The sequence below is a fragment of the Helianthus annuus genome, chromosome 7 (assembly GCF_002127325.2).
Source record: "Helianthus annuus cultivar XRQ/B chromosome 7, HanXRQr2.0-SUNRISE, whole genome shotgun sequence".
Classification (NCBI taxonomy): Eukaryota; Viridiplantae; Streptophyta; class Magnoliopsida; order Asterales; family Asteraceae; genus Helianthus; species Helianthus annuus.
In genome coordinates, this window is record NC_035439.2 from 103,864,596 (window position 1) to 103,936,684 (window position 72,089).

General features: G+C 37.6%; 2 protein-coding genes and 1 long non-coding RNA gene across 3 annotated transcripts; 2 read left to right on the forward strand and 1 right to left on the reverse strand.

The window, feature by feature from the left end:
- Positions 1-15,476: 15,476 nt before the first annotated feature.
- Positions 15,477-17,000, forward strand: LOC118480365. Its single transcript, XR_004862190.1, has 3 exons — positions 15,477-15,598; positions 16,154-16,210; positions 16,765-17,000. It is a non-coding gene; the product is annotated as an uncharacterized LOC118480365 (long non-coding RNA).
- A 13,787-nt stretch (positions 17,001-30,787) lies between these two features.
- LOC110915748 (anthocyanidin 3-O-glucosyltransferase 2) lies at positions 30,788-32,482 on the forward strand. The gene has a single exon (XM_022160503.2). It carries the CDS (start codon positions 30,906-30,908, stop codon positions 32,367-32,369), a length of 1,464 nt encoding a protein of 487 aa, XP_022016195.1. The 5' UTR covers positions 30,788-30,905; the 3' UTR covers positions 32,370-32,482.
- Positions 32,483-34,688: 2,206 nt separating this feature from the next.
- On the reverse strand, positions 34,689-39,156 carry LOC110916106 (mitochondrial outer membrane protein porin 2). Its single transcript, XM_022160865.2, has 7 exons — positions 39,061-39,156; positions 38,913-38,980; positions 38,719-38,829; positions 36,659-36,745; positions 36,493-36,579; positions 35,173-35,381; positions 34,689-35,076 (listed from the first exon to the last, which is right to left on the reverse strand). The coding sequence occupies exons 1-7, from the start codon at positions 39,107-39,109 to the stop codon at positions 34,770-34,772; spliced, it is 918 nt and encodes a 305-aa protein (XP_022016557.1). The 5' UTR covers positions 39,110-39,156; the 3' UTR covers positions 34,689-34,769.
- Positions 39,157-72,089: the final 32,933 nt, after the last annotated feature.

Sequence of the window (72,089 nt, forward strand, 5' to 3'; positions counted from 1 at the left end):
ACCTTCGGTCTAACTTCGTATATTCCGATACCATTTAACGCGTAATCCAATACTTATGTAATCAGTCTGAAATCAGGGCATTCCCAGGCATCATCCCGTCAATCCAACCAAATATGCACTGTGAGTATACTTGACCCCTTTTTATCGAATTTTGGGTGTAACATACTGTCACACCCCGATTTCCACGTGTCTCACCGGTGGGCCCGGTGGGGGATTATCGTGACGTAGTTGGCAACAATATAGTCAAACCACACAATATATGAATGCACAGCGGAAGCATAAAGATAAATATATTTCAACATTAACTGTAATATCAAGGTATCACCATTGTTGAAATAAAATCCACAGGGGATCAATAATAATAACGAAAGTATTGTTCAACAGACTTCAGGCATCCTAAGCTTGCGAGACTTCTAATGATGCTAAGGAGAAATCCCAGCCAATTACGCATAGTACCTACATTTAGTCTTTTTGGCAAAATACGTCAGTTTACACTGGTAAATACATTCAACTGACACTTTTGTAAAATGTTTAATAAAATTGGTTTAAATGCACAAGGCACAAACTCTTTATAACTTGGGATAATTTATAATTAAATCTTGTAAAGAATTACATGTTTTCTATGCGTTCGGTCGCCCGGGTCGTGCCGGGTTAAAGGTCAATAGACACGCCACAAGGCATAAAGCCGTGGCGGGAAAACCAACGGTTATACCTTTAATTAATATAGACACAATGCTGGGTGTACGCCTACACCTGGGTGTCGAGGTAGTGGCCATTTCGTAAAATGATGCCAAGGATATCCGGGACATGGTCATTAAGCTCCCAAAGGCGTAAAGCCAACAAAACAAGTTTTTAAACGAGTCACATTGATAATAACCAACTACTAATGAGTTGGGGTCAATTACCCGACCAAGCGGTATTTTAAATACCGTAACCCAAGCCCGTATAACGGAAAATAAGTTAAAAGTATTTACCTTTGCAAGTATAATTCCTTAATGGAAATAAACTGCAGATAGCTTTTACTGGTCCCCTAATCTGGAACGAAGGTTTAAATTAACCTATTAGAATCCTAACGGGTCCTTAATTTAGCCGTAGCTTAGACCGGTCAGTTTCGAAGGATAGTTACGGTTTAATCGCGTGAAAGGCGAAAACCGCGAATGGAGTGTGATTTTGACCCAACAAGTTTGAAGACTTGTTTTATATGGGTATAATAATCATACTCTGGATTTTGGGGTCAAAACAATATGGTTTGACCCGTTTCGGCTAATTTATGTAAACTAATTACATAAGCCGAACCGTGCGCGCAAAAGGCGCAAGGGGTAACCGTAAGAGTCCTACACTGGTTTCCTAAGTCAATATGCTTTAAAGAGGTTGTGGTATCAATAGGATACCTTCCATAATGCCTGTAACGAGTTTAAGTTCATAATATGCCCCGTAGGGGTATTTCGGTCTTTTTAAAGATTATAAAAGAGGTTTCTGAGTTCTACAGAAAATCTGAGTTTCCCGAACAGTTTATAAAGTCTAAAATTCTTTATTTATTATTTAAAATCAGTAGCAACTACAATCGGGTCAAAAGACCATGTAGAACTCAAGTTACGGCCGAAAAGGGTATATTCGGTATTTACCGAACCGTTGCCATAACCGCAGGTTATGAGCAGGTTAAAAATAATTAAAAATCTTTAAAAATCCCAAAATATTATTTTACATCAGTGAGTAAAAGGTGTGGTGTCGAAATCTGGGTTTAGATAGGCGTTATGCTAATTGCGCTATTAAATTACTAAAGTTACTGTAATTTGCGCTATTTAGCATTACTCCTATTATGGACCTCAGATTGACGTGAAATTTTAGGGACATGCTTAGAAATCAGTAACTAAGGTTATGGCTCTTTCACATGTCCGAGATTCTCGTTTTAAATTAAAAAGGGCGTTACGGTCAACTTTTAAGCATTTAACGGAAATGTGTAAAAGACTCGGACAAACAACGAACCGGTCACAGAGGGTTATACCATCATGTAACCTGGTCCTAAGAGAGTCGTAAGGCATATCTAAATCAAACTTTAACGGGTCAGAACTGAAGTCAAAGCAAAAGTCAAAGCTTTTGCGACTTTCGGCTCCGAACCGGGTCAAAACAGTAAATGGTCGGATCAAACAAGCTTAGACTAGTTAATATACTTATTATCATGTTTTATGAGTGTTTAAACAGGTTACATATCATCTACATTACAGATTATGCAAGAAATCGCAAAATAGCATTTCTGTTGACTTTTTCTAAGCACTTTTGACTCGACATTTGGACTAGTTAGAGTGGGAATCAGAGGATGCCCTTTTAGGGGTTTAAAGCCCACATGATTACCAACATATAACCATCTTTGATTCGACAAACCACTGGACCATTTGTGATTTATCGCAAAGTCAATCGTTAATTACGACGGATTGACTTTTAAGCTAAACTAAGCAAAAACTAAGCCATAAAAGGGTGGACACACTTACAGAAGCTTGGTGCACGACTTAGGATGTTAGAAGAGTGCTTGAGAGCTCTAGAGATGACCAAGAGAGCAGGTTTTGAGGTGTGTTTCAATTATGCACAAGGTATAGCCTTTTATAGTGAAAAATTGGCATAGGATCATTACAACTCAACCTACAAGGGATCATGGATGTTCAGCAGGTGGCCCTGGGTGCTAGGGGGCATGTAGAGGGCGCCCATGCTTCATTAATTGCTCAAATGATCGTTCACAAGCTCAAACAACAAGTCTGTCCAAAGTTTCTGCATCTGGGGTCCTTACGCGGCCCGCATTAGGATTCAGGCTACATGCACGCGGGCCGCCTGAATCTTCATGTCAGGAAACGTATCCACAGGTGGCTCGCGGCCCGCATTAACTTGCTTGTTTCACTCAGGCAGGCCGCCTGAGGCCTGAATTTCAAGATTTTCAAAACTTTTGTAATGATTAACTTGACCTTTCGGTTTCGAAGGGGTAACTTTGCGATTTGGCCCTCGATTATTTACCGTTAAGGGCCTCGTGACTTTTACCTGCAATGTTAAGTCCCCGGTTAGTTTAATTACTATACGAAAAGTCTTATCTTTTATTGTTGACGCTTTTAACCCCTCGCATACGAATTTGATCATAACTTTCTCGTTTTAAAACGGAACTCCGCGAAATTTATATTACATATTCTAGTGAGCGTATTTTACTGTTACAAAGCCTCGGGTTCGTCAAAGGGTCACTCAGAGGTATAAATTAAACATGTTGACACAGTTACCCCCTGTAGCTTGTAATCTCTCACTTTCTCCCGCGTTTCGCTCCGTACGATCCATGATTTATTCGTTTGAAGGTACGAGCATTATTTAGGGTTACTATACAGTATGTTTACCCTTCGTTGATATTTACAACCCTCGAATTTACATACTTTCAAGGTTTGTCAACTTTAGTCCTTTATTTAATATTTAATGCCACGTGTGAACTCATGACACGTGTTAACACATTATTGGACACAAAATTTCGAGGTGTTACATCCTCACCCCCTTAAAATAAATCTCGACCCGAGATTTACTGAAATAAATAAGGGTATTTTTCCTTCATCGTGGCTTCAACCTCCCACGTGAATTCGGGACCTCTACGGGCATCCCATTTGACCTTAACAATAGGTACATGCTTCCTTCGAAGCTTCTTTACCTGTCGATCTTCAATCGACAAAGGTTTTTCCACAAATTTTAAGCTCTCATCTATATGCACATCTGTGTGTGGTATCACCAGTGATTCATCAGCGAAGCACTTCTTTAGATTGCAGATGTGGAACACATTGTGAATTCCATTGAGCTCCTCCGGTAAGTTTAACTTATAGGCAACTGACCCGACACGTTCGATAATCTCGAAAGGTCCTATGTATCTCGGGCTTCGTTTGCCTTTCTTACCGAAACGCATCACCCCCTTCCAGGGTGATACTTTAAGTACTTTTTTACCTACTTCGAAGTGAAAATCTTTACGCTTTGGATCCGCGTAACTCTTTTGCCTATCTCGGGCAGCTTTGAGACGGCCTCGAATCTGGACAATCTTGTCCGTCGTCTCGAAGACTATCTCTGGTCCTGATAATTGGACATCTCCAACTTCCGCCCAACAAACAGGCGATCTACACTTTCTACCGTATAATGCCTCGAAAGGCGCAGCCTTAATGCTGGTATGGTAGCTATTGTTGTAGGAGAATTCGATTAGTGGTAGGTTCTTATCCCAACTACCACCCAAATCGATAGCACATGCACGTAGCATGTCTTCCAACGTTTGAATAGTACGCTCACTCTGACCGTCTGTCTGAGGATGGTAAGCCGTACTAAAATTCAAACGTGTGCCCAAAGATTGCTGGAAACTTTTCCAGAAATGAGACGTGTATCTAGTATCTCTGTCAGAGATAATAGACACAGGTATGCCATGTAAGGCTACAATCTTATCAACGTATAACTGGGCTAACATGTCGGAGCTATAAGTCTCCTTGATGGGTAAGAAATGAGCTGACTTAGTCAGTCTATCGACTATAACCCATATTGTGTCATTTCCTTTCCTTGTCTTGGGTAACTTGGTAATAAAATCCATAGTTACACATTCCCACTTCCATTCAGGAAGTTCAGGCTGTTGTAGCAAGCCTGACGGCTTTTGATGCTCAGCTTTGACTTGCGCACAAGTCAAGCATTTGGCTACATAAGCGGCTACAGACTTTTTCAAGCCTATCCACCAATAATTTGCCTTTAGATCCTGATACATCTTATCAGCTCCCGGGTGAACAGAATATTTGGAACTATGGGCTTCCTGGAGGATAACATCTCGTAGTCCTCCATAAATTGGAACCCATATTCGTCCATTTAATCGTAAGATTCCGTCCTTGCTAAGAGTTAACTGCTCCTCAGTTACTCCCAGCTTCTCTTTAGGATAGTTAGCTTCCAACACAGCTTCTTGCTGTGCAGCTAACAACCTTTCAATCAAATTATTCTTCACTTCAATGCTCTTGGCATTGATTCGGATGGGTTTTACCCTTTCCTTTCTACTCAGGGCATTAGCGACTACATTCGCGTTGCCGGGATGATATCTGATTTCACAATCATAATCATTTAAAGTCTCCATCCAACGGCGTTGCCTCATGTTTAGCTCCTTCTGATTAAACAGATGTTGAAGGCTCTTATGATCCGAGTAGATTACAGACTTGATACCATACAGATAATGCCTCCACAGTTTTAGTGCGAACACAACGGCACCCAGCTCCAAGTCATGGGTGGTGTAATTCTTTTCGTGCACCTTTAACTGTCTCGAAGCATAGGCAATAACTTTGCCTTTCTGCATGAGCACACATCCCATGCCAGTGTGTGATGCATCGCAGTAAACTGCAAACTCTTTGGTACCTTCAGGTAATGTCAGCACAGGAGCGTTGCTCAGCTTTTGCTTCAGAATATCAAAGGACTCTTGCTGCTTAGGGCCCCAAACAAATTTTGTCTTCTTCTTGGTCAAGGAAGTTAAGGGCGCAGCAATCCTTGAAAAATTTTCAATGAATCGCCTGTAGTATCCTGCTAACCCCAGGAAACTACGAATCTCTGTAGGCGTCTTTGGCTCTTGCCAATTCATTACGGCTTCTACTTTAGCGGGATCCACCTGGATACCATGCTCGCTGACAACGTATCCTAAGAATTGGACTTCTCGAAGCCAAAATTCGCACTTAGAGAATTTGGCATAGAGTTTCTCATGATGTAGAAGTTTGAGAATACAGCAAAGGTGTTTCTCATGGTCAGCTTGGTTCTTCGAGTAGATAAGAATGTCGTCGATGAAAACGATGACGAATTTGTCCAAGTACGGCTTGCAGACGCGATTCATGAGATCCATGAACGCAGCGGGTGCATTAGTGAGCCCAAAAGGCATCACTAGGAACTCATAGTGACCATAACGAGTTCTAAATGCGGTTTTATGTACGTCTTCATCTGTGACTTTCAGTTGATGGTAGCCTGACCTCAAGTCAATCTTTGAGAAATAACTTGCCCCTTGTAACTGATCGAACAAATCCTCGATCCTCGGCAAGGGATATCTATTCTTTATCGTGACCTTATTAAGCTCGCGATAATCGATGCACAGACGCATCGATCCGTCCTTCTTCTTAACAAACAGGACAGGTGCTCCCTAGGGAGACGAACTAGGTTTGATGAAACCTTTAGCTAGCAGTTCATCCAGCTGGGTCCTCAACTCCTTCATTTCAGTTGGTGCTAGCCTGTAAGGTGCTCTAGTAATAGGTGCTGCTCCAGGGATGATGTCAATCCTGAATTCCACTTGCCTATCCGGTGGCAAACCAGGTAGATCTTCAGGGAAAACTTCTGGATATTCCGAAATGACGGGAATGTCTTCTATCTTCGGTTTAGGCTCTTCAATAATCACCTGTGCCATGTAGATGACACAACCTTTCTTTAGACATTTTGAAGCCTTGAGCATAGTCACTTGCTCAGGCAATCCGTACTGGGTATCTCCCCGAATGGTAAGCGATTCACCAGACGGAGTCTTTATCACCACTTGCTTTCTGTTGCAGACGATTTGGGCCTGGTTGTGAGATAAACAGTCCATACCCAATACTAGGTCAAAACCGGCCAATTTAAAGGGAAGCAGAGATAGAGGAAAAGAGTGGTTCTTAATGGATATCACACATCCATCTAACACAGTGGAGACGGTTTCTATGGTGCCATCTGCTAGCTCTACCTCATAATTCACATTTAAGGTTTTGACACGCATATTCAGCAATTTGCAAAATTTATGATCTACGAAAGACTTATCAGCGACCGAATCAAAAAGTACTCTTGCAAAGATATCATTTACGAGAAAAGTACATGTGATCACGTTATCATCTAGCATTGCTTCTTTCGCCTCCATCCTGAAGACTCTTGCATTGGTCTTCTTGGCTTCTTCAGGCTTCTTGGCATATTTAGGGCAGTTGCTTTTAATGTGCCCTTTCTCGTTGCAGTCGTAGCAGGTTGCATCCTTTATCTGTTTGCAATCCACGGTCTTGTGGTCCTTGGACTTGCATAACCTGCAAGCATACGACTTCGACTGAGTCTGCGAGTTTGATTCGAGTCTACACTTTCCAAAGTGATGTCTCTTGAAATTTTTACACTTGGGCTTCTCACCAGACTGTTGCCCATCCTTCCTTGACTCAGACCCTCTCTTGTTGTCACCGTTTCCACGATGCTTCTTGCCCGACCTTCGTGAAGTATCATCTTCACGCTTTCTCTTCTCAGCCTCTCTGTTCCTTAGCGATCTTTGTCGGACCGCATCAAGAGTAAGGGACAAAGATATGTCGGCTACAGATCTAAAGGTCGCTGGTCGAGAGGCCTTCACGCTTGCCTTTATTTCGGGGGCTAACCCACCGATAAAAAGAGCTATTCTCTTCGGTTCCGGGGTTACCAGATACGGAACCAACCGGGACATCGTGTTGAAGCTCGTGAGGTAAGCTTGACAGTCAAGGTTCGTCATAACCAACGATAGAAAGTCGGCCTCGATCTTTTCAACATCATGTTGAGGGCAGTAATTCTCCTTGATGAGAGAAATGAATTCCTCCCATGTCATGCTGTATAGAACAGCCTTTCTCGAGGCCTGAACCAACGACCTCCACCAAGCCAGGGCCTCGCCCTTGAATGATTGTGACACAAACTTTACCACATCTTTCTTTGCGCACCCACTGATGTCCACCACGGTGTCCATCTCGTCTAGCCACGTCATACAATCAACTGCGCCCTTCTCCCCGGTGAAATCTCGGGGTTTACAAGATACAAAATACTTGTAGGTGTAGCCCCTGGCGCGAGATGCATCAGTATATACTCTTTCTGGACGGACACTGTTTTCATTGGATGAGTGATTATCATCGTCCTTTTTAGGCTTGGACGGAGGTTTGCTGTGAGATTTTGAGTGGGTTTTCGGCTTTGAGTGTGGTTTGGATATGGTTCTGCTCCGGGATTCAGTATACTCCTCGTATTGTCGATCCAGGGCTGCCTTAACAGCGTTGTCGACAAGAGCTTTTAATTCTGCGCCCGTCAAATGAACCTGGGCGTTATCGTATTCGTCTTCTTTCGAATGACTATTCTCCCCACTAGGATCAGCCATGGTAACTTGAATCTGTTACAGAAGATAACGAAAAATTTTATTTAGGAGTTTATTATGGAATTGTCTTTTATGGCAATTCATTAACCATGGTAAACAGAGACCATGTCTGGTTAATTTGTTTCTCACTTTTATTTAGGATTTGAACATAACTTATCCTAATTACAAACAATATTGCTAGTGGCATAAAAGCCTAGTCACGAGGACGTTTTTATAATATTAGCCGGGATTACAGAGAATCAAGGCATGAAGGTTTGAACCGTATTTCTTTTACCTTTTCTGACAGAGAGTCATAGACTACCACTGCCTTTTTGTCTTATATGACAATAATTATGGCCCGTAGGCTTTACATCACTAATGGATGTTTATAAGTTTGGCCCGTAGGCACCACATCACTAATGGATGTTTATAAGTTTGGCCCGTAGGCACCACATCACTAATGGATGTTTAAATAAGTTTGGCCCGTAGGCACTACATCACTAATGGATGTTTAAATAAGTTTGGCCCATAGGCACTACATCACTAATGGATGTTTAATAATTGATCATCTTCATTGATGATTTAACCCATGATTTATAAATCATTAATTTGGGTTTTGGAATCCTTAGAAGGATTCTTATACAAGAATGACGCGTGCGATTTTAACGAATCACATCTGCCATGGATGTTAACATGATTACAGAGGTTAACAGGAAATCTGAATCTTTTAATCAGGTCTTACCATCTTGGCCGGATCTTATAAAGACACATGGCTAGGTTTCACTCTTAAGACTCTTTATTTAGGCAGATTTAAATTTAAAAGGAATGATTTTTTGATTTATTTCATATATAACAATAATAAAAATGAAATTTATAACATAACGTTCCATAAACTTCAAATATGATTACACGCTGCCCTAAACGGGACTTTTTAAATAAATAAATACCTATGCAGAGGTTTATAGAAAAACAAGTCCACGCAGGGACCAATACAAGATAGATGCCCGTGTAGGGACTAAAAGATAAGTCCGCGTAGGGACTGAAATACGATAAATGTCCACGCAGGGACCAAATTGTAATAGTAATACAACAATACATAAGGAGACTAATGATCTCGTTTCTTCCTCCCTTTTAGTAGGTTTGCAAGGCCCTTGAGAAATCCACGATTACTCTTTCGTTCTTGTTCGAAGTCTCGTTCCACACGGTTTAAACGGTGGAGTATTTCTTCTTGCTCCGGTGGAGAAAAACGTGGCTGCTGCGACGGTTGCTGAACCGGAGGTCTAGGAGGTATTGGATACCCATGAGCTGAGTAATATGGTCTCCAAGAGGTTCCATGAAGCGCATTATAATTAGCCGCTACCACGTATGGGTCGGCATCATAGTTATAGTTGTAGTGCGTGTGAGTCGGCTGCTCAAACGGATTGTACGCCGTGGAAGCGTCGTACGCTGGTATCGGATTGTCATATCCGAAGGGTGGCGGAGGTGGTGCAACTGGTGCAGAATTCACCTCTGCAGGGTGACCAGAAGGTTCCCCTAATTGTGGTTCTTCTTCTGGTACTGACGGAAAGTGACTAGCACTCGAGTGGCGAGGGGTGCTTAAATGAAATTCCCCTCCTCGGGTAGACATCCGTGCGCCTGACCTTCTACGCCTTGGCGGATCTGGAATTACTGATTGAACCGGTGGCGGTGGTGGTGGCGTAACTGCCACGAACCGCGAATCCTCAGAAGGATCCTGTTGTTACTGATGATCGTGAGGCGAGAAATGATGTGAAGGTGTAAAGTACCAATTACATTGGTCAAACCTCGCCTGGCAACTGTCGGGACCTTGATAGGGTGTTCCATGAAAGGATGACCCATCAGAGATCTCAATTGGATGGTTGGGAGTACCCCGTGCAGGCTCGACGGGATCTGTATCCTCGTCCATATCCACTGCATTATCTTCAGAAAAGTGATCCTCTGGTCCTAGAGGGTTATACCCTATTGGCTCTTGGACATAATCCGCCGGGTTAAACTGTCCTACGAAGAAAGGTGAAGGATCGCCATAAGAACGGTGCGAAGCAGATCGCTGGAGAGGTATAATGGATGGTTGATGGTTATTGGGATTGTTTTCCGAATCTGGTCCAAACGAATGACAGTATGAGGGTATTGAGCTATGCGAGGTAGAATGTCTCGCAGGTTCAAAGAGGTTTCTTCTTCGTCTCTGTGGTTCCTCACTTCTTGTACTGGAAGGAGCTCGCATGTTCGAAGGACCGGCCTCGTGATCATTGTGAGTAATGATCGTCCCTTTGCCTCTTCCTCCTCTTCCTCGTCTGATTGCAGGTGGCATATTCCTGCTTTCAAAACTTTAAATAACAATAAACAATAAAAAGACAAACTGGAATAACAATTCGAATTTGTCCTATGTTCTTGTCTAGACTCAAGTATGTGCAATTGTGTAACTGAGATTAAACACAAAGGCTAGTGTTTAATTCACTCAGTGTTGGCTCTGATACCAACCTGTCACACCCCGATTTCCAGGTGTCTCACCGGTGGGCCCAGTGGGGGATTACCGTGACGTAGTTGGCAACAATATAGTCAAACCACACAATATATGAATGCACAGCGGAAGCATAAAGATAAATATATTTCAACATTAACTGTAATATCAAGGTATCACCATTGTTGAAATAAAATCCACAGGGGATCAATAATAATAACAAAAGTATTGTTCAACAGACTTCAGGCATCTTAAGCTTGCGAGACTTCTAATGATGCTAAGGAGAAATCCCAGCCAATTACGCATAGTACCTGCATTCAGTCTTTTTGGGAAAATACGTCAGTTTACACTGGTAAATACATTCAACTGACACTTTTGTAAAATGTTTAATAAAATTGGTTTAAATGCACAAGGCACAAACTCTTTATAACTTGGGATAATTTATAATTAAATCTTGTAAAGAATTACATGTTTGCTATGCGTTCGGTCGCCCGAGTCGTGCCGGGTTAAAGGTCAATAGACACGCCACAAGGCATAAAGCCGTGGCGGGAAAAACAATGGTTATACCTATAATTAATATAGACACAATGCCGGGTGTACGCCTACACCCGGATGTCGAGGTAGTGGCCATTTCGTAAAATGATGCCAAGGATATCCGGGACATGGTCATTAAGCTCCCAAAGGCGTAAAGCCAACAAAACAAGTTTTTAAACGGGTCACATTGATAATACCCAACTACTAATGAGTTGGGGTCAATTGCCCGACCAAGCGGTATTTTAAATACCGTAACCCAAGCCCGTATAACAGAAAATAAGTTAAAAGTATTTACCTTTGCAAGTATAATTCCTTAATTGAAATAAATTGCAGATAGCTTTTACTGGTCCCCTAATCTGGAACGAAGGTTTAAATTAACCTATTAGAATCCTAACGGGTCCTTAATTTAGCCGTAGCTTAGACCGGTCAGTTTCGAAGGATAGTTACGGTTTAATCGCGTGAAAGGCGAAAACCGTGAATGGGGTGTGATTTTGACCCAACAAGTTTGAAGACTTGTTTTATATGGGTATAATAATCATACTCTGGATTTTGGGGTCAAAACAATATGGTTTGACCCGTTTCGGCTAATTTATGTAAACTAATTACATAAGCCGAACCGTGCACGCAAAAGGCGCAAGGGGTAACCGTAAGAGTCCTACACTGGTTTCCTAAGTCAATATGCTTTAAAGAGGTTGTGGTATCAGTAGGATACCTTCCATAATGCCCGTAACGAGTTTAAGTTCATAATATGCCCCGTATGGGTATTTCGGTCTTTTTAAAGATTATAAAAGAGGTTTCTGAGTTCTACAGGAAATCTGAGTTTCCCGAACAGTTTATAAAGTCTAAAATACTTTATTTATTATATAAAATCAGTAGCAACTGGAATCGGGTCAAAAGACCTTGTAGAACTCAAGTTACGGCCGAAAAGGGTATATTCGGTATTTACCGAACCGTTGCCATAACCGCAGGTTATGAGCAGGTTAAAAATAATTAAAAATCTTTAAAAATCCCAAAATATTATTTTACATCAGTGAGTAAAAGGTTTGGTGTCGAAATCTGGGTTTAGATAGGCGTTATGCTAATTGCGCTATTAAATTACTAAAGTTTCCGTAATTTGCGCTATTTAGCATAACTCCTATTATGGACCTCGGATTGACGTGAAATTTTAGGGACATGCTTAGAAATCAGTAACTAAGGTTATGGCTCTTTCACATGTCCGAGATTCTCGTTTTAAATTAAAAAGGGCGTTACGGTCAACTTTTAAGCATTTAACGGAAATGTGTAAAAGACTCGGACAAACAACGAACCGGTCACAGAGGGTTATACCATCATGTAACCTGGTCCTAAGAGAGTCCTAAGGCATATCTAAATCAAACTTTAACAGGTCAGAACTGAAGTCAAAGCAAAAGTCAAAGCTTTTGCGACTTTCGGCTCTGAACCGGGTCAAAACAGTAAATGGTCGGATCAAACAAGCTTAGACTAGTTAATATACTTATTATCATGTTTTATGAGTGTTTAAACAGGTTACATATCATCTACATTACAGATTATGCAAGAAATCGCAAAATAGCATTTCTGTTGACTTTTTCTAAGCACTTTTGACTCGACATTTGGACTAGTTAGAGTGGGAATCAGAGGATGCCCTTTTAGGGGTTTAAAGCCCACATGATTACCAACATATAACCATCTTTGATTCGACAAACCACTGGACCATTTGTGATTTATCGCAAAGTCAATCGTTAATTACGACGGATTGACTTTTAAGCTAAACTAAGCAAAAACTAAGCCATAAAAGGGTGGACACACTTACAGAAGCTTGGTGCACGACTTAGGATGTTAGAAGAGTGCTTGAGAGCTCCGGAGATGACCAAGAGAGCAGGTTTTGAGGTGTGTTTCAATTGTGCACAAGGTATGGCCTTTTATAGTGAAAAATTGGCATAGGATCATTACAACTCAACCTACAAGGGATCATGGATGTTCAGCAGGTGGCCCTGGGTGCTAGGGGGCATGTAGAGGGCGCTCATGCTTCATTAATTGCTCAAATGATCGTTCACAAGCTCAAACAACAAGGCTGTCCAAAGTTTCTGCATCTGGGGTCCTTACGCGGCCCGCATTAGGATTCAGGCTACATGCACGCGGGCCGCCTGAATCTTCATGTCAGGAAACGTATCCACAGGTGGCTCGCGGCCCGCATTAACTTGCTTGTTTCACTCAGGCGGGCCGCCTGAGGCCTGAATTTCAAGATTTTCAAATCTTTTGTAATGATTAACTTGACCTTTCGGTTTCGAAGGGGTAACTTTGCGATTTGGCCCTCGATTATTTACCGTTAAGGGCCTCGTGACTTTTACCCGCAATGTTAAGTCCCCGGTTAGTTTAATTACTATCCGAAAAGCCTTATCTTTTATTGTTGACGCTTTTAACCCCTCGCATACGAATTTGATCATAACTTTCTCGTTTTAAAACAGAACTCTGCGAAATTTATATTACATATTCTAGTGAGCGTATTTTACTGTTACAAAGCCTCGGGTTCATCAAAGGGTCACTCAGAGGTATAAATTAAACATGTTGACACAGTTACCCCCTGTAGCTTGTGATCTCTCACTTTCTCCCGCGTTTCGCTCCGTACGATCCATGATTTATTCGTTTGAAGGTACGAGCATTATTTAGGGTTACTATACAGTATATTTACCCTTCGTTGATATTTACAACCATCGAATTTACATACTTTCAAGGTTTGTCAACTTTAGTCCTTTATTTAATATTTAATGCCACGTGTGAACTCATGACACGTGTTAACACATTATTGGACACAAAATTTCGAGGTGTTACACATACGTTCCTTATAAATCGAACTTATCAAACGAATGATTCAACTGGTCAATTTATCACTTGCGAATAACTGTTTGCATAGATATACGTGATGCTAGTTGCATGTATGCTAGGACTTATACTCGTGACGTCCCACCACGACTAGTATAGTACTATTGCGCCCGATGGGGTCTAGTTATGCCATCGGAGAATCGAGCATCGAGGACTTAGCTGGTAGTATCAGTTTTGTGAGTATATATGTCGTGTATTACGTTTATGCACATGGGAATTCGCAGCACTTTTGATCTATTATGCTATTACATATCAAACCTGTATACTCGCCAATACTTTTGTATTGACAATAACTTTACGTATGTTGCAGGTTTAGTCGAAGTCCACATCAAATCAAGCTAGGAAGTCTAGAAACTCACCTAAAATCTAGGTTGTCGGATTTGAATTGTTCGAGAGAACAAGGAATCTGTGATGACTTATATGATTGTATTATTTGTTAGTATGGGATAACGAATGTAATAAATATTATCGCAATATAGTTGTTATGGATTCTGTTGAGCAATCTGATTCGCCTAGTGCCGCGCCCCGATGATTCCGCCATCGGTTGGGGTGTGACATGAGTTGCTCAAATGTAAGTATTGATTACACGATCATATTGATAGCATGATTAAAGACTTATGTTGGCCCTTGTAACCTAGGATAGACGGTAAAGAGGTTAGAGCAGGATAGTATGTATACGATTTGTATAATGTATACATTAAGTTGTGGTTAACCATGCAGTTATGATAGATTATCAGTGGAAGAAATATTAGTCTCGGGTAAAGATTATATGAAGGTATTGCAAGAGAAGTATGAAAAGAACTATCAAGCAAATGATATGAAAGAAATTTTGCTTGATATTGGCCTTGGAAGGATGGGGAGTATCTAGAAACTAAAGAGTTAGAAACCATTGAATGATGTTTGATTTGTGAATTAATATGAATGAATAGGAATGAACAAGTAAGAATATTATGATAATTATTTCCCCTAAGTAGATGTTAGAGGTATGCGGGAATGAATAATCTGATAGATAAGTTTTAAGAAATCAGCTTGAACAATTGAATGATAATCATGAAATAATGTAATAGGATCGCTTTGATTCATACAAGATTGAATTACCAAATGTATTAGACAAGTTTAGAGTAGTAATGACCGATTCATCACGAGGGATGATCGAATGAAAGCATGTTAACAAAGTTCAAGGTATGTAATCGCGAAGGGATATAGATAAACTCGTCAGAATGTATGTATTCAGGTTTCGGGGACGAAACCTTCTTTAAGGGGGGTAGACTTGTAACACCCCAAAAAGATGCAATTTATTATGTTATCTAAATGTCTAGTTATGTTATATTAACTAAGTTAAATGCATATGTTAGTAATTCAACAAGAAGGAAAGATATGTGACAATAAACAAAAATTTATAATTAGAGGGGTTAAACTTGTAAAAAAAGGATGAAAGTTATTAATTAAAAACAAAAACACAAAACACACTTTTTTGTGTGTTCTGTGGATCGCCAGGAGCAAAAAAGGAACCAAGGAGAAACCCTAGTTCCTAAAATTCTCAAAATCAGAAGGAGTTTAAGAGCCTAATCAAATGCATGAACCCAAAACTCGAGTTATCTAAGCTTGTTCAACGAATGGTAAGTCGAAATTTCTATTTTGATGATTTGTAGAAAGTGGGTTTCAACCCAGTCTTGTAGTAATGTGAATAATTGTGTAGTTGTGAGTTAGGATTACACAATAGAACAAGAAATCTGCTTGAGTTTAGTTAATCAAACGATTTGAAGCATAAACCCACTTGAATTAGGAAGATAGTGAAGAACATGAATGAATTATGTGCAAATTATTGTAATGGCTTAGTGTGAGAATTGTTATTAGTGAATAAATGATAGTTGAAACTGATTTGGAATGATTGTTGTATGAAATTTTCGTTGATCTTGATAATCTAAGAATGAATTAGTAGAACCATGCTTTGAATATTTGTACTTCATGTTTTATAGATTGTACGCACGCCATGTGTTCAATGAAATGCCTAAGAATGATTTAGTTGAAGTTTGACATGAATTCTTCATTTAATGATGATGTAAACGAAAATGGATATATGGGTAATTATGTTAAGTCATGATGAATAAATCAAAGATGCATATGTGAAGAAATGTTTATGAAAGCTAAAAGCATGAAGTTATAATGTATAGGCACGAAGAAGGAAGAAGGTACGAGTCACTTGAAGTCGCAAGCTTCACAAGATCACGGTAAGTTCTTATGAACTTCGCTTATGTAGAAAGTAGAATTTTATGTTAATTCTCTTGTAAATAATTATTTGATGTTTTATGTGGGAATCATTAGTAAAAAAAATGTCTTATTACGAATTGATAGTAGAAAAAGGAGAAAAAGTATGTTGACGATCCGTGCAAATGGGTCTAAAGCATGAAAATGATGTTATTCTGGATGATGTATTAAACCCATAGTTAAACGGGTCAAAGAGGATGAATTTGTTATGAAGTTAAGGTAACTAGATGTTGACTTTTGTAAGTCAAACTAGTGGAGAATAATAAACAAGAAAGTAAAAATATGCATGATCCGTGAGAACGGGTCAGATGAAATATGATGATTTTATGGTGATAGAAGTTAAATGGCATGATATTCGTTAAAGCGGAATTATAGTATGAAAGATTCAAGTAAGATGATGTAAAGATGAAGTGACTCGGTAAAGGGTCAAATAATGCGGTAAAAAGCTAAATAAAAAAGACGTATTAGTAATAATGCTTTATCCGAACTAATATGCAAGTTTGTGTTATGGATGTAGGTAAATCTCATGCTTAGAATGGCGAGCTCGAATTCGAACACACCACATCGTCCATATATGCGCTTACGGTTCAAGTTATCTTTTGAAATGGGTCAAATAATTTTTGTAATGTAAATGTAAATTTTATGTTTTAGGATGTTCGTAAGTAGTTTGAATTTTAAAACCTTTTTGGGTAGTTCGGACATAACCCTTGTATTAGGTCTTGTATGGTCACTACTTTTATTTCTTTTGAAAAAGTGTCATAGAAGTTTATTTGAATGATGTTTGTTAAAAGCAGGGGAAATGTTTATAGTACGAACGGGTCATGCCAAAATTTTGTCAAAAATTAGTATGTTATTTTTAATCTGTTTGAATGTTCAAAAAGTGGGCGTCACAGATCAATAATTCCAACAATCCCTAAAAATAATATCTTAACAGTTGGTAATGAGTTTTGGGTCAAAATCCAAGTTTAAACATGCCTTATGCAAGATATTGCAATTTAATTAATTAAAAGCTTCTAATTACGATATCGAGCATAACTCCTATTTGGGACCAAGAACTGATGTCAAATCTTCGGGACAAGCTTATATATCAGTAACAAAGGTTTTTTTCCTCTCACATTTCTAAAAATCTCATTCATATGTCAAAAGGGCAAAATGGGCGTTTATAAGCATAATAACGGAAACTAGCGTATAATTCAAACTACTAAGGACCAGGTAATACAACCTTAGGGGGTTATACTACAACATAATACGGTCCTAATGGAAGCTTAAAACGTGGAAGAATCAAGCTTAATCGGGTCAGAACTGAAAAGTCAAAGCAAAGTCAAGCTTTTGCGACTTTCGGATTTGAACCGACCCTAAACTCAGAATTGTCAGGTTGAACATGCTTAGACATGTTTTAATAATTATTACCAAGTTATTAGAGTGTTAAAATATAATTTATAACCTCTGCATCAATGGTTTTAATTAATATGCACAAATCTGCCAAGTTTGACTTTTTACCTAAACGGTTTGACCCGACAATTAACTAAGCAAACGAAGGAATTAGGAGGTGCCCTTTTAGGGGTTAATCACCTACCTAAATATAGTCACATACCCACATTCAATTCGATCAGTGGCTGGACCATGAGAGTTTAAACCGAAAGTCAAAGTTAATTCACGATAACTTGACTTTTCGGTTTTAAAAATATGAAACTGAACTATAGAATGGGCTAAGGCACTTACAAAGGGTCCATGCTAACTTTTCTACAAAAATATAAGTTCCACTTCAGCTTGGAAGTTCCAGATTTACAAGATGAGAGGAAGGAATGAAAAAAGGCAATTCAAATGGATGAACTTCATCCTTTATATAGGTTTTGGGTGAATCTTGAGATCATTCTAGGTGTTTGGAGGGTCCCTAAGATGATGACAAGTGCCTAATAACATGTCTTAAGTCGGTTTGCAGCCCATAGATTCGAAACAAGTGAGATAGGCTGTTTGTGTGGCAGCCAAGGCAAAATTTCGAACTGGTAAGGGTATGGCTACACGCGACGGGAAAAGCCTTAGTCCTTCATGGGTCGCCACAGCCTCAAATAAGTTTCCAAAGTTGGCAGTTTCAGTCCCTGCATACTAAAACTTGTATTTTTGACGTATTTAACCTCCGTTAAGCTATTTTCAAGGCTCAACAAGGACGTCAAAGTATAGGGGACTTAAAACATGCTTGAAAATATCATGGATGTCGGTTCGTTTGGTTGTATGGTCACGTTATTCGTTGAATTACGACGAAACACGCACGGACGCGAAAAACGATCCAAATTACGCGACGAACGGAAATTTATCAAGCCAAACACTAAAATAAAATATTTTAGTACTTACATAATTTTTTTTTATGCCCGGATATATTCAGAACGTAAGTTATGCACGGAAATGCAAACTTATGCACTTTTCGACGCTTTTAGTCCTTCTAATGTGCAAACTTGCGCATATCATCGTTTAATAGCATTGAAGCCTTATCTAGTCCATGTAGACATTCTTGAGAGTATTATAATACATCATGATGCTTCGGGTTCGTTAAAAGGTCATTCAGTGGTATAATTAAATATGTTAACGCTTTTAATCCCTCTAACTTACAAACTTGCGCGCAACTTCAGTTATTGGCATAAAAGCCTTGCATAGCCGATATTAGGCATTCCCGAGAATATGATGAAACATAATGAAGCTCTCAGTTTGTTAAAATGTCACTAAGAGGTAAGAATTAACATGTTGACACTTTTAACCCTTCGACGCGCAAACTTTCACATAATTACGCAAACGGCTCCTCTCATCCAACAAGTGGCTCATTTGAGAATACGGACACCGTATAAGGTCACTCAGAGGCCTAGTTTAGGCATGTTGACACTTTCAGTCCTTCTATAATCAAGGTTTTCGATTTTTGGCAAAATTAGTCCCTCATAGTCAACGTTTGACTTTATTAGGGTTCATTACATGTGTCACCACATCATTGGACACGATTTTACGAGGTGCCACATGTGTTTAGTATCACCTTAATAAAAAAGACAAAAAAATAATAAAATATTAATTTATAATGTAATAATAGTTATGTTTTTATAGGGGGACATAATTAATAAAAAGGGGGTGTGTGTAGTATCACCCTTTTGGAATCTTATCTTCTTCGAATAAAAATTGTAATTTTTCAGGACAAATGAGCATATATCAGGCAGTGGCATGACACAAATAAAAGTTACACCGAGTCAACCAGTTAAAACAAAACACTACCATTGTTTTGTAAAAAAAACGATGGCATGACTATAAATTTACATTGTGGGTAAAATCGTAATTTGACAGGAAAAAAACAAAAATGATGGCAAAACTATAAATTTGAACCGAAGGCAAAATCATAATTTGACTGAGAGAAAAAAAAAAGCAAAATCAATAATAATCATAATTTGGCTGAGAGAAAAAAAAACACAATCAATAGTAAAACTGTAAATTTAAAAGGGACAAAAAAATGTCCTGATAAGTTGGTCTAGTGGTTAGTCACTTGATTTCTCTACTTGAGGTCTGTTGATGCAACAAACACGAGACCAAGGATGGTAGCTGAGTTGGTTAGGCAAGAAGGCTGAAGGGTTCAGCCTTGCCTAACGCAGGTCGCGGGGTCCCCCCACGTTTGCAAAACGTGGAAGGAGGTTCACTAGTATGTAATTGTTATTTGCTTTAAAGTTCTTTCTCCGAGATGAGCTCGAATCCAGAAATGAGAGCAAATAGAATGTGTGTGTGGTGGATGTGACGAAGAGTAACTTGGAAGTGAGCAAGTACTCTATGAATGACCAGAGATGAAGGAATCTCTCTGTTTCGGAATGTCTTTTTGGAGTGAATGAGCTGTCTTCTTATAGGGGAAGACATCTCCTCAAATGGTATGTACAAGACTAGTGGAACCTGTTTGCAATGGAGGGTTTCCCCTTTTGGGGTTGAAGGCTTTGGACCCCTGGGTAATAGCATGTATCGTGCAGACCTGCTCTGCTTTTGTGGGCGTGAGTTGGTGAAACGAGTTCTCAGATGTGATTGATTACTGTTCCTCGCTTTTCTTACTTTACAGCTTTTCAACCGGTGAACCTTTCAACCTTTTAAGCATTTGCATATCTAGTCACTTTATTTAGTCTTGGGCTACCCCCGTCATCAGCCCCCCAAGTCAGAGGTTTTTGGGGTAGTATGCTCAAAGACTTCTGACTTTTATGCATATGTTTTGTCACTTGAATGTTTCAAGGGTTCGTTGCTTGAAGGTTTGAAAGGCTGAAGGCAGTGAATTTTTGAATTTGAATTTTATTGATGTGTGTCAGTTGATAGGGCGGCGGTTTTGCAGGAGTTATTATTTACCTTTATTACCCCTGTCCTAGGTTCATATTTATTTTATACTTTGTGAATCTTTTCCATTTTACTCATAACTTCTCCAAGTTTCTTCCTTCTCTGAGGTTAGTTTTCTCTATATCTTTCACTCTTCGTTTTTTGTTTCTTCAAAAATGGGTGCTCTTAAGGACTTAGCAAAGTCATTTTCTCGAATGACACAAGAGGAGGTAGATTTATTTTGTTTGGAATATGGCATTGATAAAAAATTTAACCCAACTGCCCCTGCTTGCGATGTTTCCATTGATAAACCAAACCCTGGTTCGATTGCTCTGTACTGTCGTCATTTTCAATGGTCGAATCTTCGTTATCCCTTTTCTTTTTTCGTTTTGAACTTGCTTGAGTATTATCGGGTTTCTTTTGGGCAAGTTCATCCGAAGGGGATGGCTAGGGTTTTGCATTTTGAAGTTTTGTGTCGTGCTCTTGGATATGATCCTTCTTTGTTGCTTTTCCGGCGATTTTTTCGTTTGGCCAAGAATGGTGACTGGTTCACCTTTGAGACATCAAAGGTTGATACTTGCCTTATTTCATCCATGGTTACAACACTTGGGTCCTGGAAGGATCGTTTTTTCTGGGTTTCCGAGTCTATTGTTCCTTTCAAAATGGTGTGGAGGCATCCGGATGTTGTTCTTAATGATCCGAAGCCTTCTGAATCTGAGTTGAACGATGCCTTTCTTACAGCCATTCGGGGGTGCCCTTCGAGGGTTCGTCCCTTCCCCGAACATTTGTTAGTGCTTTTAGGGGTTAGTAATATTTAGGGGAAAGCCGATCGGGATCCGGTGCTAATGAGAAATGGCATTGGTATGCATTTTCCCCTTTTGCCTTTTACTCATTTCGCTTTGCTTATGACTTATTTGCTTTTGTTTGTTTTTGTCAGTCATGTCTGCTTTGGATTTTATCAAGAGTGACGACACTTCTGATGTTGTGTTTGAGGATGCCCCGTCTGTTCCGGGTGAGAATGTTGTGGTTAGGACTGCCGAGCAAAGGTTTGAGGGCACGGGTTATGCTAGCGTTGCCAACGTTAAGGGCTTTTCTAAGTCTAATGCTCCCAAGTCTTCAACTCGCCGATCTTCTCGTCGTTTGTTGAAAGCTGGTCCTCAATCCACTTCTACTGAACCAGTGGATTTGAGTGATGATATTAAAGTTTCGGAAGATCAAGTTGAAGCAGGTGTTGAGAAGGACAAGGAGTTGGTTGTTCGTGGTAAAAAGGTTCAAAGCAAGAAGGTTGTTTCTACCCCTGTTCAGGAGTCTTCAAGCAGGGACGTTGAAGGGTTGAATCCTGAAGGGACTTATGTGCCTGCTTGGTTGGTGAAAAATGACGACACCTTCAAAGATGCTGCTGTTTGTGAGGATGCTCTTAGTCATCTCGCTCCTCCTTCTGTGCACAAGACCATTGCTGAGATGGATGATGACTTAATGTTGTCTCGGATGGTTTTGAGCACTTGCAACCTTGCTGCCATGCTTCCTCAAGGTATCACTCGTTTTCGTCAAAGGATGCAAGAGTATGAGGACTTCTCCAAGAAGAAGGATAAGATGAAATCCTCCCTATCATCGATGAAAAAGGAGATAGCTAGTTTTGCCGAGAAGGAAGCAGCGTGGCGAAAGGAGGTTAGTGATTTGAAGAAGATGCATGATATTGAGATTGGTGATTTGAAGAAGAGTTTTGAAGCTAACTTGCTAAAGTTAAAAGCTGACCGGGAGGCCTTGGCTGTTCAGCAACAGGCCTTTCGTGAGGAAAAAGAAGGGTTGAAAGCTTCGGTTGGCCGTGTTACTGCTGACAATCAGTGGTTAATTGAGCATGATTTCCAGCAGGTTGTCACTTACCTTTTACATTCCAAGGAGTTCAATTCTGCCCTTGGTGATGTTTATACTAAGCTTCTGAACTTGGGGAAACACCAAGGCCTTATTGCTGGTTACAAGCTTCATGAATCTGGACATCCCTTGGAGAAATCACCTTTGTTTCGTCCTGAGGCTTCTGATATTTTCAAAGGATCCGTTGAGCAGATGGAGAGGCTAACCTATCCCTATGTTCAGGAGGTTTCTTCTTGCTTTGGTAAGCCTTTATCTGTTTTACAGGATTTGAAACCTGAGGGACTGAATGAAAAGGTGTGTGCTGAGGTTTTGGGCTCCCTTTCAAAGAAGAGATCTTACTCCGGGGATAGTGATGATACCCTCTCGAGTCTGCCTGATGCTTCAAAAGATGTTGGTTTGGAGGCCTCCGCGGTTGGTGGTGATGATGGTGCTAAGGCCAAGAAGTCTAAGAAAGCCAAGAAGTCCAAAACTGAAGGTTCCAAGCCTTCTGCCACCTGATGTTTATTCGTAGCTTTCTTAGCAAACACTTTATGTCTGTAATATTTTAAACAATATTAGGTTTCCAGGAACCCTTAAGGTTCCTGTTGGTGGTTTGTTAGGCCTATATGGCCACTTGAACAATAGTTTCTCTTGCAAGTTACTAGAACTTGCTTTAACTCTTATCTGAAGGTCTTTCGTGGCCTTCCTAGTTATGATATGATGGTTATTATGTTACTTGTGGTATGTTTGTTTACTTGTTTTGCTTGGTTTGTTTGGTGGGCCATCAACCCTTCAAGCCTTTTGGTTAACTGTTTTTTGGGTTGCAGCCTTCAATGTTTCGAGCATATTATCTGGGTGGCTTGAAGCCTTGGTAGCTTCTGGTTTGGTTTGCGTGTTTTATTGATGGGTCTGCTTATTTGTCAATTGTCATTTTTCTTTGGCCTTGTCTTTGTTGAGTTTACTTTGTCTTTATGTTTTTTACACTTTAAAGGGTTCAGTGCTGCAGACACTTTACCTTAGTGTTTATTAACAATAAGACGTAGTATCTATCCTTTTCATTATTTCTTTGTAATTTACTTGATTTCGTAAGCCTATTTATTGATTATATTTCTAAGACTTAAGGAACGATTGGTGTAGGCTGTTCAAACCTGTCTATGAGACATTATTGTTTTTGCTTAATAAATCTCATGGAGTTGTATTGATTTAGGAACTCACCCCTTATATAGGTTCATTCAACCCTTGAACCTATTGAGCGATATGGCCTGGGAGCTCATCCCCTTACATGGCCCTTGCCATGGAGTTTTTTGCTAGGTTCTCAACCTGATATTAGGATAGAAAGACAAGTTTGATAAATCAACTTCATTCATTCAAGCAGTATCTGCTTTTCACAAAAGGTTTTCATTTTGATACAAACCAAGCTTTTTTGTCTAAACATAGAACTTTCTCAGGGTTTTTCCGTTCCAATGTCTTGGAAGCCTTTTGCCTTCTGAGTCTGCTAGCTTATAGGATCCGCCCTTGTGTGCTTCGAGGATGGTATATGGACCTTCCCATTTTGGGCCCAGCTTCCCTTGATTTTCTTTTTTGCTAGCTTCGTTGTTTCTGAGGACTAGATCCCCTGGCTTGAATCGTTCGTTCTTAACCTTCTTGTTGTAGTAGGCTTCCATCTTTTGTTTGTATTTGGCTTCTTGTATTGCCGCTTGATCTCGGGCTTCCTCTAGGAGTTGTAAATTCAACATGGTCTCTTGTTGATTTACTTCGGGATCCATGTTGACAATTCGTTGGGTTACAACTCCTATTTCAGCAGGGATTACGGCCTCGGATCCAAATACCAAGCTGTAAGGTGTTTTCTTGTGACTTGCTTTTTCGGTTGTTCTAATTGCCCATAAAACGCTAGGCAATTCTTCGAGCCAATTGCTTTCATATCTCCCCAATCTTGTTTTGATGCCTTCCACAATGCTTCTGTTGGTCCTTTCGACCTGGCCGTTTGACTGCGGGTAAGCCACTGAGCTAAAGATCTGGTTGATCCTGTATTCCTTGCACCAAAGGCTGAAAGGTTTCTCGGCAAATTGCTTTCCATTATTGGTAACAATTACCCCCGGCAACCCATAGCGGCAGATGATATTTTCCCAAACGAAGTCTATGACTTGTTTTCCTGTGATCTTGGCAAGGGGTTTAACCTCCGGCCACTTGCTGAAGTAGTCGATTGCTACCAATAGGAATTTTACTCCTCCTTTGCTTGGAGGGAATGGCCCAACAATGTCCATTCCCCATTTATGGAATGGCCATGCCGAGGTTATTGGAACCAGGTCATGTTTGGGACTTCTTGGGATTGGGGCATGAATTTGACAGGCATCGCATTTCTTCAATTGTTCAACGGTGTCACGATGCATCGACGGCCAGAAGTATCCAAGGTTCATGAGCTTTGCAACCACCGACCTAGCTCCAAAATGAGCTCCACATATTCCTTCATGCACTTCCTTAATCAAATACTTGCTTTGTTCAGGACCCACACATCTTAGCAAGGGTGCAAGGTAACCTTTTTTGTAGAGGGTTTCTCCTTGCAACACATATTGTCTTGCTTTGATTTTAACCCTTTCGGCTTCTATTTGATCATTGGGTAGTTCATTGTTTTGGAGGAATTTTTTGATGGGAGTCATCCAATTTGGGTCTTCCTCGGTGACCACATCTTGCACTTCCAGTTCATCAATCGATGGGGCCTTCAACACTTCAACCAACACCTTTTTCGTGAGGTGGGCGAACGTGAGGGATGCCAATTTGCTCAAGGCATCGGCCTTTTTGTTTTGGGACCTTGGAATTTGTTTAATGCTGCATGTTTGGAAGGTGTTCATTAACTCCTTGGACTTTTCTTTGTATTTTCTCATGTTGGGCTCTTTGGCGACATAGCTGTCGTTAACTTGGCTTGATACTAGTAATGAATCTGTGAACACTTCAAGCTTCTGGACTTTCATTTCTTTGGCCAGTCTTAGACCAGCGATCAATGCCTCGTATTCAGCCTCGTTATTGGTGGTCGAAAAATTAAAACGGAGAGCATATGTGAATTCTAGCCCTACAGGGTTGATTAGAACTAAACCAGCTCCTGACCCTTCAATGCTTGAAGCCCCATCAGTGAATAATTTCCAGGCTTCAGGGTTGGAGGGTTCAGCGGTTGTGGTGTTTACTTCGTCAATAGTTTGGTTTGGGACTTCAACCAGGAAGTCAGCCAGGACCTGAGCTTTAATGGCTTTTCGTGGGACATAGGTGATGTTATGTTCACCTAGTTCCACTGCCCATTTTGCTAGCCTCCCCGAGTTCTCAGGTTTTTCAAGCACATTCTTGACAGGTTGATCAGTGACCACCTGTATAGGGTGTGCTTGGAAGTATCTCCTAAGCCTTCTGGCTGTTTGAACCAGGGCTAGGGCAAGTTTTTCGAGGGGAGGGTATTTGGTTTCAGCTAGTTTTAGAGTTTTGCTGAAAAAATAAACGGGTACCTGAGACTTGTCTCTTTCAATAGTAAGAACTGCACTGATGGCTTCGTCGGCAATTGAAAGGTACACCGATATTACCTCCCCAGTTTTTGGTGCTGCAATATCTGGTAGGGAAGCTAAGTGCTGCTTCATTTGATTGAAAGCTTCTTCAGCTTCATCGGTCCATTTGAAATCCTTTTTATCTAAGCAGTTCTTGAGCGTTTTGTAGAAGGGTAGAGACCTTTCGGCTAATTTTGAGGTAAAACGCTTCAAGGCTGCAAGCTTCCCGTTTAAGCTTTCAACCTCCTTCTTAGTTCTTGGTGGTTTAGCTTCGAGGACAGCTTTTACTTTGTTAGGGTTGGCCTTGATACTTTGCTTTCCGACGATGTGACCCAAGAATTTTCCTTCCTCGAATCCGAACGAGCATTTCTCCGGATTGAGCTTCATGTTGACCTTTCTGAGGTTCTTGAAAGTTTCTTGGATATCATCAAGCATTTGGTGTTCCGTCTTGCTCTTAATCACCAAGTCATCAACGTATGCCTCCATGTTTTTGCCAATTTGGTTTTCGAAGGCCTTATCGACGAGTCGCTGATAGGTGGCGCCTGCATTTTTGAGGCCAAAAGGCATCTTTTGATAACAAAAAATACCTTTGTCCGTGTGAAAAGCTGTCTTTTCTTCATCCTCCTTCTTCATGAGGATTTGGTGATAACCTTTGTATGCATCAAGAAAGCATTTAAACGAATATCCTGTGAGGGAATCGACCTTGAGATCAATTTCCGGCAGTGGGTAACAATCTTTGGGACAAGCCTTGTTAAGATCTTTAAAATCTATGCACATTCTCCAAGAGTTGTCGGGTTTTTTGACCATAACAGGGTTTGCAACCCATGATTGGTACTTGACTTCTCGGAAAATGTCGGCCGACACAAGCTTTTCAACCTCTTGGCAAGCTGCCAGGCTTCTCTCAGGTGCCAGGCTTCTTTTCTTTTGGACCACCGGTTTGACATCCGGTGGTATTCTTAACTCGTGCTCAGCAATGTTTTGGGGGATCCCAGTCATATCTTCAGGACACCAAGCGAACACATCACTGTGATGTTTCAGCAGCTTTTCAAGGTATGAAAGAGTCTCCTGAGAAAGGTTGGGGTTGACCCTTATTCGTTGCTCAGGGTATTTGGGGTTTATGACCAACCCTTGCTTGTCTTTTTCACTGTTTGAACTTTCACCCTCAATCATGTAAGCTTCCTGAGAGGGTTGAAGGGTTGTTATCCCTCTCTCAGTAGGGAATTTGACCGTGCCATGGCCGACAGACACTGCCATGTAAAATGCACATTGTCCGGGCCTCCCTATGATTACGTCATAACTTGAAGGGATGTTGATAACCACAAAGGTTAATGATCGGGTTCTTTCTTTCGATCCCTCGCTGAAACGAACATCAAGGGTTAGCTGCCCCAGAGGCTTCAGGGTTATATCGACGATACCTTTTATGGAGGTTCCGGAAGGCTGAAGCCTTAAACGTTCTTCATTGCTTAAGCGGTTGAAGAATTTTTCGAACATGATTTCAGTGGCTGCTCCCGTGTCTATGTATGCTTTACATGTTTGTAGTGTTCCCACGGTGGCTTCTACCACAAGGGGACTGGGAAGTGGGTCCTTCCTCGTTGGGGGGAAGCAGACATACTGAAGCTCCCAGGCTTCCAACCGCTGCTTCTTGTGAGGAACCTTTTCATCAGAATACACCATGTTTACTTCCTTTCCCTTGCCTTCAGCCATCTTGTCTCGAACTCCTTTTACCAAATGGGCGAGCTCTCCTGACTTAACAGGCTCTTCAATTCTCTTTTTTAGTTGGAAGCAATCGTTGGTGTGATGTCCCTTTTCTTCATGGAACTCACAGAATTGCGTGGAGTTCTCATTTTTTCTGCTTTTGGGGAGAGGCCTGGGAGGTCTAAAGTTTTGTTTGACTTCTTCTGTTGCCAAGATTTCTTGAGGGGTTTTGGTGAGGGGAGTGAAACTCATGCCTTTGTCTCTGCCTGAAGGGTTTCGACCTTCAACCCTTCGAGGGTCTGAACCCTTTGGGCGCCTGTCGTAGGAGTTGAAGTTCCCTCTCTTTCTGGCTGGGCTGTTGCTTCGCCAGCCAGACCCTCTTTTCCTTTGTTCCTTGATATCCACAGCTTCCTCTCCCCGAATGTGAGCTTCGGCCCTTTCAAGGGCTTCTTCCAAGGTTTTGGGCAGAGATTTGTTGAAATCACGTGTGAGGTATTTAGAGGTTATGGCATTCATAAAGCCGGCCACTCTCATTTTCTCGTCAGCCCCTACATAGGCCAGTCCTTCTTTCTTGTACCGTTCAATGAATGCTCGAAGACTTTCATCATCACGTTGTTTTATCTGGAAGATTACTGTTGCGTCCTTGACATATCGCCTTTGTTGGGAGAAGTTTGCCAGAAAACCCCTGCTGAGATCGTCGAAGCTTCGAATGCTTTGAGCAGGTAGGTCGTTGAACCAGATTCTGGCGGATCCAACAAGAGTTTGCATGAACATTAGGCAACATTCAGCATTCGACCATTTTTCTATTCTAGCGGCACCAGTGAAGATCTGGAGGTGGTCCTCGGGATCTTCCGTCCCATCATACGTTCTGATGTGGGTTGGCATCTTGATTTTTGATTGAAAATCATAATCGGCTATCTGCCTCGAGAAGCATGAAAGGTTGCTTGGCTTGTAGGGTTTAGCCAAGTCTTCTTTAGGCCTTGTATCCACATTGTTACTATTGCCATGATTCCCCTGAGTGGCTAACACTTGATTAATAAAGTGTTGCCATGGGAAGTTGGCCATCATCTGGGCCATCATATTGGGCATGAGTTGGAAGCCTTGAAGGCTTCCCGGACCAACCGAGCAGTTTATTGCAAGAGAGGTGCTAGTAACAGCACTTCGTGCTAAAGGGAGTACGGACAGTGCCTGCTCCCATGTGGTTGTCAAAGAAGCTGGATAGCTTGTTACTGGGGACTGTAGGAGCTGGTCAAGCGTTAGCTCATATCCCAAAGGAGCACCGCTAGTAATCGGTTGGGAAGAGAGGATAGGATGTACCGTTGGGTTTGTCATAGTGGATAGATAAGGATGAGGGTTTGAAGGGTTGCTGGGACCAGCCTCACCTCTTGTGGCAAAAGGTGGTAGGGGTGGTCCGGGAGACAGCGTTGGCTCAGGTTCGTCATAGTCTAAACGAATCCTTATACCCTTTTCCCTTTCTTTACTCACATGTTGGTTAAGGAGTGACCTTAACTCGAGGAAATTATTAGCGACCCCCTCAGGGGTAAGTTCAACACGCGCCGGGGTGTCAGATACACCGACATTTGGAGATGGGGCCCCGGATCTGGATGGGGTTGGTGTGTTGAAGGTAAGGAACTCGGGTGTACTCCCCGGAGTCGAAAACGGTGTTGTTATAGTCGTATGAGCTTGGCCACCACCCGGGGTAGAAGTGTTAGGGATCTGGTTCACTTCTCCCGGAGATCCACTTTCTGACATGGTGATTTTGAGTGAAGAGAGCTACACTACTAGGTCTTTTTTGAGAAGAAATAGCGGCGTAGCCCCACGGTGGGCGCCAACTTGTTGATGCAACAAACACGAGACCAAGGATGGTAGCTGAGTTGGTTAGGCAAGAAGGCTGAAGGGTTCAGCCTTGCCTAACGCAGGTCGCGGGGTCCCCCCACGTTTGCAAAACGTGGAAGGAGGTTCACTAGTATGTAATTGTTATTTGCTTTAAAGTTCTTTCTCCGAGATGAGCTCGAATCCAGAAATGAGAGCAAATAGAATGTGTGTGTGGTGGATGTGACGAGGAGTAACTTGGAAGTGAGCAAGTACTCTATGAATGACCAGAGATGAAGGAATCTCTCTGTTTCGGAATGTCTTTTTGGAGTGAATGAGCTGTCTTCTTATAGGGGAAGACATCTCCTCAAATGGTATGTACAAGACTAGTGGAACCTGTTTGCAATGGAGGGTTTCCCCTTTTGGAGTTGAGGGCTTTGGACCCCTGGGTAATAGCATGTATCGTGCAGACCTGCTCTGCTTTTGTGGGCGTGAGTTGGTGAAACGAGTTCTCAGATGTGATTGATTACTGTTCCTCGCTTTTCTCACTTTACAGCTTTTCAACCGGTGAACCTTTCAATCTTTTAAGCATTTGCATATCTAGTCACTTTATTTAGTCTTGGGCTACCCCCGTCATCAAGGTCCCAAGTTCAACTCCCATTAGCATCACTTTGAAGGACATTTGTGGTGGCAATGAAGTTTAGAACTAATCCTCTTTGGAGGTCGCCAATTCAAAACCGAGCCGAACCGGGTTTTACCGCAGTGGGCCTTTTGGCGGCGGGTTTTCCCTGGAATTGATGGCTCGGGTATGCATCCAACTCTGACCGTTATGGAGGAGGGGATGCATTTGCTCAATTGAGTGCATCCCAGGATGTTTATTCGATGATTTAGTTGGCCCTTAAAAAAGGGACAAAATTGTATTTTGACTGGACTAATTTACGTTATGTCAAGAGTTTTAAAAATTTTCAATGTGCTAAAACCTATAACTAAGTTGTACCAATTAAATACACATGAATTAAAGAATTAGAAAAAAAAAAAAAAAAAAAAAAAAAAGAGTTAGTCTTTCAGTGTCTGCCCAATTCTACCATGCTAGGAAAGAACTATTTCCGCATTTCCGCTTATATGAATTGTAGATGTAGATATAGGTGAATAGGTGATTACAATACTATGTGGAGATTAGAGATATATCGAATCATACAGGAAAAAAAAAAAAGAGATGGGACACAACATATGGGTGATGATAAATACACCTGCCTTTTTATTAATTATTTCCCCCTGTAAAAACATAACTATCATTACATTATAAACTAATATTTTATTGCTTAGTCTTTTTGTTGTCCTTTTTTTTACGTTATGATGATTCTAAACACACCCCCTTTTTTTTTTTAATGGAATCGTGTCTTCTTCGAACAGTGTTTGTTGTTTTATGTAATTTTCAATACATGTGACCCATGGTGATATGCCCAAACTTCACCCCTGTATCCTCCCTCAGAATCCAGGCATGGAGAAACTAGACCTCTTTTTCATCCCTTCACCACTCATGGGTCATGTTGGTCAGCTCGTCGAGCTAGCCAGACTCTTTGTTAAAACCTTTGATCACATCACTGCCACGGTACTCGTGATCAAGCTCCCCGGTGACCCAATAGGCACCGACTACACCGACTCCTTCACAGACCACACTCGGATCAAATTCATCCATTTCCCCCCTATGGATCCCGATTTGTTTCAAGACTGCCCAACCGTTGGCTTCACGGCTGATGCAGTCATCAACTCCCACAAGCCCATCATACGAGGGCTTGTGGCTAGTCAGTTCACTGGGTCTGGCCCGTTTGGGCCAAGACCAGTGCGTCCGCTAGGTGCGTTGGTAGTTGACATGTTTTGTACATCGATGATTGATGTTGCCAAGGAGTTTAATCTCCCTACCTATGTGTTCTTCCCCTCCAACGCGGCTTTTCTCTGGATCATGTTTTATTTCCAGACCCTCCAAGATGAACTGAGTCAAGACATATCCGAACTGAGTCACTCAGCTACCAAGTTACTGGTTCCGAGCTATGCGAATCCGGTTCCACCAAGTGTTGTGCCCGATGTGTTATTGGATAGGGATCAATGGTCCAAAAGGTTCCTTCACTACGCCCGAAAGTACCGAGAAGCAAAAGGTATAATTGTGAACACGTTTCAAGAGCTCGAGCATCATGCGTTGTGTTCGTATGATGGTAACACGCCTCCGGTGTATACAGTCGGTCCGCTGTTAAAACCCAAAAAACCGACACCGGATCATGAAGTGTTGCAGTGGCTGAAAGGTCAACCGGAGTCGTCGGTCCTGTTGTTATGCTTCGGGTCCCGGGGATGGTTCGGTGTGGACCAGGTGAGAGAAATCGCAGTCGCGATAGAACAGAGTGGATGCCGGTTCATATGGTCCCTACGCCGCCCGCCTCCCGAGGGGCATAATGGGTTCCCCAAGGAATACGCGGATTACAATGAAGTCCTGCCAGATGGATTCCTAGAGCGTACGGCTGGAAGGGGGAAAGTGGTTGGGTGGGTCCCACAGGCGGAAGTGCTGGCTGATGTGGCGACCGGGGGTTTTGTGTCGCACTGTGGGTGGAACTCGTTACTCGAGAGTATTTGGTACGGGGTTCCTGTTGCGACATGGCCGATATATGCTGAGCAACAACTGGATGCGTTTCAAATGGTTAAGGACTTGGGTTTGGCTGTGGAGATTTCTTTGGATTATAACCAAATGAACAAAGATCAACAATTGGTGTTGGCAGAAACGATTGAGAAGGGGATACGAGAAGTGATGGATCACAATAGTGCGGTTCGAGCCAAGGTGAAGGAGATGAGCGCTAAGAGCCGAATGGCGATGGAAGAAGGTGGTTCATCATTCGAGAGCTTGAGGAGGCTTGTTGATGATATTATTATGTAAGTGTCATCAAACATGAAGTAAAGGGTTAGCTGCAATAGATGTAGCAAATAATTGGGATTATCTTCATATGTAGAGACTGTGTTTTAATAAAAATTATATTGTCTTTACTCGTATTTTTCATCTTTTCGCAGTTGTTTTGTCGTGATCCAAATGTTTTAGATAGTCTGTTGGAATGCATTAATTGAAACAAGAGTTAATTGTCAAAATCGTCCCTGAGGTTTGGGCACGTTTGTCATTTTCGTCTAAAATGACACTTTTGTACTAAATTGCCCCCAAAGTTTGTAACTTTTTGCCATTTTCATCCAAACCACTAACTTAGTTTATTTTTTTGTTAAGTTGAGGATATTTGGATGAAACTGGCAAATATAAAACCACAGGGCCGATTTTGACAATTTACTCGAACCCTTTTCAATTTCTTTTATTTAACTATTTTTGTTACATATATAATAAAAAAGAATATACATGGAGTTTTTAGAAAAAAATTAATAGTTTTGTCACATAATTTTTATAAATTTTCATCCAAATCACTAACTCAGTTTATTTTTTCTGTTAAGGTGAAGGATGGTTTAAATTTTATAAATTAAGACAGAAATTAATTTAAAGCTTCTTTATATAAATCAGTTTTATAAAGAGAAAATGTCATTGGTGCGTAACACATAACAATCGATTACAACTTTTAGTATTTATCAGTTGTAGAGATAGGAAAAAATTATAAAACGTTACATATTTTTTAAATGTGTTGAGCACCTAGGAAATATGTTGGTAGAAATAAAATATTTATTTAATTAAGATTATGAGGGTAACTAACTAATATTTATTCTGAGTGGCTTGAGTAAAGAAACTTTTGGTTCATAGCATTATAATTACAATTTGGTGGGTAATTTTAAGGTTTGGTAACGACACGTTGTTTGATAAGGGGGGGGGGGGGGCACTGGCTTCGGTTTTTCCTTAGGAGCAAATTTAAAAGAGTCGAAGATGAATTACAAACTTGGTACATATGATAAGATTTTTTTATTTGACATTTTTTTAATAAGGTCACCAGCATTTTAGTTTTATAAAATTTAGAGGTTTAAGTAGATTTTATTTTTATAAAACTGATCTATATAAAAGATTAGAAATTAATTTATGTCTTAGTTTATAAACATCCTTCGCGTTAATAGAAAAATTAACTTAGTTAGTGGTTGGATGAAAATTTATAAAAATTATGTGACAAAGTTATTATTTTTTTCATATAAAAATTGCATGTATATTCTTTTTATTGTATATGTAACAAAATTAATAAAATAAAAGAAATTTAAAAGAGTTTTATTAAATTGCCAAAATCGTCCCTGTGGTTTTATATTTGTCAGTTTCATCTAAATATCCTCAACTTAATAGAAAAATTAAACTAAGTTAGTGGTTTGGATGAAAATGGCAAAAACTTGCAAATGTTGGGGGCCATTTGGTTCAAAAGTGTCATTTTGGACGAAAATGGCAAACCTGTCCAAACCTCAGGGACGATTTTGGCAATTAACTCTTAAAACAATAATTTAATTTAATTTTCCTGTGATAACTTACGTTTGTTAACTTTTGTTAAAAAAATATAAGTACTCAACTATTTTTAAATTCTTTTTTTTTTGTCAACGTTCCGGTATAAACTTTATAGAAAACAGAGTTCTATTCAAAATAGATATTTTGGTATCGTAAACTATATCGAGTACCGATACCGACCAAACAACGGTATTGGTACCGATATTCGTTATTATGGTTTTTTTGGTATTGTAAACTATATAGAGTACCAGTACTATACCGCTGCCAAACCGATACCGACCTAACACCATTGGTACCGGTATTCATTTTATGGTTTTCGGTTTCAATACGAGTCAATTCGTAAACTATACCGAGTACTCATACCATAACGAACCGAAGTTGAGCATACAACATCAATACTAGTATCGGTATTCATTTTTATGTTTTTCGATCAAGTAAAACATGTGCCAACGTACATGTTCCGTGTTGCATGCGCGAGAATTTCCATTAGTTGATGGTATTATGAAATAAAGGTTTAGCTGCAATAGATGCAGGATATAATTAAAAGTATTTGATTCAAAATCTGGCAGTTTACATGAAGCCAATAGTCTTCGTTGAGGGCAGGATCTCTGTGAAAAATGCATGCTGTTGAAATCTGCATTGTCAGTGTAATAATGCATGCAATACAGCCTGTATATGAGGCTACTCCTCGGTATGGGTGAGGCTCATCCTTGGAGGATGACCCTCCACATCAGCGTTATGTAGGATGGGTGTGAGGATGGAGTAAAGATGATGGATCTAACGAGCAGATGCACATGTTTAGTTCCTTGTATTATGTGCCATTTATGGCAATATAGCAAATTTACTCATATGCCATGACACAAAATTTGATCAAGGTTTAAGAACAAGAGACAAACCAAACTTAGGAGTTTTATGCAAGGCTTTCATGTCAAGCTCACTAGATAACGAAACGAGTGATCTAGGAATGATCTTGCGCTGCAAGATGGCACCTAGCTTTCCACAACTGTCGAACTTCACATTAACCATTGTTTGATCACTGAATACATAACACCCTCCAACCACAAAGTCCGTCTCGTTTGCTGATAACCTTCGCGTAATCTCCACTGCAGCTGCAGTCTTCTTTAGAACATCAAAGCGATACCTATACAATGCTCTTATTGTGTCTCCGTTGCCACCCCTGAAAAATAATTTGTTTTCCATTATCCAACATTTTTGTTAACTAATAGATGTAATGTAACACACCGTATTTGATATAGCAAATCTAAATGCTTACAAGACTAAGGATGCAGTAGAATCTGGTCTGTTGAAATTGATGCCAACTGCAAAGCTTATGAGTTTACTAGTAAAGATCTCATTAGCTGCCTTTGCACCAATGGCAATTGTTGGAGTGCCAATTGTTGTTGAAACACCGACTGTTGGAGCTTCATTCAAAGCCATTGTTGATGTTAGAGTAGCATGTTGATCAAAGTATTGTAACTTAAGCTGCACTAAAGAAAAACCCTAGTCAAAACCTCATCTTATATACAATTTAGGGGTGCCAAACGGGTCGTGTTTGCGGGTTGAACCTGACACAACCTGAAAATTTTACCATAAACCGAACAAGACACACGAACCCAAAAATCGTGTCTTACACATCATCATGAACACGACATCAATATTTGTGGGTTGGCGCCAACATGTCGCATTTCACCAGAATTTTTTGTTTTCATATTAATATAAGTTAAAAATTCACAACCAAAAGTTTAGTATATAAACACGGATGCTCCTTTCCCGTAACTTTTAGATTTTGGATGATTCAGATATGTTATGACATAAAACACATTTATTTAAGAGTTAAATGGCATTTTAGTCTCTGAGGTTTGGGTTATTTTGGCAGTTTAGTCAAAATGTTTCATTTTTCTCATGTGGATCCTAAAAGGTTTCACCGTTGCCATTTTAGTCCACTGGGTTAACTTCATCCATTTTTTCTGTTAACCAAAAAGGCAATTCGGTCATTTTATATATAATTCTGTTAACTAGAAAGGCAATTTGACCATATAAAATGACCAAATCGCCCTTCTCGTTAACAGGCAAATTCATCATGAAGTTAACTCAGTGTACTAAAATGGCAATAGTGAAACCTTTTAGGACCCACATGAGAAAAATGAAACCTTTGGACTAAACTAGCAAAATGGCCCAAACCACAGGGACTAAAATGACATTTAATTCTTTATTTAATTAAAAAATTAATCACACACACGAATATTTACGTTTAACATTAGCATGACCTGTTTAACCTGAAAATTGTGTTTTTTTTAGCAGATTAACACTTTAAAGTTACAAACTCACAACCGAAACTACGCGTGTATAAAACAAATATATTTATAATATAAAAACGGATGCTCATTTCTCTTGACTTTTAGATTGTGGACGAATCAGATATTTCATGACATAAAACACATTTGTTTAAAAACTATAAACTAAATGCGTCACCAGCTAGGCTGGCCTTAACCCGACCTGTTAGCTAAATGCATTCATAGTTCCACTTGAAACTGACATGAGCCTGTTTAGATCAAACTAAAACCGGTGAATTTCATTTTAGGTTGAAGACTACCTTGCTAGATCTTAAATTAGGCAGACGGAATGAAGCAATAGTGTTTGTTGACGGGGCAATCTCCGTGAAAGTTAACGTCGTTGCAACCTACAGAATCACTATAAATTGTGATGATTCGAATCAAAGTTTGTATGTCAGTATGTGATAGCTGCAATGAAGAATGTACCTTGCCAGATTCAAAATCATGGAGATTGAATGAAGCAAGGAAGTTTGTTAAGGGCTTAATCTTCTTCAAAACAAACGTCAAAGTAATCTGCAGAATCAATGTGATGATGAAGCTTGATTTTGACTAGGGGCGTGCACGAAACTGAAATAACTGAACCGTAACTAAAATAACCGAACGTAATAAAATATCGACACTTTGTTCTATGTTTTTTCTGGTTTTGCTATCAACAAAAACCGAAAAAACCAAACCAAACAATCGGAAGCGAACGGAAAAAAAATTGCTTTCAAGTCATTTGTAACAGAATTAATTAATTGTATAAGCTCAAAAATTTATAGTTTTGATAAAAAAAAAATAGGCCCAAAGTTTTATACCCAATTCATTATTTTGTACATCTGTTACGCCACAACTTTTTCAAGCGTTAATGGTTAAAAAAAAACCCCATAACTGAACATAACCCATTTTAAAAATCGAAACCGGAAACACCAAGACGGAATGGTTTAAAAAAAAAACAAAACAGAATTTTCGGTTTTAGCCAAAACTAGGGATGCAGACAAGCCTGAGCTGAGTTCGAGCTTATTATATATTAATCTACTAGATTATAGACCCCGTGTATTACACGGGTTTAAGGATAAAATTTTATAACTTAATAATGATACATAATTTTTTTAGCAATGCTCATATACATGACCGATATAAGTGTCAGATTTACTTTTTTAATCAAATATCGAAAATATATGGTAACCATACCATATTTACTATGGTAACTATTTCATTTCCTTAATTACGTGATTTTATTGGCTTTTCTAAACTATTTTGCACGTTTCTAATTTTTTAACTCACGAAACATTCTTATAATTATATCCAATCATTTTTAATAAGTCGTCCATAATATAATAATTATGTTGTCATCTTACTATCCAGTCTACTATGGAGTTGCTAAGCCAATGTAGATACATGTTTGCTTTATGCTACTACTACTATTTTTTTATACAACTTGGCTTTGTTATGATTTGATTTGATTCTGGTTATATTTTCGTTATATATAACGTTTACATATTGTTATAACTTTTTATAAGTATATTTTATTTTTTCTCAGATATAAAACCATAACATCAAAGTGGTTAATTATGAAATTGCAATTGACCATTTATTAAGATTTAGACGAAGTCACGACCAGAAATAAAGTTTCATGATTTACTATCTCCATTGCCCCTCAAGTTGCATGGTTGAGAATAATTTATTTATGTAAATTTGTGCATACATTATTACTAAATTATATAAATTTAATCCTCAAACCCGTGTAATACACAAGTTTATAACCCTATGTAATTAACAGTAAAATTTTTAATAAAACTTATATCAAACATATACTAAAATAAATATGTTGCAACACTATATTCAGAATTTTATAGAAGTTGTTCTAAAGTTATAAAAGGAAAAATAAATAAATAAATAAACGTGATCTTGGAATCTTTAAATATAAAAAAATTAAAATATATAAATTAATAATGAAATAAATCACACAAATAAATATCCTAATCTAAATTTACTTACATACATTATCTTAATTTCCCCATATTCGTTTAAATCTTTTATGTTAGTTATAGATAATTATTAATTAAATTTGAATTTATACGTTTATCTCTAACTATATTAATTAATATTATAATAATTTGTGTATAAAAAAATTAATATGTAATATTATTATTAAAAGTGAGGAGGCATTAGAGAGTGACACGTGTACAAAAAGATTTTTGTTTATTAGTATAGGAAGATTTATATTTATTATTTTTTATATATGTATACATATGTAATTTTGTTATTTTATCATAATTTTATAAATATTAATTTTTATTATGTAAATACATTTAGTATACTAAATATAAACGACATAAATATCAGACATGTTTAGGCCCTCGAGCTGGCTCGGGCTCGGGCTTGTGCTCGTCTAAGCTCGACTCATTTCGAGTTTTTTTCAAGCTAGTAGCTCGTCTCGTTTACAAGCCAAAACCAACCCATCCAAACTCCAAATTCTGAATGGATTTGGGAAAGAAGCATACATTTGATTGTGCGTCAAATTTGACTACAATTGACGTCTTCTTAGATTTGTATAGAGCTCCAATATCTACAGTCGACACACCATCTTTATTTGTTGCAGTTGATCTAAGCGCCTACAATTGAAAAATAAATGGGTAAGAATGTTTGCAAATAAATCAGTGATAAGTAGCAATGGAGTGATGGGTTGGGTAGATACCACTCCGGCAACAGTGGGAGTAGAGATTGAAAATTTGTGATCCAAAGGGTAATCATTCGTCAGTGGGTCTACAGATTGAACAAGAATAATACGTGAAGAGAAGAATTGGTTTGGTTTGGTTTGTATTTGATCATCCAAGTTAATTTACCTTTTGATTTCTTGCGGAAGCTAGAGAAGGGTGGTGGTCCCTTGTTCATTGTTGCAGAAAATTTGGAGGACAAAGATGCTTCCTTACTTTCCCTAATTATTGTTAATCTACCTAATAAAGATCTGATTGGGGTGTCAAAAAGTCTCTAATAGGTATAACGAGCCGAGTCGAACCGAGCTCGACCCAGCTCGAGCTCGGCTTGAACTCAATTCGAGCTGGCTCGGCTCGAACTCGAATTTCAAATCGAGCTGAGATTTGAGGCTCGAGCTCGACTAGATTAAAATTCGAGCTAGCTTGATTCGGCTCGAACTAACAAAGAACAGCAAAATGTAGTACTTAAAAAGCCCTAAAAATGAATCACTTTATAGATTAAGGACCATAATTGCAATTTAATTTAACCAAATGGTTAAATATGCAGGTATAAATAGTTAACTCAATTTGTACAGTGTTTTTACCTTCTTTTATATGGGAGATACTTCCTTAGTTTTTGTTTTCTGAGCGATGTAGGACAAAAAAATGAAGGATGTAAACCTTATCGAGCCGGCTCACAAGCTCACGAGCCGAGCTAAGCCAAACTTGAGCTCGGCTCGTTTACAAACCGAGTCAAGCCAAGCTGGCTCGTTTACAACCGCGCTAATTTTGAGCCGAACTTTTTTCGGGCGAGTTGCGAGCCGCGAGTTTTTTGAACAACCCTAATCTCTAATCCTCGTCGTTTTATAATTCTCAAATCTTTATTACTAAATGAGAAAAATGCCCGGATAGTCCCTGTGGTTTCGCCTTTTTTCACCTATAGTCCCCAACTTTCTAAAATTACCTGAATAGTCCCCAAGTTTTCATTTTTTGTTCCCGGATAGTCCCTGGGTCTAACTTCAGTTTGTTTTCTCTGTTAAGAGGGTGTGAAATGACAAAAATACCCTTTCCTTAAAAGGCCAAACCATAGGGACTATCCGGGCATTTTCTTCATTTTTATTTATAAAACCCCACCACCACACTTCATCTTCAACCTCCACCCACCATCACCCTCCTCCACCCTCCACCATCACCGCCACAATCACTCTCCAACAATCATTCTGTCACCGCCACAATCACTCCCTACACCATCTCTCTCTGCAACAACAACATCCAAACCCTAAAAATCAAACGGACGTCACCCACTTTGCTTCTCTCTCTCAATCGACAACAGCAATCAAATTTCCTATCTTCTTCTACTCCTTTCTCTCTCAACACAATACCAACAATATCGCCGTGAAAGGGATATAGAAAGAAGAGAGGTGTTTTGAATGTCACAGCCAGAGCCTCGATGGCCGGAATATCACCGTCAACGATCCGCAGTCTCGCGGTAGCGGCGGAGGTGGTGGTAGGCGTGACGGCGGTGGTTATGGTAGTGGAGAATGGCGTTTCTGGATGACTCCGGCGGTGTAGGTTCGAGTAGGAAAGGGTTATGTTAGCGAAGATGCAGGTGGTGGTGACCGGTGTATGGTGGTGAGTGGTGTTTCTTGATTGTGGTCAGTTTGTTTGAAAGTAACACTTCAAAAGCAATCTCTTGTTTTGGTATAAAAGTAGCACTTCTCTGCCTGCAAAAATCCCTTGCACTTCGGCTGGTGTCCTAATGTGTTGAAAATCAGTTTTCATTGAACACTTATATACATATGTTGGAGAGTGATTGTGGCGGTGATGGTGGAGGGTGGAGGAGGGTGATGGTGGGTGGAGGTTGAAGATGAAGTGTAACACCTCGAAAATTTGCGTCCTGTAATGTATTGACACGTGCCATAAGCCTGAACGAGTCAATGAATACTATAGAAGGACTAAAGTTGACAAACATAGAAAGTATGTGAATTCAAGGGTTCAAAATGTCAACAATGGATAAATATGCCCTACAATATCCCTACATGATGTTATACCCTTAAACAAATGATTCATGGATCATACGAAGCTCATTGTGAAAGGAAAGTGAGAAATTACAAACTACAGGGGTTAAATGTGCCAACATGTTTAAGTTATACCTCTGAGTGACCTTTTAGCAAACCCGAAGCTTTGTAAAGGTAAATTATGCTCACTAGAATAAGTGATTAAAATTTCATAAAGTTTCGTAATCGTATGAGAAAGTTATGATCAAATTCGTGTACAAGGGGTTAAAGCGTTAACGTTGAAAGTTAGGACTTTTCGGGTAACAACAAAGTTAACCGGGGACTTAACAAAATGGGTATATGCCTTGAAGCCCCTAAACATCAATTTGGAGGGCTCAAAGTGCAAGAAAATGATGTCTAATCAAAGTTCGAAGAGCCAAGGACCATAACACAAAAATCAAAAGTTGAAGATATTATCAGATGAGGCCTCGCGTCATGCGAAGCCCCAAGGGGGGGTCTTCGCGCCACGCAAGGGTCCTTCTGATCCGAATTTTTTTTGTTTCTTGCCTGCCTTTTGCATTCTACTTGACTTTAACCGATTTTCCACATATTGCTTGACCCCTAAACCACCCCTAAACATCTAGGGACACTTGTTAGTGAGTTGTGGTAAGTGGTAGACTAAGATGTCAACATTTTGTGGTGAATTGATCACTATATAAAGCCCCTAAGTTGCAACATTTCAATCACACCTTCATCTGCACTTTGGATCATTTCTGGAGCTCAAGTCTTCTCTCAAGTGATGACTAATTAAGCTTAGGACTTCAGTAAGTTTGCTAATCCTTTCTTAGTTAAGTTTTAGCTTAGTTTTAGCTTAAAAGTCAAACCGTCGTAAGTAACGGTTGACTTAATGATTAATCATTATTGGTCCAGTGATTTATCGAATCGAAGGTGGTTATAAGTTGGTTATCATGTGGGCTTTAAACCCTTAAAAGGGCACCCTCTGATTCCCATTCTAACTAGGTCAAATGTCGGGTCAAAGTTGTTTATAAAAAGTCAACAGAATGCTAATGTGCGATTTTATGCATAATCAGTAATGTAGATGGCGTGTAACCTGTTTTAACACTCATATAACATGATAACAAGTATATTAACTAGTCTAAGCTTGTTTGATCCGACCATTTACTATTTTGACCCGGTTCGGAACCGAAAGTCGCAAAGCTTTGACTTTTGCTTTGACTTCAGTTCTGACCCGTTATGGTATGATTTAGATATGCCTTAGGACTCTCTTAGGACCAGGTTACATGATGGTACAACCCTCTGTGACCGGTTCGTTGTTTGTCCGAGTCTTTTACACATTTCCGTTAAACACCTAAAAGTTGACCATAACGCCCTTCTCACTTTAAAACGAGAATTTTGGACATGTGAAAGGACAATAACCTTAGTTACTGATTTCTAAGCATGTCCCTAAAATTTCACGTCAATCCGAGGTCTAGAATAGGAGTTATGCTAAATAGCGCAATTACGGAAACTTTAGTAATTAATCGGCGCAATTAGCATAAAGCCTATCTAAACCTAAATTTCGACACCAAACCTTTTACACACTGATGTAAAATAATATTTTGAGCTTTCTAAAGATTTTTAATTATTTTTAACCTGCACATAACCTGCGGTTATGGCATCGATTCGGTAAATACCGAATATACCCTTTTCGGACATAACTTGAGTTCTACATGGTATTTTGACCCGATTCCAGTTGCTACTGATTTTAAATAATAAATAAAGTATTTTGGACTTTATAAACTGTTCGGAAAACTCAGATTTTCCTGTAGAACTCGGAAATCTCTTTTATAATCTTTAAAAAGACCGAAATACCCCTTCAAGGCGTATTTTGGATTTAAACTCATTACGGGCATTATGGAAGGTATCCTACTGATACCACAACCTCTTTAGAGTATATTAACTTAGGAAGCTTGTGTAGGACTCTTACGGTTACCCGTTACGCCTTTTGCGCGCACGGTTCGGTTTATGTAACTAGCTTACATAAACTAGCCGAAACGGGTCAAACCTTATCGTTTTTACTTCAAAATCCAGAGTGTGGTTATTATATCCATATAAAACAAGTCTTCAAACTTGTTGGGTCCAAACCACATTCCATTCCCGGTTTTCGCCTTTCACACGATTAAACCGTATTTATCCTCTAAGGCTAAATTAAAGACCCGTTAGGAATCTAATAGGTTAATAAAACCTTCGTTCCAGATTGAGAGCCCCAGTAGAAATACTTGCGCTTGCTGATTAGAATATACGGCTGAGTATAAATTGCTTTTGCTAGCTCAGGTAAATACTTTTAACTTATTTTCTGTTATACGGGCTTGGGATACGGTATTATAATAATACCGCTTGGTCGGGTATTGAATGTTTAGTCGGATTGTGATTAAATTATTGAGGTAACCCGCTTTAATATGTATTGTTTGAAATAAAAGCCTTTAGGGGTTAATGACCATGTCCCGGATATCCCTGACATCATTGTATTATAAAATGGTCACGCCTTATGCACGAGGTGTAGGCATACCCCTGACAGTGCATAAGGGAAACGGTATCTCACTCTCTTGTGGGCCTATACTTGTGGCGTGTCTGTTAATCTTGACTCGATTTCTACATCGGGCCCTGAACGTATAACGAACATGTAAATCTGTATACAAGATTATAAAGATAATTGTCCCAAGTTATAAAAGATAAGTCGTGCCTTGTGCATTCAAAGCAATTTTATTAAACCTTTTCAAATGAGTCGGTTAAATGTATTTACCAGTGTAAACTGATGTATTTTCCAAAAGGGTTAAGTGACAGGTACTGAACATAATTGGCTGGAAGCTCAGGGCGTTAATAAGGAATCTTGCAAGTTCTAGATGCCTAAAGTCTGTTGAACAGTTTTCTTTTATTTTGATCCGCCTGTGGATCCTTTACTTTCCGTTGTAATACTTAGACATTACTTTATATTCGGAATGTAATATACTTATCTTTTGCTTCCGCTGTGCATTTATACATTGTGTTGTTTGACTATGATGACATCAATTACGTCACGATACTCCCCACCGGGCCCACCAGTGATACGTGGAAATTCGGGGTGTGACAGGTTGGTATCAGAGCCAACATTGAGTGAATTAAACACCAGCCTTTTGTGTTTAATCTCAATGACACAGTAGCACATTCCTTAAAAACTTCTGATTCTAGACTTAACATAGGAATACTCTCGATTCTAATCTGGAATTTATTGCTTCCAATTATTTTTATTGGATACGTCACCAAGCGAAGAAGCTATATTAGGATTTCTCCTCAACCGGAGCCTTGAAATGCTGAACTTCATACCACGACAAGGATAAAACGTGCATCCAGGGAGAAAACATTCAGAGATAAAGTGAAAACTTCTTCTGCTGAAGATCGTATCTATAATAAGTCCTTATAAGGACATGTTTATCTTTTAGTCCCTTCATGGACAACATCATTCCTTTCAAGTCCCGGTAGGGCAATTATGTACTCATTTTATCATTTCGTATGAATATAATATATCAAATAAATCAAATATTTATCCCTTTTCATAATTGATCTACCAGTATATATATTGAAAGAATCTTAAAAGAGAAAACCTAGCTTGAATGTCATTAAAGACCTAGCTATGATGGTAAAGCCTGTTTAAAAGAGATTCAGATTCTTGTTAACATCCAAAAACATGTTAACACTCCTGACAACAGTAATATGATAAAATTACACTTGTCATCTTTACATTGGGAAATTCCAAACCCTTATCTAGCCTAGTAATTTAGAATCATGGCTTAGATAATCAAATAAAGATGATCAAATTATTAAACATCCGTTAGTGATGAAGTGCCTACGGGCCAAACTTGTTGTCCGATAAGACAACGACCGTGGTGGTCTTTGACCCCCGTCTAAAGATGTTGGACTACGTCCAAGCATAATAGTTTGTATGATCAGTGCGATCTTGACTAATATCATCAAATGAAGATGATCATATTATAAACATCCATAAGTAATGAAATGCTTACGGGCCATACTTATTGTCCTAAGGGACAAAAGACAGTTGAAGTCTTTGACTCTCTGTCAAGAAAAGGTAATGAAATACGTTCAAACCTTAATGCCTCGATTCTCTGAAATCATGGCTTATAAATTAAAACAGTCCTTGTGACTAGGCCTTTTGCGCCACTTTAATATCCTTAATGTTTTATAACTAGGATAAATTATAATGAAAATATTAGTTAAATATAACTAACAAATTAACCAATATGGTTTATATTACCATGGTTGATGAATCGTCAAAAATGATGATTCCAAAATAACCTCTGAGTAAATAATTGTCATTATGTATGTAGCAATCAAGCTACATGGCTGGATCGGATGAGGTCAACAGCCATCCGAGGGAGGGTAATGATGCTCCCAGAGTTAATATAACTAGTGCGGAACTGCGGGCATTAATAGATAATGCCGTTACACAAGCTCTCGACAGACAGTATGATGAATCAAGTGATACAGACTCTAAGACTCTATCTGTGGCTCGTAGTAAGCCCCTTTCTAAATCACACGAGTCGAAGGAAGACGATAATCGTAACTCGTCAAATCAAAAGAGTGTCCCGTCTAGACAGGTGGTGCTTTATCAAGAGGCACCAGTTAAGACCTGCTCATACAAATATTTTGTCTCCTGCAAGCCCAGAGACTTTACAGGAGAAAAAGGAGCCATTGATTGCATGACGTGGCTCGATGAGATGGACACCGTTGTAGATATTAGTGGATGTGCAGACCAAGACATTGTGAAGTTTGTTTCACAATCTTTCAAAGGAGAAGCCCTAGCTTGGTGGAGGTCGCTGATCCAAGCTACGGGGAAGATCCCTTTGCACCACATGACTTGGGATCAGTTCGTTGCTCTTATCAAAGAGAATTACTGTCCTCAACACGAAGTTGAGAAAATTGAGACTGAATTCTTGATGTTAGTCATGGAAAACTTAGATTGTCAAGCATACCTTACAAGTTTCAATACTATGTCTCGATTGGTTCCTTACTTAATCACGCCGGAACCAAAGCGTATAGCTCGCCTTATTGGGGGTCTAGCCCCAGAAATAAAGGCAAGTGTGAAAGCATCGAGACCTACTACGTTCAGGTCAGCGGCCGACCTATCGCTATCTCTTACACTTAATATAGTCAGAAACAAGGCAGCCAAAGCCTCTGAAGATGTAAAGCAGAAAAGGGAGGATGAGGATTCTCATCGCTCCGATAAGAAGACAGAGAGGAACTCTGAGAATAAGAAGAGTTCCGGGCTTAAGAAAGACAGCTAGCAGTCGGGTGAGAAGACCAGGTGCGAAACCTGTAGGAAATACCACCTGGGGAAATGCATATTTGAATTTCAGCCTCTGCCTTGTGGGATTTGCAAGTCTAAAGAACATAAGACGTTGGAATGCAAGAAGTTGAAGGATGCAACCTGCTACGGTTGCAACGAAAAGGGGCACATCAAGACTAACTGCCCTAGAAATCAGAAGAAGCCCGAAGAAGCCAAGAGAACAAACGCATGAGTCTTCAGGATGAACGCCCAGGAGATGGTGCAGTATGATAAATATATAGCAGGTACCTTTCCTTATCAAGCAGTTATGCAGAAATTAGTTACTATTGGCACATATAATTCTATAATGAATAATAATTGTTGAGAACTATTGTCTCCGCCTGTTTAGGACTCCGGTCATTTAATGTGAGATGGAAATTTGCCGATGATACTTAAGAAAACGCTCCAACAAATCTTAGATTGATATTTGTATCTATTAGGAACTTCTCTTTTCTGATACCCTGATGACAAGCTTTCATGCTATCCAAAATTCATCAATATAATAAAGACAGACGTGACATTGTGATCCCCTGTCAAAAAGATGATGGATTAGGTCCAAACCTTAAATGCCATTGATGGTCTTTCGTGACCTAGGCTAAATATAATGAATATATATTGAATAACATTCATTAAGAATGTTAGTAATATATTAGCCTGTATGGTCTATAGATACCATGGTTAGTATATATTAACGCCATCAGGATGAAGAATAGCAGTTGTTGGATTGCAGCTAAGAAATTGTTTTATTGGTGTTAGGAACCAATATCGAGTATGGCAAACTCAGATAAGACAGTCGTTGATCGTATTATGAATGATGCGACACATATCAATGATGCTACGATTGTAAGCCTTAGAATTTCCGAAGGTGTTCTTCAAACTATGATAGACGCAGCTGTTGGGAAGGCTGTGAAAAAGGCTATGAAAAAGTTCAAGGAGCCCCATGCTACTCGCTCCAAATTTTATCTAGGACCACATTTCCTTGCTCATAAGGAGGACTTTGTTCATACCTCAAATGCAAAAGATAAGCTAAAAAGGAAAAGGAAGGAAAATAACTCCCAGAGCTCTATAAAGAAGAACAAACAGAAGTCCAACCAGAAACCAGTATGCAGGACCTGCAAGAAACACCATTATGGAATGTGCAGGTTCGAACCAAAATCCCAATCACAACCAAGGGCTTGTGGGATCTGCAAATCGGGGGAACATAAAATGTTGGACTGCAAGGACATGGAGAATGCAGTCTGCTTCGGCTGTAATGAGAAAGGCCACATCAAGACCACGTGCCCTAAATATGTCAAAGGAAATGCGGCTAAAGAAGGAAAGCCTAAGAATGAAAGCGCCTAAATACCTGAGCCAGTTCATAAATAATGGCCTCAGGTACATTCCCTAACTTTTTATCAGAAATTTAAATGCTAAGAGTTTTTATTTTGGTTCGGATACCAATAAATCCTTCATAAACGATAGGTATAGCAAGCTTTTAAAAACGTTTCATAAAACCCTATATATTAAGCGTAAGGTAAAACCTACAGGTAGAAAATTCACAGGAACTATTCCTTCTATTCCTGCCAGAAATCTTCAATCATAAAGTCCTAATGTAACCTCTCTCCAGATAAAGTACAACATCCTATAAAATTGACATCCCTTTGATCTCCATTGATTTCGAATACCAAATGGTGTGACGAAAGCGCCACATGAGGATTTGTGTATCTTAATATGTTCCATAGATTGCTTCCATGCCTGATCAGTATGGAGGTTTAATGCATGGAACCACAAGGATATTCAAATAAGCATATGGTACCAAGTCAACCAGTAGTATTCAAAGAGGATATCTAGAAAATGGAAAAAAAATTTTCAAGTAAGTGTCTTTGATTAAATCTGTGGACTCGTACATGAGTCACTCATTTGACACAAGCAAGGATGGATGAACTGGAGCCTGAGATTCGGAAAATCTATGTAATCTCCTTGTATCTCGATTATCTTCTCCTGAGACTACCTTGTTTACCTCCAGAGAGGCGAGTAGAGTTAAGATTTATATCCCATTTAGAGCTGCATCATTATTATGAAATCTCCCAGACAGCTAGTATCATTATTGGAAAGGGTCGAAAACCCTGATTAAGTAAGTTTTGAAATAGAGGATTCATATAGCCTAACTCAATATTCCGAAGAGTTCAGTATAATTAATTAAGTAAGACGGTTCATTCTGCTTATGCATTATTACCGCAACCCTAAATAGGCATCGATCAGGAAATTCCATCAACTGCCCAGGATCGTCGACTTGTTCGACTAATGACAAGGATTAGCTATTCCCTGAAATTAAATTAAGTAGTGGTTGGAATAACCATCTTACCTTAAGGTAAGCTTTCTATAATGATTGATATATAAGCATCAAGGCTGCTCCTTTAGAGACCTTGTATAGGTAGAATGTTAAACATCTATTGTTGGGACAATAGATTGGTAAGCCCAATATTCAGGATCTGAAAGTTGCATTGGAAACAACAAATAAGATCATACAAATCCCTAATCATCGGTAAGAAGCCAATATTCGGTAGAAAATCAAGGATTACGGAAAATAGCGAACCTCCTAAATTCTTGTTAAGGAATAAGGTTCAACAAGAGATATCACCCAGGAAGGGTGTGCCAAATTGTTAAATTTTCAGGCTAGTTAAGCCCTGAATATATATAGAATCATTCGAAGGAAATCGAATGTATCAAGATCAAGTAGCTTATAAGCTAAAACCTATTTAAGAAGCTTGACGGAGCTCGCAATATACTGCACAATAATGACTGAAGGATGTATTTCACCAATAAGTCAGGAAACACTATCACACAATGATATGCAGAGGTATGATGTGATAAGCATCCTATGTCGATTAAGGATCGACAGGATTAGAAGCCCAAAAGATACATGTACCTATTATAAAGGTCAATTGGAGTACCTTAGAGGCTCAAAGGTACTGGGGAAGATTAAGCCCAATATAAGACAGAAAATACTTCCTTTACTTTAACAAATCTCAAGGTCGAGATTTCTTTTAAGGGGGTGAGAATGTAACACCTCGAAAATTTGCGTCCTGTAATGTATTGACACGTGTCATAAGCCTGAACGAGTCAATGAATACTATAGGAGGACTAAAGTTGACAAACATAGAAAGTATGTGAATTCAAGGGTTCAAAATGTCAACAATGGATAAATATGCCCTACAATATCCCTACATGATGTTATACCCTTAAACGAATGATTCATATATCATACGAAGCTCATTGTGAAAGGAAAGTGAGAAATTACAAACTACAGGGGTTAAATGTGCCAACATGTGACACCTCGTATTTTCAATCTTTCCATTTTTGGCAAGTCTACTTGTACTTTCTATTTTTGTAAGTTGTACCTTTGTGGTATTTGGTTTTATTCCCAAATTGTACTCGAGACTTGAAATCATAATGAAAGTGCATTATTTTATTCATATTTGTGTTTGAATACTATGTATTGTCAAAACAATTAAAAACATGATAAACTATGTTAAACACGTAAAAACAGTGAAAATACATCTTAATCTCAGCTCTCAAACTCATCATTGCCAAGAGATTACCCTAAACCGTACAAAAATCGGGAATTTATACGTTAATTCGGTAAAAATATCAAAATTAGGTTAAAATAATTTTTATATTATTTTATTAATATTTTAAATAAGTAAACTAATAATTAAAACTAAATAAATAAATATTTTAAACTGAATTTTTAATGATTTTTGATTATTTTGGTTAGTTAAACTAACCTGGTTAGCTAAATCCTGGTTAAATCAGCTAACCATGTTAATTTTATCAAAGGACAGCACTAACTGAGTTAGAAAACTCAGTTAGTGACTAACCCAGTTAGTCAGACTAACTGTTAGTAAAAAAGGGGGTTGAACCGCGCGGAACAAGGATCGAACTCGGGACCATGCGCTTAACAAACAAACGACTAACCACTCGGCCGGGCATGCCACATCCGGCATATATTGAAATCAAATTGTATTTAACATCAAATTAAATACGCTGATTTAAATAAAAAACCGCCAAACTGGTTCGTCTTCTCCGACTGTTGAGTTGATGACCGGAAACTCGACCCTTCATGTCTGAAACCAACGTCCTACTTCTTTATAAAACGACCAAGCCTCAAACATAATCGTTTCCTTCACTCTCGATCCCCGAAGCAAACCGAAACCGACTCGCATTTTCGTTCACACCTTCGCCGGAAGAACTACACAACCACCACTGCCGCCGGAGTCGCCGCTGACCACCGCAGTTCGTGCCGGAGAAGAAAGCTCTTGCCGGAATTTCGCCGGAGAAGAAGCTCGGTTCCGGTAACTGTCTCCGATAACTTTGCCTTTCGTTCCTTTCGTTCTTGTCTTTGTTCTATTTTGATTAGTTCATGTACTGTAATGTTTGGGTATTATTAAAATTATTATATTTATTATTATTATTATTATTATTATTATTATTATGTATTAATGATACTATATATATTATTATTAGTAAGGTTTTGTTTTTAAAATATAAACCAGTTATGTTTAAATCAGTAATAATTCTAGTAAGACTTATATATATATATATCCAGTTTATCAATATTGTTATTATATTATTCTATTAATATTATTATATATAAAACCGATATATTATTATCATATATTATTAAATAATACAAATATCAGAATTATTATTTCAGAAATAATTTTATTATTTATTCCACGAGTATTAATATAATCAATCAGATTATTTATTATTATACTAACCAGAATTATTTTTATATATATCTTTATATTATTTCAATAAGTAATAATAATCAGATTTATTTAATGATATTAAACAAATATATTACTATAATATTAATAAAATAATTCAGAATAATTATTAATTATATCAATCAGATTTATTTATATAAAAATCAGAATTTTTACTATTATTAATATTATTAATCAGATTTATAAATATTTGTAAATCAGAATTTTTATAACAGAAATTATTATTTCCTGTTTCTTTTAATAATCTGAATTTTTATAACAAAAAAATCCGATTTATTTTTAGATTTTCAGAATTATTATATAAAATAAGAATTATTGTTTAAACAATCCGAATTATTATTCATTTATTCAGATTTATTATTTTATTAAATCAGAATTTATATTTTAAAATCAGAATTATTATTTTATAATAATCAGAATTATCATTTTATATATATATATATATATAATAATCAGAATTATTGTTTTATATATATAATAATCGGAAATTATTAAATAATCCAGAATTTTAGTAATAATATTTATAATACTTTGGTAAAATCAGAAATATTATTTTAATAGTATATAAAAATCAGTATTTATTTTTACTCACTTATTTATAAATAAATTGACATGTATTTCATTAAATACAAAATATAAAAATGAGACATATGATTGTTATTTTAGAAATGTTAATATTATTTTTATAAATGCCTTGTTATTTAAATAATCTCTAAATTCCCAATATTTAACAATCCTCAAAATTAATAGGGTGAATCTCTTGTGCACATTCTCTTGGGCAATCTCTTGTTGTTAATCTTTCCAAGAAAAAACGCAACGCAACCTAAGGTGAGTATACATGACGCATTTTCTATTTTATCACATTTTGGGTGTTGTATGCATTTCTATATCAAACACACTATGTTAAGCATTTTTGCACCCTCAATCCACATTTCATGTGAATCTATTTGACTCATGTTAATCATGTTATGCTACTGTTAAACATTTATGACTGTGTGTTCATTAACTTTGCAAGCCTCCCCTAACAATGGCAGCGCTGTAGGTTGAGAAACGCCCCTCCCATAATATTATGGGTATTGTTAGGTTTATTCTATGTTACTCATTTACCACCCTTCTAGGGTTAGGCTATGTTAATTGCGTTAAACTTTGGTTTGAACACATAGATTTCATCGTTACGAGTATAACTGTTAATATGAACTCATGTAGTCACGTGGATTTGAGCATGTTAAACTATTTCAATCATATTATACTATTATCAAACTTGTATACTCACCAACATGTTTTGTTGACTTTATTTTAAATGCATACTGCAGGGTGAGGAAGTCAAGATTTGAAGAAATGAATAGGATGGCCTAGAAACCCACTTTTGAAATAAACTATGTTTAATGTTTGTTATTTCCTTTTATGACAATGTATGAAACTTTGCAATTTTAATAAATGAAATTTAATTATATTGTCACATGTAGTGTTATGATGTTTTGAGCAATTTGTTCGTCTCATCCCGATGTTTCCGCCATCGGTTGGGGTGTGACAGATTGGTATCAGAGCCATAACTATAGGGAATTAGGAAAAGTAGGAATGCTTTTACCTAGTCTATAGTTTAGGAGCTTTCTCATTTATTTGTTGTTTAAGACAATATTCCCTTCTCTCTTTCTTGCTTCCCTCTATTCTTTTGGACTTCTAATATACAAGCCTTTCCTAAGGCTAACACAATACACACATGGAAGCTGTGAAGACACTCATGTAACACAATCGAAATGAGTCATCAAAACAGGGGTGATTCCCATATTTGGTGATGATTTTCATTCAGCTTAAATTTGATTTTTGCACGAAACCTACCCTCAAGTTAGGAGTGACATCCAAACCTTGATGGGAGTTTCCATTTCATATTCTAGTGGACCCTCATCTTTGGATGAGTACCAACCACATCAGGGTACGATGTTATCAAGTTAGAGGTGAAACTCGCATCTTGTTAACTAGTCCCATTCCTTGATTTTCAATTTCGCCAAAGTTTCGATTTTCCCAATCGATTAAGGACGTGTAGTAACTGGAAGGACAAATATCGTTAGTCGCTCCTCGATGAGAGTATTTGTCTATTAGGCCAAAGCACGTCTCCTTAATTCGAAAAGGATTTCGATTCACTTTGGAATAGTCTTATGTTACGTTCCGTGACAATCCATATTTTTATGATAAATCTCTTTTTATGTTATCTCAATTATTATGTGATTTACATTTGAGCGTTATCTTCATTTCAAGTTTGGGAACACGAATCACGTTATTATCGCAATCTAAAACAATTAATAATTACTCCATCGTGAACAAACTAAATTTATCTTGCTTTCATCATACATGATATTCTATGTGTAACATCATGTTATTCTATGTACAATACTATGTTATTCTATGTGAAACTATTTGACAATTTATGTGAAAAACAATGTGCTATGTGATGCATACATGAAATCAATTTTTCCTAAACAAAAACATTATGATTAAAAGTCTCATCCATTCCTTGTTTTGAATTTCTAGATGTCGTCATCTCGTCAGTACTCTCACTCTCCCAGAAAGTCCAAGGCTAACTCCAAAAAGAAAATGCTGACGTTCATGGCAAATCAGATTGCCAGAATCGTGCCAAAGATAGTGTCTGAGATTCAAGCCTTCAGCACTCCCAATCATTCTGGCGATTCTCACGTAGTACAGCCTAAACCAGTCTCGTTCAACTACAAACACTTCACTGCCTGTAACCCCAAAACTTTCACTGGGAAGGATGGAGTGATAGCTATGTTGGAATGGTTTGACAGCATGGAAGTCACGTTCATAAATAGTGAATGTCCAGAGGAAATCAAGGTGCGAAGTGCCACTGGTGTTTTCCAAGCCAGGGCACTAGACTGGTGGACTAACGAGAGAAACATTCGATCCAATGAGCTAGCTTACGTGTTGTCTTGGGAAGAGCTCAGGCAGCTTATGATGGAGGAATTCTGCCCTCCTCATGAGCAGCAGAAGTTAGAAGAAGAGTTCTGGACCCTCAAACAAGTTGGGGATGAAAACCTTGCATACACTACCCGGTTCAAGCAGTTCTGTTTTATCGTGCCTCATTTGGTGTTGACCACAGAACGCACCATTCGGAAGTATATCAATGGGTTGCCTCCTACGATGCGTGATACCATCGAGGCGGCTAGGTTGGATAATATTGAGGATGTGTATCGCCTCGCGGCAAGTTTGAATTATAATCGAGTTCGTGATAAACAAATCGCAGCAACATCTAAACCTACATCCTCCTCCAAACCCGCTCATCAAATCACCCACAACAATAGGGGAAAGAAGCGTGCTCACCAATCCTCAGTTTGCAACGCTGTTACACCAGTTGAAAATCCAAAACCTAACCCAGCAAACCCAGAAAAGAAGCAATACACAGGAACAAACCCTAAGTGCACCACTTGCCACTTTCATCACCCAACTACGAGCCCATGTAGACACTGTACCTCCTGCAATCGTTATGGGAATTTGGCAGCATACTGTCGCAACAACCCTGTGACAGCCCAAAACTCAAAGCCAGCAAATGTGGTCAGGGCATGTTTCAAATGTGGGGATCCAACTCACCTACGACCTCAGTGTCCTCAATTAAGGCAAGATTTACAGCAACAGCCTCCACGTGGCCGTGCATTCGTTATCAATTCTAAGCAAGCACGCAACGACAATGAAGTCGTGAATGGTACGTTCCTTATTAATAATTTGTATGCTTCTATTTTATTTGATACTGGTGCAGATAAATGTTTTGTATCTGTAGAATTTGAACCATTGTTAAAATGCGCACGCTCAAAACTACCTAAGTCATTCCCAGTCGAAGTTGCCAATGGCAAGTCTATTCGTGTCGATTCTGTTCTTCGTAATTGTACTCTCACCTTGAATGATCATGCCTTCTCAATTGACCTCATACCCATGGAGTTGGGTAGTTTCGATATCATAGTAGGTATGGATTGGCTTCGAAAGAACCATGCTGAAATTGCCTGTTTCGAAAAATACGTTCGTTTGCCTCTTCCATCAGGCGATACCCTACATGTTTATGGGGATCGACCTTCCAATGGTCTAAAGCTAATGTCATGCACCCAAGCGAACAGATACTTACGTAAAAAGTACTTTGCCTTTTTAGCCCACGTAGTGGAAGAAAAGGGCAAGGGAAAATGCGTAAGCGATGTTCCAGTGGTGTGTGATTTCCCAGAAGTTTTTCCTGAGGATTTACCTGGTCCTCCTCCTCCTCGGTCAGTTGACTTTCGTATCGACCTTGTGCCTGGTGCAACTCCGGTTGCACGAGCTCCCTATCGCCTTGCACCATCTGAGATGCAAGAGCTTTCCAGCCAACTTCAGGAGCTTCTTGACAAGGGTTTCATTCGACCCAGTACCTCTCCTTGGGGTGCTCCTGTTCTATTCGTTAAAAAGAAAGATGGTTCGTTTCGAATGTGTATCGATTATCGAGAGCTCAACAAGCTCACTATCAAAAATCGATATCCACTACCTCGCATCGACGACCTCTTTGATCAACTCCAAGGTGCAAGTTATTTCTCCAAGACCGATCTTCGATCTGGCTATCATCAACTTCGTGTCCTCGAAGAGGATATCCCAAAAACCGCTTTTCGAACGCGCTATGGACACTACGAGTTCGTGGTCATGCCTTTTGGTCTGACTAACGCGCCCGCCGTGTTCATGGATTTGATGAATCGTGTTTGCAAACCTTATCTAGATCGATTCGTGATTGTCTTCATTGATGACATCCTAATTTATTCAAAATCTTGAGTCGATCACGAGCGTCATTTACGTCTCATACTCGAACTTTTGCGAAGTGAATGTTTATACGCAAAGTTCTCAAAGTGTGAATTCTGGATCAAGGAAGTCCAATTCCTTGGACATGTCGTTAGCGAAAAAGGTACTCATGTCGACCCTGCTAAAATTGAAGCAGTCAAAAGTTGGATTGCACCTAAAAACCCATCAGAAATTCGTTCATTCCTAGGATTGGCGGGTTACTACCGTCGATTCATCTCGAATTTTTCTAAGATAGCTGTTCCTCTCACTATGTTGACCCAAAAGGAAAAACCTTTCGTTTGGAGTCACGAGCAGGAAGAAGCTTTTCAAACCCTCAAGGACATGCTTTGCAATGCTCCTATCTTAACCCTACCTGGCGGAAATGATGACTTCGTAGTATATTGCGATGCATCAAATCGTGGTCTTGGTTGCGTCCTTATGCAACGAGGCAAGGTCATTGCGTACGCTTCTCGCCAATTAAAGATTCATGAGAAAAATTACACTACTCATGATCTTGAACTTGGTGCAGTCGTTTTCGCATTAAAAATATGGCGTCACTACCTCTATGGTACGAAATGTGTTGTATACACTGATCACAAAAGTCTACAACATATATTCAATAAAAAAAATATGCGTCAACGTCGTTGGGTGGAATTACTTAACGACTATGACTGCGAGATTCGCTACCATCCTGGAAAGGCGAATGTCGTAGCTGATGCCCTGAGTCGTAAGGCTCATTCCTATCGTATGCGTTGTTTTCAAGTGTTAAGTGACCTTCACAATTGTATTCATGAGGCACAGTTTGCGTCAGCTAACGAAGGAAGTCTGCTCGTCGAAATCCGTGGTGCCTCTATGGATCAACTTGTGACGAAATCAGATGGACTTCAATATTATCTTAATCGCATTTGGGTACCAAATCGCGACAATCTTCGTGAATTTATCATGAACGAGGCTCATAAGTCTAAATACTCAATACATCCTGGTGCAGATAAGATGTATCATGATCTTCGAACATCTTATTGGTGGCCTGGTATGAAGAATGATATAGCCTTGTATGTCTCAAAATGTCTTACCTGCTCGAAGGTTAAAGCGGAGCATCAGCGTCCCTCTGGTTTGCTTGAACAACCAGAAATTCCTGTTTGGAAGTGGGATAGTATCGCAATGGATTTTATAACTAAACTTCCTCGAACCCCATCTGGTAATGATAGTATTTGGGTCATCGTTGATCGTTTGACCAAGTCAGCCCATTTCTTACCTATTCGGGAAGACTTCAAAGTTGAAAAACTTGCTCGAGTCTATACCGATGAAATCATCTGTCGTCATGGCATACCTCGTGACATCATTTCAGACCGTGATGGTCGTTTCACGTCTCGCCTATGGCAAACTTTTCAATCAGCCATGGGTACTCATTTAAATCTTAGTACAGCCTTCCATCCTCAAACAGATGGACAGACTGAGCGTACCATTCAAACTCTCGAAGATATGCTTCGATCCTGTGTCATTGACTTTGGTGGTAGTTGGGATGTGCATTTGCCTCTGGTCGAATTCTCGTACAATAACAGCTATCACTCCAGCATTCAAATGGCCCCATTCGAAGCGTTATATGGGCGAAAATGTCGATCACCAATCAGTTGGCACGAAATTGGTGATAAGCAATTTACTGGTCCTGAGCTTATTCAAGAAACCACGGACAAGATTCTTCAAATCCGTGACAATTTACTCAAGGCCAGGAATCGACAAAAGAGTTACGCAGATAAAGGACGCAAACCCATGGAATTCAATGTTGGGGATCAAGTATTACTTAAAGTATCTCCATGGAAAGGGGTTGTTCGATTCGGTAAAAAGGGTAAACTTGCCCCTCGTTACGTTGGACCTTTCAAAATCCTCGAACAAGTTGGCAAGGTAGCGTATTTGCTGGATCTACCACAGGAACTGAGTAATGTTCATCCGACATTTCACGTTTCAAATCTCAAGAAATGTCTAGCTGATGAAGGACTTCATGTCCCAGTCGACGACTTGCAAATCAACGATACGCTTCATTTCGTGGAAAGACCAGTTGAAATTGTGGATCAAGGTACCAAGCAGCTCAGACGCAGCAAAATTCGCATCGTAAAAGTACGATGAGAAGGCAAGCGTGGTGCTGAGTTTACTTGGAAACTCAAAAGTGACATGATGGCAAAGTATCCACATCTCTTCGATCAGTCTTCTTCTTAAGATTTCGAGGAAGAAATCTCCTAAAGTAGGGGAGACTGTGACACCTCGTATTTTCAATCTTTCCATTTTTGGCAAGTCTACTTGTACTTTCTATTTTTGTAAGTTGTACCTTTGTGGTATTTGGTTTTATTCCCAAATTGTACTCGAGACTTGAAATCATAATGAAAGTGCATTATTTTATTCATATTTGTGTTTGAATACTATGTATTGTCAAAACAATTAAAAACATGATAAACTATGTTAAACACGTAAAAACAGTGAAAATACATCTTAATCTCAGCTCTCAAACTCATCATTGCCAAGAGATTACCCTAAACCGTACAAAAATCGGGAATTTATACGTTAATTCGGTAAAAATATCAAAATTGGGTTAAAATAATTTTTATTATTTTATTAATATTTTAAATAAGTAAACTAATAATTAAAACTAAATAAATAAATATTTTAAACTGAATTTTTAATGATTTTTGATTATTTTGGTTAGTTAAACTAACCTGGTTAGCTAAATCCTGGTTAAATCAGCTAACCAGGTTAATTTTATCAAAGGACAGCACTAACTGAGTTAGAAAACTCAGTTAGTGACTAACCCAGTTAGTCAGACTAACTGTTAGTAAAAAAGGGGGTTGAACCGCGCGGAACAAGGATCGAACTCGGGACCATGCGCTTAACAAACAAACGACTAACCACTCGGCCGGGCATGCCACATCCGGCATATATTGAAACCAAATTGTATTTAACATCAAATTAAATACGCTGATTTAAATAAAAAACCGCCAAACTGGTTCGTCTTCTCCGACTGTTGAGTTGATGACCGGAAACTCGACCCTTCATGTCTGAAACCGACGTCCTACTTCTTTATAAAACGACCAAGCCTCAAACATAATCGTTTCCTTCACTCTCGATCCCCGAAGCAAACCGAAACCGACTCGCATTTTCGTTCACACCTTCGCCGGAAGAACTACACAACCACCACTGCCGCCGGAGTCGCCGCTGACCACCGCAGTTCGTGCCGAAGAAGAAAGCTCTTGCCGGAATTTCGCCGGAGAAGAAGCTCGGTTCCGGTAACTGTCTCCGATAACTTTGCCTTTCGTTCCTTTCGTTCTTGTCTTTGTTCTATTTTGATTAGTTCATGTACTGTAATGTTTGGGGATTATTATTAAAATTATTATATTTATTATTATTATTATTATTATTATTATTATTATTATGTATTAATGATACTATATATATTATTATTAGTAAGGTTTTGTTTTTAAAATATAAACCAGTTATGTTTAAATCAGTAATAATTCTAGTAAAACTTATATATATATATATATATATATATATATATCCAGTTTATCAATATTGTTATTATATTATTCTATTAATATTATTATATATAAAACCGATATATTATTATCATATATTATTAAATAATACAAATATCAGAATTATTATTTCAGAAATATTATTTTTATTATTTATTCCAGGAGTATTAATATAATCAATCAGATTATTTTTTATTATACTAACCAGAATTATTTTTATATATATCTTTATATTATTTCAAAAGTAATAATAATCAGATTTATTTAATGATATTGAACAAATATATTACTATAATATTAATAAAATAATTCAGAATAATTATTAATTATATCAATCAGATTTATTTATATAAAAATCAGAATTTTTACTATTATTAATATTATTAATCAGATTTATAAATATTTGTAAATCAGAATTTTTATAACAGAAATTATTATTTCCTGTTTCTTTTAATAATCTGAATTTTTATAACAAAATAATCAGATTTATTTTTAGATTTTCAGAATTATTATATAAAATCAGAATTATTAATAACAGAATTATTGTTTAAACAATCCGAATTATTATTCATTTATTCAGATTTATTATTTTATTAAATCAGAATTTATATTTTAAAATCAGAATTATTATTTTATAATAATCAGAATTATCATTTTATATATATATATATATATATATATATATATATATAATAATCAGAATTATTGTTTTATATATATAATAATCGGAAATTATTAAATAATCCAGAATTTTAGTAATAATATTTATAATACTTTGGTAAAATCAGAAATATTATTTTAATAGTATATAAAAATCAGTATTTATTTTTACTCACTTATTTATAAATAAATTGACATGTATTTCATTAAATACAAAATATAAAAATGAGACATATGATTGTTATTTTAGAAATGTTAATATTATTTTTATAAATGCCTTGTTATTTAAATAATCTCTAAATTCCCAATATTTAACAATCCTCGAAATTAATAGGGTGAATCTCTTGTGCACATTCTCTTGGGCAATCTCTTGTTCTTAATCTTTCCAAGAAAAAACGCAACGCAACCTAAGGTGAGTATACATGACCCATTTTCTATTTTATCACATTTTGGGTGTTGTATGCATTTCTATATCAAACACACTATGTTAAGCATTTTTGCACCCTCAATCCACATTTCATGTGAATCTATTTGACTCATGTTAATCATGTTATGCTACTGTTAAACATTTATGACTGTGTGTTCATTAACTTTGCAAGCCTCCCCTAACAATGGCAGCGCTGTAGGTTGAGAAACGCCCCTCCCATAATATTATGGGTATTGTTAGGTTTATTCTATGTTACTCATTTACCACCCTTCTAGGGTTAGGCTATGTTAATTGCGTTAAACTTTGGTTTGAACACATAGATTTCATCGTTACGAGTATAACTGTTAATATGAACTCATGTAGTCACATGGATTTGAGCATGTTAAACTATTTCAATCATATTATACTATTATCAAACTTGTATACTCGCCAACATGTTTTGTTGACTTTATTTTAAATGCATACTGCAGGGTGAGGAAGTCAAGATTTGAAGAAATGAATAGGATGGCCTAGAAACCCACTTTTGGAATAAACTATGTTTAATGTTTGTTATTTCCTTTTATGACAATGTATGAAACTTTGCAATTTTAATAAATGAAATTTAATTATATTGTCACATGTAGTGTTATGATGTTTTGAGCAATTTGTTCGTCTCATCCCGATGTTTCCGCCATCGGTTGGGGTGTGACACAACATGTTTAAGTTATACCTCTGAGTGACCTTTTAGCAAACCCGAAGCTTTGTAAAGGTAAATTATGCTCACTAGAATAAGTGATTAAATTTCATAAAGTTTCGTAATCGTATGAGAAAGTTATGATCAAATTCGTGTACAAGGGGTTAAAGCGTTAACGTTGAAAGTTAGGACTTTTCGGGTAACAACAAAGTTAACCGGGGACTTAACAAAATGGGTATATGCCTTGAAGCCCCTAAACATCAATTTGGAGGGCTCAAAGTGCAAGAAAATGATGTCTAATCAAAGTTTGAAGAGCCAAGGACCATAACACAAAAATCAAAAGTTGAAGATATTGTCAGATGAGGCCTCGCGCCACGCGAAGCCCCAAGGGGGGGTCTTCGCGCCACGCGAGGGTCCTTCTGATCCGAATTTTTTTTGTTTCTTGCCTGCCTTTTGCATTCTACTCGACTTTAACCGATTTTCCACATATTGCTTGACCCCTAAACCACCCCTAAACATCTAGGGACACTTGTTAGTGAGTTGTGGTAAGTGGTAGACTTAGATGTCAACATTTTGTGGTGAATTGATCACTATATAAAGCCCCTAAGTTGCAACATTTCAATCACACCTTCATCTGCACTTTGGATCATTTATGGAGCTCAAGTCTTCTCTCAAGTGATCACTAATTAAGCTTAGGACTTCAGTAAGTTTGCTAATCCTTTCTTAGTTAAGTTTTAGCTTAGTTTTAGCTTAAAAGTCAAACCGTCGTAAGTAACGGTTGACTTAATGATTAATCACTATTGGTCCAGTGATTTATCGAATCGAAGGTGGTTATAAGTTGGTAATCATGTGGGCTTTAAACCCTTAAAAGGGCACCCTCTGATTCCCATTCTAACTAGGTCAAATGTCGGGTCAAAGTTGTTTATAAAAACTCAACAGAATGCTAATGTGCGACTTTATGAATAATCAGTAATGTAGATGGCGTGTAAAGTGTTTTAACACTCATATAACATGATAACAAGTATATTAACTAGTCTAAGCTTGTTTGATCCGACCATTTACTATTTTGACCCGGTTCAGAACCGAAAGTCGCAAAGCTTTGACTTTTGCTTTGACTTCAGTTCTGACCCGTTATGGTATGATTTAGATATGCCTTAGGACTCTCTTAGGACCAGGTTACATGATGGTACAACCCTCTGTGACCGGTTCGTTGTTTGTCCGAGTCTTTTACACATTTCCGTTAAACACCTAAAAGTTGACCATAACGCCCTTCTCACATTAAAACGAGAATTTTGGACATGTGAAAGGACAATAACCTTAGTTACTGATTTCTAAGCATGTCCCTAAAATTTCACGTCAATCCGAGGTCTAGAATAGGAGTTATGCTAAATAGCGCAATTACGGAAACTTTAGTAATTAATCGGCGCAATTAGCATAAAGCCTATCTAAACCCAAATTTCGACACCAAACCTTTTACACACTGATGTAAAATAATATTTTGGGATTTTTAAAGATTTTTAATTATTTTTAACCTGCACATAACCTGCGGTTATGGCATCGATTCGGTAAATACCGAATATACCCTTTTCGGACATAACTTGAGTTCTACATGGTATTTTGACCCGATTCCAGTTGCTACTGATTTTAAATAATAAATAAAGTATTTTGGACTTTATAAACTGTTCGGAAAACTCAGATTTTCCTGTAGAACTCGGAAATCTCTTTTATAATCTTTAAAAAGACCGAAATACCCCTTCAGGGCGTATTTTGGATTTAAACTCATTACGGGCATTATGGAAGGTATCCTACTGATACCACAACCTCTTTAGAGTATATTAACTTAGGAAGCTTGTGTAGGACTCTTACGGTTACCCGTTACGCCTTTTGCGCGCACGGTTTGGTTTATGTAACTAGCTTACATAAACTAGCCGAAACGGGTCAAACCTTATCGTTTTTACTTCAAAATCCAGAGTGTGGTTATTATACCCATATAAAACAAGTCTTCAAACTTGTTGGGTCCAAACCACATTCCATTCCCGGTTTTCGCCTTTCACGCGATTAAACCGTATTTATCCTTTGAAACTGACCGGTCTAAGCTAAGGCTAAATTAAAGACCCATTAGGAATCTAATAGGTTAATAAAACCTTCATTCCAGATTGAGAGCCCCAGTAGAAGTACTTGCGCTTGCTGATTAGAATATACGGCTGAGTATAAATTGCTTTTGCTAGCTCAGGTAAATACTTTTAACTTATTTTCCGTTATACGGGCTTGGGTTACAGTATTATAATAATACCGCTTGGTCGGGTATTGAATGTTTATTCGGATTGTGATTAAATTACTGAGGTAACCCGCTTTAATCTGTATTGTTTGAAATAAAAGCCTTTAGGGGTTAATGACCATGTCCCGGATATCCCTGACATCATTGTATTATAAAATGGCCACGCCTTATGCACGAGGTGTAGGCATACCCCTGACAGTGCATAAGGGAAACGGTATCACTCTCTTGTGGGCCTATACTTGTGGCGTGTCTGTTAATCTTGACTCGATTTCTACATCGGGCCCTGAACGTACAACGAACATGTAAATCTGTATACAAGATTATAAAGATAATTGTCCCAAGTTATAAAAGATAAGTCGTGCCTTGTGCATTCAAAGCAATTTTATTAAACATTTTTAAATGAGTCGGTTAAATGTATTTAGCAGTGTAAACTGACGTATTTTCCAAAAAGGTTAAGTGACAGGTACTGAACGTAATTGGCTGGAAGCTCAGGGCGTTAGCAAGGAATCTTGCAAGTTCTAGATGCCTAAAGTCTGTTGAACAGTTTTCTTTTATTTTGACCCGCCTGTGGATCCTTTACTTTCCGTTGTAATACTTTGACATTACTTTATATTCGGAATGTAATATATTTATCTTTTGCTTCCGCTGTGCATTTATACATTGTGTTGTTTGACTATGATGACATCAATTATGTCACGATACTCCCCACCAGGCCCACCGGTGATACGTGGAAATTCGGGGTGTGACATGAAGTGTGGTGGTGGGGTTTTATAAATAAAAATGAAGAAGATGCCCGGATAGTCCCTATGGTTTGGCCTTTTAAGGAAAGGGTATTTTAGTCATTTCACACCCTCTTAACAGAGAAAACAAACTGAAGTTAGACCCAGGGACTATCCGGGAACAAAAAATGAAAACTTGGGGACTATTCAAGTAATTTTAGAAAGTTGGGGACTATAGGTGAAAAAAGGCGAAACCACAGGGACTATCCGGACGTTTTTCTCTTACTAAATATTTATACACCGGTTTCCATCCGAGTTATGTATAAAAAGGTAGTGTGGTCGGCTTAGTACGGATAAGTGTTAAAATTACCAATTTGGTTCTTCCCATCCTAAATAAGTGATGCCTCTCTAAACTTACATACATGTAAGTTACGTTTAAAAATTGATTCGTTGACCTGTTTGACCCGTTAACAATTTTGACACCAATTTAAGGTTCTTTATTTTTAAACATTCCCATTACCGTCTAAAAACTTAAAATACTGCGAGAGTTATGGTACAAATCATATTTATCCTAAAAACCGTAAGAACAGATCCTAACACTCAAAAAAGTTAAACTAGCACATCCTAAAACAACACATACATAAAAGTAGCATTTTGACATTTTTTAATTATAAGAACAAATCTCAGTCCAACCCAAAAAAACCAAAACCCGACCCAAACCTATGTATATAGGTCCATGCTTAGGAGTTGGTTCGATGGTTCCTACTTTAGCAGATTTTTGTTTTCGGTCTTTTGGATCGAAGAAGACCTTAGGTGACCTATACTCTTAACACGTGTTGGAAACTTGTTATTGTAAGATAGTACGATCAAATTAGAGGAGTGAAATTTTGGTTCCTACTCTAGCAGATTTTTGTTTTCGGTCTTTTGGATTGAAGACGACATTAGGTGGCCCAAAAAATATGTTGGAAACATGTTATGGTAAGATAATATGATCGAAATTAGAGGAGTGAATTTCTGACATGACACAAAAGCACGTAATGGACCTAACATAACGTTTATGGATTTGGATCAGTTTTAGCCTTCGGGTGTGAACTCATAACCACATTTAGTTAAACGGATCGTGTTCGTGTCAACATAAAACATAATTGCTTCAAAAAATATGTAAATATAAATAAAGTGTCAATATGAAAAAAAAATCTTCGGGTAAAAGAAGCAATCTTCATGTAAATCTAGAAATAAATGTGGTATGTTTGGGATTATATATGTGACACGCTTTCATGTACGTGTTGTGTCCGAATTCATGTAATTTTATTGTGTTAGTTTTAACCGGCCCATGCCAAGAGATTTAAGCCAAAGTTTGAATTCATGTAATGTTATTGTGTTAGTTTTAACCGGCCCATGCCAAGAGATTTAAGCCAAAAACTATTTATGATTACTAGTAGGGTGCCCGCGCGATGCGGCGGAGGCGACACTTTGGATTGCGGCACTCGTTTCTGATAGTTTTTTATTCGTATAATATTTATGGTAAAATTATTGAGGTGGATATATGTCATTAGTGTTACACATATGTAAAGTTTGTTTTTTTTATAAAAAGTAATAATCAAAACACAAAAAAATATTGGTTTTTATAAAAATTAATAATCAAAAGACAAAAAATAAAATATAAGTTGTTATAATTGTAAAGTATGTTTATTTTATTGGTTAAATTATAAAAGATAAGTTCATAACTTTTTTTAAATGTTTACATAGTACTCATCCAATAAACTTTAAGTTTAAAATTTTCGTTTTTATAAAAAGAAAAAATAGTATTTGACTCGTAAATATTTACATAGTACTCATCCAATAAACTTTAAGTTTAAAATTTTCGTTTTTATAAAAATAAAAAATAGTATTTGACTCGTAAGTACGTTTTAGAGCTTTAACTTAAATTGTTAAATTTCGTTTTTTAACAGATATAAAGAAATTATATTTTTATAAAATTTCAAGAACCGTTTTTATAAAAAAATAGAATGTTAAGAGTTTATATCTTTATTTACTTTATATCATACTAAGTTCAGATTTTTAGTTCCTAACTAATCTTATCTATATAAGTCTACTTTTAACTTATAACCCCTAAAAATATGCAACACAATCTACTATGTATCTAGTCAAGTTAGTAAAGAATTCTTTTGAAACTAACTAATATTATCTACAACAATATAGTTGAACTCATAATTCCTAAAAATTTGCAACACAATTTAGTATTTATTTAGTAAAGATTGTAAATTTCTGAAGTATTTTATTTATATTACTTGTTACAAAAAAATAGTTTATAAAAGAATTATTTTTTTATAAAAACAAAATGTTTTGTTTATAAATAAAGTAAAAAAATTGTTTTACACATGTAAAGTTTCGTTTTTTTAAAGATGATAATCAAATGACAAAAAATAAAAGATAAGTTGTTATAATTGTAAAGTAAGTTTATTTTGTTGGTTAAATGTTAAAGTTTATAAATTTATTCTTTAAAGTTCATAACTTTTTTTTAAATATCCACATGGTACTCATCCAATAAACTTTAAGTTTAAAATTTTTGGTTTTAAAAAAATAAAAAATAGTAGATAACTCGTAAGTACGTTTTACACCTTTACCTTTAATTGTTAAATTTCGTTTTTATATATATAAAAATATATTTTAAAAACAGTTTTTTTTTTAAAAAATAGGATGTTAAGAGTCTATATCTTTATTAACTTTATATCATAGTAAGTTCATTTTTTTAGCTTTAAAGTTTATTACTTTATTATTTTTTAGTTAAGAAATTCAAATTATTAGATTAATATCCAAGAATAATTGCAATATTTTATAATTTCAGCTTGGCTATATCTAACTGCAATATCTATTTATTGCAACTTTAGGATTTATATAAGTTTAGTTGACTTGTAAATTTGGGATACTAACTTTATTTTGAATAACTGTATTATATTAACACCAAAAATAAAGTTTAAATATAAAATAAACGTTAGTCATACGTCTAGATCAAACATAACAGCTGAAAATGAAAAAAAAAAACATAAAACACTTGATAGATTTCATATTAGACTGTATGAAATCTATTCCGCTTCTGAATTGGCACTCGAGGTATTTTTAATCGGGTTTTCTGGTTTGTGCTTGAATCGGTAGTAACTTTTAATTCCTCTTCTTTGTCATTGTTCCCAGAATCGTTTAAATTAATAACATCACTCCATTTTCATTCAGAGAGTCTCTTGGATCTCTTTCTTTGAGTCTCAAACTTTCGATCCTTAGAAAGGACAAAAATTGAATACAAAAGTTAAAAAAAAAAGATTAAATAAACCTTAAAATTACCTCCTCATAAATTCACGTTAAAGATTAGCCTTGTATGGACTAAACATTGTACCATAAGAAATAATATCAACACTTTTATCACCATCATCCTGCAATAAAACACACATATAATAACATAACGAACATGTTAATATGAAAGATATGCACAAAAATAATACTTAAAAACCAGCAAAATCAATACCTTAGAAGCTTGTTCGATAAATGGGTTGTTTAAATTGGCATGTTCATCATGGAACTGAATCTGAAAAATCAAACAAGTTAACATTCATATAAAAGCAAATAAAAGAAAACAATTATTCACTGCTGCAATATAACATAACTGACCTTAGAATTTTGAATCTCGCATGCTTGGTTTTTCGCAACAATTGAATTCAGAACTGGATCCGTTTTTTTAACTTTGTTTAGCAATAGATATAGTGGTGTCCTGCTATGTATTTATAGTAGTAACTATAGAAGTACATTAGGGTTTAATTTTAGATTTGACAATCCTTTATTTAGGAAGTTAGTTGTAGTTACTTTTAAGTTTTTATAAGATATATCTAAGTACAAATATTAGGCAGTTTTAATAAAATAAAATGTGACACATAATATCTTCATTTTATGTTACGGTACTTTTAGTTCTTTTTGTTTTTGTTTTGCATAGATGGAGCTCATCTTTGTAGATTAGGCGCATTAGATCACAAGTATTAATTACTTGTACATTAAAGCATTATCGACTTGTACCTTTTAATCTGTGCGTCGATATTGAACAAGATAACTACCGAAACGTTGACAAAAATGTGTAGGTCGTCATGCGATCTTTGGATTTTTTTTTAACAGTATAGTTTACAAGATATGTCAAGAATACGTAAAAAAAATATAAGTTTGTTGTGGATGAGTTAATTGTAACTAATTATCTATAATTTTGTCAAAAACTTAGGGATTTAAGTGTAATAAGTTTAGGGGCTAAAAAATAAATAGTGTTTAAAAGACTAAACTACCCTTATTTTAGGGGTCTTTCTATAAATAAAGTGGAGAAAAAGTTCTTATTTTTTGGGTATCTTAAAATACCCCTCCCTCATGTATTATAATATAGTATAAATATTAGGGCTGTAAACGAACCGAACGTTCAGCAAACAGTTCGTGAACCGTTCGGCGGGAAGTTCGTTTATGTTCGTTCGTTTAATAAACGTACGAAAACGAACAAGAAAATTCGTTCGATTAGTTAAATGAACGAACATGAATAGAGGTCTCGTTCGTTCGATTGTGTTCGTGAACGTTCGTTAAGGTGTTCGTGAACATGTTCGTGAATATTCGTTGATTTGCGTTCGTTTATGTTCGTATGTTTGTGTTTTAATTGAAGATCTTTGTACTTTCTTATATTTTATTTATACATTTTATATTATTAAACTTTTATTTATTTTATTACCCTAACAATGAAACTAGGAAACCCACTTTCACTTTGTTTATGCATCATTTCCCTTTCATTTCTCATTATTTACATCGGCGAATACGATCGACCTTCGTTCCACAATAAGGGATTCATGTTTGAGTGCTACTCTCTGGGCCATCTATCTTTATCCTTCGTCGCGTTCGCCAAATTTATTTGTGTTCGTTTGTGTTCGTGAACCGTTCGCGAACACGCTCATTTCCATAATGAACGAACACGAACATAAAATCTCGTTCGGTAAGTGTTCATGAACCGTTCGTGAACACATTTATTTCCTTAACGAACGAACATGAACAAGGGCTTGTTCGTGTTCGTTCGGTTCGTTTACAGCCCTAATAAATATATAACATTTAAGGGTGTTTAAAAATATTTTTTTTTTCTTTTAGTGTGGATTTTACACTCATACCCCTTTAACGTTGATGAGTTTTTATTCTTTTAACCAATTTACATTTTGTACCCCTGACTTTAATAAATTTGTCATATATCCTCTAAACTTTAATTAAATTTAGTTCTACGTTTAAACTTCTTTATTTAACTGGGCAACTTGCTTATTTGGACACGTTAAAAATGACTTCTTTTTATTGCCGTTTCGATATCACTTTTTATACGTGGGTTTTCTTATCGTTTCGACTTAGTTATTCTTTTCTGCGATATTTTTTTACGTTTCTGTTTAAATTTTGCGAGTTAACACCCCGCAACGCACGTGTGTTGTTCAACGTTTTACATGTTTTTTTTTTGTTCGGTTTGACAATCCTCTCACAACGCATGAGTCCTAAAATAGTACTAAAGACGTAAGCCGGTAGGGAATTATCTCACCGGCTTTGGCCCATCAACTTTCAATAATGACACTTACACATTTTCAAGTTTCTAAAAACTTTGTAAAATGTTATTTAGACCCTTGAGTTTCTATAGTTTCAAGTTTACACAACACACTTTCATTCTTTAACTTAAAAAAAATACACTATTTTCTTACGTGCTTATTTTTATGTACGTGTTGGTATAAATTCAAGTTGGTTTAATTTTATGTTTTCATGCTTATTTTTATGTATGTTTTCAGTTGTTTCTTAAAAAAACACTATTTTCTTACGTGCTTATTTTTATATATCTGTCGCTATAATTTCAAGTTGGTTTATATTTTGACATAAATTTTTTTCGGAAACTAGTCGGGTCAAATATAATACTATGTTCTCAGTTTTGTTCGAAGTTGAATTAGGTAAAATATAATATTTTTTCATTTAATATTATAAATTCAGGTTAACTAGACGGCCGCAATGACGGGTATAATAATATGCTAGTTAGACTAGAATTAGCATCAAGGGAAAAGATCAAATAGGAAGATTAATTTCGCTAGGAAGGATAGGAAGCAATAAGAGGATGACATGTGGCAAAGATGAAAAACCATAAGGAGGGGCATTTTGGTCAAAACTTACCATCTTCAAAAAAAACCCAACATCTGCAATTCATTTCTCTTACCCGTATCCTCAAATCCACCATTTTCAAAACTATAAACTACCACATCACAACCAACACCACCACCACCTCCACCACCACCACCACCACTACGGCCTACGATCGCCACCATCTTGCCGGAAACTAGATCTGAAACCACCACCTTCAACCACCTGTTGGGTTTTTCAGATCTGACACCATCATTCCACCATCTACCACCACCGCTCCACCGCCACCAGTTTCCCCACGGTGTATCAGAGTTCTTTTTCCGTCCACCGTCGTTAATCAGAGTTCTTTTGTAAGTTATGTTATATTTTACTTTCATTGCGTTTTAGTTATCAAACCTCAATTGCGTTTTTCACCTCATTATGTTTTAGTTAGAGTTCTTTTCATTTTTGTTCTTCTGAATGTTAAAACAGAGACATGATCATGCTAAAATAGAAGCATGATCATGTTGGAACAAAGGTATGACCACGTTAAAACTCATTGCGTTTTAGAACCTGCAGTGCAAAGAACATGATGATGCTTGGATAGAGGCATGATCATGTTGGAACTAAGGCATACCCATGTTAAAACTACATTGCTTTTTAGAACCTATGTTAAAACTCCATTGCTTTTTAGAACCTGTAATGCAAAATATTGATTTTGGTTTCATTGTGTCTTACAACCTGGACTGTAAAGAACATGTAGAAACATGGTCATGTTGGAACAAAAGCATGACCATGTTAAAACATAAACATGGCCATGTTAAAACTTCATTGATATTGATTTTTAGTTTTATTGCGATTTACAAGCAAATAACATGATCATGCTAAAATAGAAGCATGGTCATGTTGGAACAAAAACATGACCATGTTAAAGCATAAACATGGCCATGCTAAAACTCCATTGCTTTTTAGAACCTACAGTGCAAAACATTGATTTTTGTTTTCATTGCGTTTTACAACCTGAGGTGCAAAGAACATGATCATGCCAAAACAGAAGCATGGTCATGTTGGAACAAAAGCATGACCATGTTAAAACATAAACATGGCCATGTTAAAACTTCATTGCTTTTTAGAACTACAGTGCAAAATATTGATTTTTGGTTTCATTGTGTTTTACAAGCAAAGAACATGATCATGCTAAAATAGAAGCATGGTCATGTTGGAACAAAAGCATGGCCATGTTAAAACATAAACATGGCCATGTTAAAACTCCATTTCTTTTTAGAGCCTACAGTGCAAAATATTGATTTTTGCTTTCATTGCGTATTACAACCTGGGGTGCAAAGAACATGATCATCCCAAAATAGAAGCATGGTCGTGTTGGAACAAAAGCATGACCATGTTAAAACATGAACATGGCCATGTTAAAACTTCATTGCTTTTTAGAATCTGTAGTGCAAAATCTTGATTTTGGGTTTCATTGCGTTTTAGAACTGCAGTGTAAAAGAACATGATCATGTTAAAAGGGAAGCATGATCATGTTGGAGCAAAGACATGACCATGTTAAAACATAAGCATGACTGTGTTAAAACATAAACATGACCATGTTAAAACCCATTGCGTTTTAGAACCTGGATGTTGGAACAAAGGCATGACCATGTTAAAACAAAGGCATGACCGTGTTAAACAAAGGCATGACCTTGTTAAAACAAAAACATGGCCATGTTAAAACAAAGGCATGGCCATGTTAAAAGAGAAACATGACTATGTGAAACACATTGCGTTTTAGGTACGTTTTCTTCAGAATT

Excerpts from the sequence above, each read along its gene's own strand:
- LOC110915748 (XM_022160503.2), top strand. The coding sequence starts at position 30,906 with ATGCCCAAACTTCACCCCTGTATCCTCCCTCAGAATCCAGGCATGGAG.
- LOC110916106 (XM_022160865.2), bottom strand. The coding sequence starts at position 39,109 with ATGAACAAGGGACCACCACCCTTCTCTAGCTTCCGCAAGAAATCAAAA. Across the intron at positions 36,746-38,718 it reads AATTTGACGCACAATCAAAT|ATTACTTTGACGTTTGTTTT; the intron begins GTATGCTTCTTT and ends TTGATTCTGCAG. Across the intron at positions 35,077-35,172 it reads TCTACTGCATCCTTAGTCTT|GGGTGGCAACGGAGACACAA; the intron begins GTAAGCATTTAG and ends ATTATTTTTCAG.